At 42.8% G+C, this 60,948-nt stretch overlaps 1 protein-coding gene across 2 annotated transcripts; it reads right to left on the bottom strand.

Annotated features, from left to right (window-relative positions):
- Window positions 1–27,510: 27,510 nt before the first annotated feature.
- On the bottom strand, window positions 27,511–60,108 carry LOC135519421 (1-acyl-sn-glycerol-3-phosphate acyltransferase gamma-like). Of its 2 annotated transcripts, none has more exons than XM_064944636.1 (10): window positions 59,881–60,108; window positions 37,558–37,675; window positions 37,095–37,320; window positions 36,745–36,914; window positions 36,304–36,465; window positions 32,553–32,706; window positions 32,337–32,439; window positions 31,266–31,341; window positions 30,876–31,074; window positions 27,511–30,674 (listed from the first exon to the last, which is right to left on the bottom strand). In XM_064944636.1, exons 3-10 carry the CDS (start codon window positions 37,270–37,272, stop codon window positions 30,583–30,585), a joined length of 1,134 nt encoding a protein of 377 aa, XP_064800708.1. In that variant the 5' UTR covers window positions 37,273–37,320; window positions 37,558–37,675; window positions 59,881–60,108; the 3' UTR covers window positions 27,511–30,582. The 2 variants fall into 2 exon arrangements, with proteins under 2 accessions (XP_064800708.1, XP_064800707.1); XM_064944635.1 differs by having other exon boundaries at window positions 37,616–37,675; window positions 59,881–60,107.
- Window positions 60,109–60,948: the final 840 nt, after the last annotated feature.

Consider the following 60,948-nt stretch of genomic DNA (forward strand, 5'->3'; position numbering starts at 1 on the left):
ATATCCCTCTAGTGGTGTGGTGGCTGTGCTTTGGCAAAGTGGGTGGGGTTATATCCTTCCTGTTTGTCCCTGTCCGGGGGTGTCCTCGGATGGGGCCACAGTGTCTCCTGACCCCTCCTGTCTCAGCCTCCAGTATTTATGCTGCAGTAGTTTATGTGTCGGGGGGGCTAGGGTCAGTTTGTTATATCTGGAGTACTTCTCCTGTCCTATTCGGTATCCTGTGTGAATTTAAGTGTACTCTCTCTAATTCTCTTTTTCTTTCACTCTCTTGGAGGACCTGAGCCCTAGGACCATGCCTCAGGACTACCTGACATGATGACTCCTTGCTGTCCCCAGTCCACCTGTCCGTGCTGCTGCTCCAGTTTCAAATGTCCTGCCTTATTATTATTGGGCCATGCTGGTCATTTATGAACATTTGAACATCTTTGCCATGTTCTGTTATAATCTCCACCAGGCACAGCCAGAAGAGGACTGGCCACCCCTAGGGAGTTTTTCCTAGCCACTGTGCTTCTACACCTGCATTGCTTGCTCTTTGTGGTTTTAGGATGGGTTTCTGTACAGCACTTTGAGATATCAGCTGATGTACGAAGGGCTATATAAATAAATTTGATTTGACCATTTTGAAGCATGTAGGGACAGCCGACTGTGATAGGGAGAGATTGAATATGTCCGTAAAGACACCAGCCAGCTGATCTGCGCATGCTCTGAGGATGCGACTAAGGATGCCGTCTGGGTCGGCAGCCTTGAGAGGGTTAACACGTTTAAATGTCTTACTCAGGTCGGCCACGGAGAAGGAGAGCCCACAGGCCTTGGTAGTGGGCTGTGTCGGTGGCACTGTATTATTCTCAAAGCGGGCAAAGGTGTTTAGTTTGTCAGAAAGCAAGGGGTCGCTGTCCTTTACGTGGCTGGTTCTCTTTTTGTCCGTGACTGTCTGTAGACCCTGCCACATACGTCTCTGTCTGAGCCGTTGAATTGCGATTCCACTTAGTCTCTATACTGACATTTCGCTTGTTTGAATGCTTTGCGGAGCAAATAACTACACTGTTTGTATACGGCCGTATAAATGCAGTGGTTCGCGCTTTCACTTTTGCAGGAATGTCGCCATCTGCCTCCAGCAGGGCTTGTGTTATCAAACACAATACACCTGTCACCACATTTATTGACAAGCCACTGACGGGCAGGCCATCTCTCAATGTGGTGTTCGATGGCTGTATCTCCAAGTGAAAACAATATAGGTTTGACTCCAGACTGACCTACCAATCAGATTCAGTTGTTCTTCTGCTCTTTACCCGTCTGTCTCTGTGAATGTCTTGTCACTCCGTACAACCTCAAGTACAACCTGGGAGCACAAAGAGATGCACGATGCACTGTTTAACTCCCTCTGGAATGTCCTCAGTGCATTATTACCCATGCCACCTGGGTGTTTCCACCACTGTGACTTCCCTCATGGTGATGTCACACTGTGTGATGTCATGTGACCAGCCTTAGTTTTGGGGGAACTTATTTGGTAATGTTACGAATCCCTTTTGGCCCGACAGTCTTGGGGGGGATGGTAATGAGACCAGTAACATAACTCATGCAAATTATAATTGTGACAAAGTAAAAGTGAGAACGAAATAACCAGGACAACTGAAATCCACCGTCAAACTCAAGGTTTATTTGAAAACACATGGTAATGGGGGGAGCAGGAAAAGGGGCTGAGCTGGACCCAAGGAAAGAAACAATAAGTATTCAAAAAAAACCTAAGCTAGACTAGCCTATTTTAACAACAGCTAACTAACTAACTAACTAACCAAAAATACAGAAAATAAAACTGACTTGCCTAGTTAAATAATAGTTAAATAAAATATATATATAAGTGTGAAGCATCCGGTTGGGGTTTCCACTCACTACCAAATATGATGATGGGAGGAAGCCCAGTGGCCGCCAGTGGGAGAAGATGGAGTCAGATGGAATTTGACCTACATTATGTTAATGGTCTCAATGATGAAACATTTGACCTCAATACAAATTTTCTGTTCCCAAAACCGGAATCTGATACGAACAGAGTGGACTAAGTTTTGTAGATTTTACCCTTTGCCAAAGTCTTAAAAACTTGCATTGTTAAGAAGGACTGCAAGGGAGAATTGAGTTATTGCACAAGCTAACGTCACAGAATAGGCTTTCCCTAATGGAAATATGCAAATACCTGCTAGAAAGCACTACCCATACTCCGGCCTACAATAGAGGTTTACACTGCTCATTTTGCTCACATTTAGCAGATTCCAGTTCCAGATATACACTTACTGTGTAAATTCTACTCTGATGCTACTTTAGACTGAGGGAGGATTGCTGCGTAGGTAAGGCTTGCAATTCATTTGATTAGATTACAGTTCACTTTAAGTGTGTTTTGTTCTGTGCAAAGCTGAGTATGCTTCAACAAGAACTATGTGGAAATGTATGCATCTATGTTGAAATTGTGCTGTTTATGGGATGTTTAGGTTCCAATGTTTGATATATTGTCATCAGAATATGGTTCATGCTTGTCTCATCAGCAAGCATCTACAGTGCACCAGCAGTGCAGTACAACATTTGAAAAACTATTGTAAAATATGCTATTTGTCAGATGACTTCTATGCGAATGTGGTAAGTTTTCACAACACTATGTACAAAACTCAAAAGAGATAATTTAAAAGGCAGTTGTTTCAAAATTCTAACCACATTTTCAATTGACTAAGTATAAAATAAGCTTGTCAAAATACTTGTCAAAACACCTTTTCGCCAAACTTGATCAGTGTTCCATCTAGAATACGTTTCATATGTTCAAATAAAATAATTGTTTTTACAATACGATGCTCACATCATTTTTGATATGATTATCTTCCAATTTGTTAAAATACATTTTACTATTAATTAATCAGATTGCTCAAAATTGATAATCACTTAACTGTTTGGTCAAGATTTTAAAGTGGTTTGTCTACTGCAGATTTTGAGCACTACATAATTCAATGTAAGGTAAAAACATATAAAGCATGATATATATAAATATTTTTTACACGATGATGACTATTAGGATTTTAAAAAATGATATTGATTGTTTGTAACAAATGCATCCCCTAAACAGTAAATATGTTTCCAAAATTAAGTTGCTGGGATCTTTATGAATGGAAGGTTTCACACTGCTTTACTGAAATGTCATTGCCAGTACAGTACTGTACTATTGTAATATATGCCATTTACATAGCAGGCATTTTTATGCAAAGTGACACATATGAATCCACACATTTTCATATGTGACCACAGTGAGAATCTAACCCACAACTCTGGTGTTGCTAGTGCCATGCTCTCAGTAACTGAGCCACACAGGACCACGAAAAAGTATTGTTGCATGCTGGAAATGTGGGTCCAGGTGCTGAATGTTTTACTACATTAGTGCATGTATGGGTGAATTTGTTTCAGTGCTTCTACTCCCCTGGGGTCGGGGGACTACGTACAGACGGTGCTGTGGTTTATGGCCGGTTCGCCTGGTGTGGATAAAATCAAATCGAATCAAATTGTATTAGTGACATGCGCCGAATACAACAGCTGTAAACCTTACAGTGAAATGCTCTCTGATTGGAGCAGACAGTCTGCACTTTAGCCTGGTGGTCATTGTATTGATTCGGTTCTGGGGTGCTGAAGTGCAGAGCCAGAGCAGCAGGGAATGTGTCACTGTCCCAATACTTTTGGAGCTCACTGTATATCACGCCTCACCTGTCCACAATGCTAGTTAATGTATGGTGAGCGTTCTGACACAAAATTATTGTTGTGCATCATCACCCAAATTGGTGCCACACATTGGTAGTAGATGAGATGATTTTCCCTCTTACTATATAAATCCAATCCATTATTATTGTTGTTATTATTATTAAAATATATAAGTGCAACACAATATTGTTAAATACAATACAGGATTAGAATACAGGTAGTAGGTATATGATTGCCATCCCCATGAGCCACCCTCCTTCAGGCCATGGATGTAGCATGTAATGACATTAGTCTTGGATTCGCTATGACAAAAGGTTTCTCCCCAGGTTCATGAACAATAAGGATAGTTGCTGTGTTGATGAGAACCTTTGGCCAAATGCTAAAGACAGGCTTGACGCAAACTAGTGCCTGCTGAACGTTATGTTTGTTTCATTTTCATTTGTTTCATGTGATACAGTGCACCTATTTAGTAATCAAGGGTTAACATGGGTTACCGGGATCCCGGGGCTGTCATGGGAACACTTCATTTTCCTCCAAAAAATGTAATGACAAGACTCAGGAAGACGCAACATTTGCCCCCGATGTCAGCAATAATGCAATTCCACAAAATACACAACATACGCAGCATCAGATTAGCAAAAATTAACAGCACTTTCTCCAAACAGATTAGGGTGTTTACACACAAAGTCGTCATTAATTGAAAGGCATAATTGACACTCCTGGACTGCATACGCGACCCACATGCAGTTAATTAACCCCACTGGAAACCCCCACTGTATAGCCTATAAAATAACATGTGCCTCTTTGAACTGTCACAGACAGTCACAAACGTGATAGGCCCATAAACAATTCGATACATAGTCACCTCTGTCACAGACATAAACTCTGTTAACAATTCATAGAGGCACGAGGTAAGATTCTATCTTCTCCTGACCTATAACCAAGGCTATTTTCCTATCCAGTCCCAATCCCACTGACACCCAAAATCTCCTTTCTCACACTAACATTTCTAACTTCATAACTCTTTAATCCATAATCCATGTAGGTTGCATTATCAAAGCATGTCTCTTGCCAATGCATGTCAAAATACAGCTATTATATTTTCCCCACTTCTCTGCGCTGTCTCGTACTTGTTGCCCATATGAGACCTTTGGTAGAGAACATGTGATCATCAAACGATATGACAGTAGATAGGCCATGGATATTTTTTGAGGGGTCTGAATAATGCACTGTATTCTGTCATTCTTTGAAAGAGGTTATCAGGCAAGCTTAGCAACTTTGCTCAATGGACTTTTGTTTGACAACTGTTACAAAGTTTTTATGATTCAACAATGCTATACTCGGGATGTGTTCTGCGCTTCCTGGGCGCACTCTGTGTTGAGATAGCCTACTGCTGAAATGCGCTGAATGCTACAGCAAGTATACATTCATTCATGGTCCTCATACGCCAATTTCGAAGTTGTTCCAAACGTCAAATTTTGAAGTGTTTAAGGTTGAGTTTAGTCATTAACTCCAAAATATTAAGGGTATGTATTAGCTCAGAATGGTTAAGGTTTGGGATAGGCTTAAAACAAAATATGCAACCTTTTACACCAGAAGCAGATGCTTACGGCCATCCACAACACCCTAGCAAAACCGAAACCTTCTTGAAGCTAACATCCCTCACTGTTGCCCCTAGTGGCCGGTTTCCACATCTCCCGACATCCTCAGACATTGATGGACGTCTAATACTGACATGTATCATGGGTGACCTGGCTGGAATTAATTGAGAAACATGATAACACTCTGAATTTATAAACAGCCTGTTTCAAAATTCACAACAATGTCATTGGGCAATCAAAGATATACTCATGACTAAATATCAGTTTAATTTGCTCTGAAATCATTACATAGTGACGCAGCCAGGTCAACAAGGTGGCTCAGCGCTCTCTTATTTGGGGAGAACCCTGGCAGAGACACCATATCTTGGTTTTAAACGCTTTAAATGGTCACTGGATAAACATGAATTATTCCCTGTACTAAAACTTGGTAGATTTGGGGAAAATATTCATTCCTTGCTGTAATTATATCTGAACAATACATTTATATTTTGCATCAATTATTGTGAAATATGTATTCAGTGAACACACCTTTGATCGCACATGGGATAGAAATGATGATGATAACATTTTCAGAAATGCACAAAAAATGATATGACATTCAAAATGGGTGAATGTTCCCTTAAGTTCTCATAATAGCCTAGAACATATCAATGGTAAAAGACTAACTAGAAAACACAGGATGGTAGAGGAAATATAACAAACATATAGTTCACAACAACTGACTTGAGAAAGACTGATAATGTGAATATTTTGCTAATGGGACCACAAACGAATCATAAAACTAGGAGATCTACCAGCCAGTTTCTCTAGTTGATTTTCATTCCTTTATTACTACTGATACAGTATGTGATTGAGGTAGAAATGTATAACCTTTAACTGCTTCCGGTGCTGCAGTCTTTAATCTTTTAACCACACTTTGGTTTTGGTAGAAAAGTCACTGCCAGGAAATGCTTATGTTTGCTTTTTTTATGAATAAAAAACATTATTTTATTCACCAGAGAGTGTGTCTGAAGTTACACATCCCAATATTACAACAGTTTAACTGTTTTGAAAGAAAATGTTCAATATATGTTCTTAAACATCCACTTGTTATACGCTTTGGGGTTCGGTTCAATTTCGTTTTGGATTTTGTTTTGGATTTCAAGGTTGGTTCTCTTCGGGTGTGGCTTGCCCTGATTGGTATCATCCTCGTTGGTCAGGATGTGTTGCACCATCCTCTTGTCTCACCTGTTTGGTTTGAACCACGTTTATTTGCACTCTCTTGCCTAAGTAGGTGTAGGTTGTCTTTTCCTTTAATTTGTCTGATATCAGGCAAATTTAGTGGGCGTCCATGGTGGGTGTTAAGATCAGGCTTGGAAATAAGTCATTTCAAATCATCTCGTTACTGTAATTGAGTAGCCTTTCTGTGCAGGAAGAACCGGAATTACATAGAGCTTGACACCATATTTTATGACAAACAGTTTATATATGTCCTTTACCATTATAATTTGATTTCTAAGTTAAATGAGTTTAAATTAAATATGCAGACAAAATAAATATCTTTCTTCTAAAAAGTGTGCTAAAATGTGGGGTTGTGTCCGCGACAAGGTCGTCATGGCAAAAAAATAAACAAGGGACCGCAGAGTGGGGATAACTTCAGACTTCCTGTCTCCACTATCTTAGACATAAAGGCTGTGAGAACTGGTTAGAACCTGTTCTCATTTGTAATATTTTTCTAAGGAAGTGGAGCCAATTACCTATCTTTTTTTATATAGATACTAAAGAAAAATAATGCAACAAGTAAAGTGTCAGGCCCATGTTTCATGAGATGCGATGAATGATATAAGAACATTTCCGTACATTCAAATTTTGTGCACAAATTTTTTTTACATCCCTGTTCGTAAGCATTTCTCATTTGCCAAGATAATCCATCCACAGGTGTGGTATATCAAGAAGCTGATTAAGCAGTATGATTATTACACAGGTGCACCTCATGCTAGGGCCAATAAAAGGCCACTTTAAAATGTGCAGTTTTGTCACAACACAATGTCACAGATGTCTCAAGTTTTAAGGGAGCAGGCAATTGGTCATTTTAATGTCGTTTTAGAGAATTTGGCATTATGTCCAAGGACATTCATGTCCAAGGTCATTCACATCCGGCTTCTTCACCTGTAGGATTGTCTGAGACCAGCCACCCGGACAGCTGATGAAACTGATGAATGTTTCCGTCTCTAAAAGGAGCCTTTTTTTGGGCTGCTCCCCTGCCCAGTCATGAAATCCATAGATTAGGGCCTAAAGAATTTATTTCAATTGACAGATATCTTTATATGAACTTTAAATCAGTAAAATCGTTCATTGTTGCATGTTGCATTTATATTTTTGTTCAGGAGGTTACCTCCCCCTAGAAGGGGGTATAGCTCCTTGTGTAGATGAGGTATGTATAGACTGTAATTTGTAAACAAACAAGATCCTCTCTGGTATATCCTCAGTTCCTTTCCAGTATGTCCTGAGAATTCATTTCCAGTATGTCCTGAGAATTCCTTTCCAGTATGTCCTGAGAATTCCTTTCCAGTATGTCCTGAGAATTCCTTTCCAGTATGTCCTGAGAATTCCTTTCCGGTATGTCCTGAAAGTTACTCTCCAGGTTCATCCTGAGAATTCCTTTCCGGTATGTCCTGAGAATTCCTTTCCAGTATGTCCTGAGAATTCCTTTCCAGTATGTCCTGAGAATTCCTTTCCAGTATGTCCTGAGAATTCCTTTCCAGTATGTCCTGAGAATTCCTTTCCGGTATGTCCTGAAAGTTACTCTCCAGGTTCATCCTGAGAATTCCTTTCCGGTATCTCCTGAAAGTTACTCTCCAGGTTCCTCCTGAGAATTCCTTTCTGGTATGTCCTGAAAGTTACTCTCCAGGTTCATCCTGAGAATTCCTTTCCGGTATCTCCTGAAAGTTACTCTCCAGGTTCCTCCTGAGAATTCCTTTCTGGTATGTCCTGAAAGTTACTCTCCAGGTTCATCCTGAGAATTCCTTTCCGGTATCTCCTGAAAGTTACTCTCCAGGTTCCTCCTGAGAGAGTGATCTTCCTTGCAATTGCTTGAATAAACCTGTTATTACTGATAAATTAGTTCTGCTGATTCTTCTAACGAGTTTTCCTCAACAGTATGAGTCATAATACCCCTAAAACCTAGAGGTCAAACATGGAAATGGTTCCAATAATTTTTCCTACATACATTTTTCCATAGGGGATTTTAGAACAATTTATGTTATGAAACCTATGTTTCATGTAGGTTTTGATAACCACGTAAATGTATCTTGGACAAGGTAGATTATATGAAGCTTATATGAAATCCCGCTTTGCCCTCCGACAAACAATCAAACAGGCAAATCGTTATAACAGGACTAAGATTGAATCGTACTACAACGGCTCTGACGCTCGTCGGATGTGGCAGGGCTTGCAAACTATTACAGGCTACAAAGAGAAGCACAACCAAGAGCTGCCCAGTGACACGAGCCTCCTAGACGAACTAAAAAACTTCTATGCTCGATTAGAGGCAGCAGCTGTTCCGGACGACTGTGTGATCATGCTCTCCGCATCCGACGTCAGTAAGACCTTTAAACAGGTCAACATTCACAAGGCCGCAAGGCCAGAAGGATTACAGGACATGTACTCAGAGCATGCATGGACCAACTGGCAAGTCTGTAAAACCAACATGTTTTCAAGCAGACCACCATAGTCCCTGTGCCCAAGAATACTAAGGTAACCTGCCTAAATGACTACCAACCCGTAGCACTCAGGTCTGTAGCCATGAAATGCTTTGGAAGGCTGGTCATGGCTCACATCAACACCACTATCCCAGAAACCCTAGACCCACTCCAATTTGCATACGTCACCAACAGATCCACAAATGATGCAATCTCTATTGCACTCCACACTGCCCTTTCACACCTGGACAAAAGGAACACCTATGTCAGAATGCTATTCATGGACTACAGCTCAGCATTCAACATCATCGTGCCCTCAAAGCTCCTCACTAAGTTAACTTCTTGGTGACTTGGGGGGCAGTATTTTTATTTATTTATTTATTTTACAAGTCAGTTAAGAACAAATTCTTATTTTCAATGACGGCCTAGGAACAGTGGGTTAACTGCCTGTTCAGGGGCATAACGACAGATTTGTACCTTGTCAGCTCGGGGATTCTAACTCGTCCAAAGCTCTAACCACGAGGCTACCCTGTCGCCCCTATTGAGTAGCTTGGATGAATAAGGTGCCCAAAAATGCCTTCTACTCAGCCATAAAAGGTAGAATATGCATTGCATTAGTAGATTTGGATAGAAAACACTCTGAAGGTTCTAAAACTGTTTGAATGATGTCTGTGAGTATAACAGAATTCACATGGCAGGCGAAAACCTGAGAAAGAATCCAACCATGATGTGGGAATCCAACCATGAGATTTGGTCGTTTTTCAACTCATTCATGGGATATTGGTCATGTTGCACTTCCTACGGTTTCCACTAGATGTCAACAGTGGAAACTTGTTTGAGGCTTCTACTGTGAAGGAGGGGCTCATAAGGGCTCTTTGAGTCAGTGGTCTTTTTGACATTTCGTCTGCTCCGAGTGAACACGCTTTGTGACTTTGGATTTGTTTACAAAATGTGCTAACAAAAGTAGCTATTTGGACATAAATGATGGACATTATCGAACAAATCAAACATTTATTGTGGAACTGGGATTCCTGGGAGTGCATTCTGATGAAGATCATCAAAGTTAAGGGAATATTTATAATGCTATTTTTGACTAATGTTGACAACACAACATGGTGGATATTTCTTTGGCTGGTTTGGGCTCTGAGCGCCGTACTCAGATTATTGCATGGTGTGCTTTTTCAGTAAAGTTTTTTTAAATCTGACACAGCGGTTGCATTAAGGAGAAGATTATCTAAAGTTCCATGTACAATAGTTGTATCTTTTATCAATGTTAATACTGTGAATTGATGTGGCTCTCTGCAACATCACCGGATGTTTTTGGAACTACTGAACATAATGCCCCAATGTAAGCTGAGATTTTTTTATATAAATATGAACTTTATCGAACAAAACATGTATGTATTGTGTAACATGAAGTCCTATGAGTGTCATCTGATGAAGATCATCAAATGTAAGTGATTAGTTTTTTAGTTTTTTATTTTACCCCCTTTTTCTCCCCAATTTCGTGGTATCCAAATGTTAGTAGCTACTATCTTGTCTCATCGCTACAACTCTCGTACGGGCTCGGGAGAGACGAAGGTTGAAAGTCATGCGTCCTCCGAAACACAACTCAACCACGCCGCACTGCTTCTTAACACAGCGCGCATCCAACCCGGAAGCCAGCCGCACCAATGCGTGCACGGTGCCTGGCCCGCCACAGGAGTTGCTGGGGCGCGATGTAACAAGGATATCCCTACCGGCCAAACCCTCCATAACCCGGACGACACTAAGCCAATTGTGCGTTACCCCACAGACCTCCCGGTCGCGGCCGATTGCGACAGAGTCTGGGCACAAACCCAGAGTCTCTGGTGGCACAGCCCTTAACCACTGTGGGAGGCCCCACCCGGGAGGCCCCTTTAGCGATTAGTTTTATCTCTATTTCTGATTATTCTGACTCCTCTCTTTGGCTGGAAAAATGGCTGTGTTTTTCTGTGACTTGGCTCTGACCTAACATAATCATTTGTGGTGCTTTTGCTGTAAAGCCTTTTTGAAATCAGACACTGTGGAGGGATTAACGAGAATTGTATCTTTAAAATGGTGTAAAATACTTGTATGATTGAGGAATTTTATTTTGAGATTTTTGTTGTTTTGAATTTGGCGCCCTGCCTTTCACTAGCTGTTAGCGGGGTGGGACGCTACTGTTCCAAATATACCAGAGAGGTTAAGGACCCGGGGCCGCCCCTGGTGGTAAGAGTAGGTAACAACACATCCGCCACACTGATCATCAACACGGGGCCCCTCAGGTGTGTGTGCTCAGTCCCCTCCTGTACTCCCTGTTTACTCATGACTGCACGGTCAGGCACAACTCCAACACCATCATTAGGTTTGCTGATAACACAACAGTGGTAGGCCTGATCCCCGACAATGATGAGACAGCCTATAAGGAGGTGGTCAGAGACCTGACCGTGTGGTGCAAAGACAAACTCTCCCTCAAGAGAGTGATCAAGACAAAGGAGATGATAGTGGACTACAGGAAAAGGAGGACCGAGCATGTCATCATTCTCATCAATGGAGATGTAGTGGAGCAGGTTGAGAGCTTCAAGTTCCTTGGCATCTACATCACAAACAAACTAAAATGCAGACCAGCTGGTGTGGTTACGGACATATTCAATCAATCATTATCCCAGTCTGCTGTTCCAACATGCCACCATTGTTCCTGTTCCTAAGAAAGCTAAGGTAACTGAGCTAAACGACTACCGCCCCGTAGCACTCACTTCCGTCATCATGAAGTGCTTTGAGAAACTAGTCAAGGACCATATCACCTCCACCCTACCTGACACACTAGACCCATTCCAATTTGCTTACCGCCCCAATAGGTCCAAAGACGACGCAATCGCAACCACACTGCACACTGCCCCAACCCATCTGGACAAGAGGAATACCTAATTGAGAATTCTGTTCATCGACTACAGCTCAGCATTTAACATCATAGTTCCCTCCAAACTCGTCATCAAGCTCGAGACCCTGGGTCTCGACCCCACCCTGTGCAACTGGGTACTGGACTTCCTGACGGGCCGCCCCCAGGTGGTGAGGGTAGGTAACAAAATCTCCACCCCGCTGATCCTCAACACTGGGGCCCCACAAGGGTGCGTTCTGAGCCCTCTCCTGTACTGCCTGTTCACCTAACGACTGCGTGGCCATGCATGCCTCCAACTTAATCATCAAGTTTGCGGACAACACTACAGTGGAAGGCTTGATTACCAACAACGATGAGACGGCCTACAAGGAGGTGGTGAGGGCCCTCGGAGTGTGGTGTCAGGAAAATAACCTAAGACTCAACGTCAACAAAACAAAATAGATGATTGTGGACTTCAGGAAACAGCAGAGGGAGCACCCCCCTATTCACATCGATGGGACAGTAGTGGAGAGGGTAGTAAGTTTCAAGTTCATCGGCGTACACATCACGGACAAACTGAATTGGTCCACCCACACAGACAGAGTGGTGAAGAAGGCGCAGCAGCGCCTCTTCAACCTCAGGAGGCTGAAGAAATTCGGCTTGTCACCAAAAGCACTCACAAACTTCTACAGATGCACAATCGAGAGCTTCATGTCAGGCTGTATCACCGCCTGGTACGGCAACTGCTCCGCCCACAACCTTAAGGCTCTCCAGAGGGTAGTGCGGTCTGCACAACGCATCACTGGGGGCAAACTACCTGCCCTCCAGGACACCTACACCACCTGATGTCACAGGAAGGCCATAAAGATCATCAAGGACAACAACCACCCGAGCCACTGCCTGTTCACCCCACTATAATCCAGAAGGTGAGGTCAGTACAGGTGCATCAAAGCAGGGACCGAGAGACTGAAAAACAGTGTGTGCGAGCAAAGAGGCCTAAAAAACTGACTCAGTTACTCCAGCTCTGTCAGGAGGAATGGGCAAAAATTCACCCAACTTATTGTGGGAAGCTTGTGGAAGTCTACCCAAAACGTTTCACCCAAGTTAAACAATTTAAAGGCAATGCTACCAAATACTAATTGAGTGTATGTAAACTTCTGACCCACTGGGAATGTGATGAAAGAAATAAAAGCTGAAATTAATCACTCTCTTTACTATTGTTCTGACATTTCACATTATTAAAATAAAGTGCTGATCCTAACTGACCTAAGACAGGCAATTTTTACTAGGATTAAATGTCAGGAATTGTGAACAACTGAGTTGAAATGTATTTGGCTAAGGTGTATGTAAACTTCCGACTTCAACTGTAGATGTTCCCATTTTAGTAATCAAGCAAGCTAGTAATATATACTTTTGTCTTTCATACAGGTGAACTGGAAACCCAGTGTCAACAGCTGGCTTTGCAGCCGACATTTTCTTTTGGGAAAGAGAAATGGCGCTGTATTTACCAGAAAAGGGAGCTCATCCACCATGGCAGAAGAGGAGGATCCAGAAACATCAACCACGGCAGAAAAAGTTCCAGGTTCCTTGGCCGTTGAAGGATATAGGAGGCTGCTGTCTTCACAGTTGCAAAATGTTCTCACTGTGTTGCAACTTGAGGAAAAATGAATGCAGTTCAATGTTCTACATGAGAGTCAGCTGTATACCCGCAACAGGTATTTAGCATCACAGCTGACTGATGAAGTACTTCCAGACAAAGGCATGTCCAACATCGTTGTTGAATACCTGGAATGTTGCAAGGTCTGCGTTGTCTACTTTGCCAAGTAGAGGGTCGAGGTGCAGTCATTTGAGGATTAAGTGTTTATGGCGCTTATGAAGTTGCCTCACAGTTCCACCAACTTGCACCTGGCTCAACTATTCCATTGTTGTACAAACACTGTCAGTAATGTTACCATCACTTTCATTCACATGATCCACAAGCTTTTTTCAATAGCATCATGAAGACTGTTCCAAGTCAGAAGAACCTAACGTGCTTTGCCTGTGTCTTTTCAGGGTTCCAGCAAAAACTTCAGGATGGTCATTGACAGTACTGACGTTGAAGTTGCTACTCCAAGTCAGATGGATCTGCAGAAGCAAATATTCTCTGTGTACCGTTCAATGAACTCCATCAAGCTGCTCCTGGGAGTTGCACCTAATGCTGTGATAACATACTGCAGTGATCTGCATGCAGGATCTGTCAGACAAAGCCATTGTCCAGAAGTCAGAGTTTGAGAAGATCTTCATGTCTAGAGATATGATTTTAGTAGGCATAGGCTTCTTGGTCGAGAGCTTGAGGCCTGCAGGAGTCACTGTAAACATCCCACCATTCCTGAACCACAGAAGGTTCAGAGAGTGTGAGATACATCTCACAGAAGAGAGAGAGAAACAGGATCCATGTTGAGGGCAAATGCTTGACTCAAAGATTCAAAAATCCTGAGATTCATCTCACCTTATTGTTAAGAAAATTATGTTCTCAATGTTCATAAACTGAACTTCAATTAACTACTCAGTCTGCAACCCAGAATTTGTAAGATACTGGTTGAAATGAAAACAGACAGAGGCCCAGCCTACAATAGTCAAAAGTCCACAATACAAAGACATCCATTTTATAACATGTAAGCCTCCAAGACAAACTCATCAGAGAAGTACCTGATGATTGGGAAACAATAACAAACTATGAGGCATGAGGATTGGGTGAGGGACCAATTGTCACATTGTCCAAGGTGGGTTTGTGTTATGATAAACTATGCATTTTCTGTCCAGATAAATATGGCGATATAGCATTGAAAAAGACCTACCACTGACCAAATGTCTCGTTCAAATGTTTCATCCCTTAGGCCATCCAGTGCATGGACTTCCTGTGCCAGTGTGATCCGAGCACTTGTGGAGTGCCAGTTGTCCAGTTGTGGAGACGACAGCACATCGAGCCTGTGGATGGACAGGTCAGTAACTCATCAAATATGATACATTGTTGCATAAAACATTGAATGCATCAACATGTTGACTTCATGTCACCTTTTCCACGTGTTTTTGACACAAGGTGTGACATGCGGAACATCAGGCTCACCCCATGAGCAGCAGTGCATGATCAACGCCACCCTCAGCAAGAAGATCTGCTGGAAGTGATGGCTCTCCCATCGTTAGATTTACTCTCTCGCTAGTTAAACAGTCCAGATTTACGTAGGGTGTGTCCTATCCAACTCTACTTACTACTCACTTGGACTTCAATGGAGACATTAGAGTTCCAGGCAACGTCAGTTAAATTGAAATATTATCAGTTAATCATTCCACTTAAACTGGCTGTCTAGTTAGCAGACAAACTAACATACTGTGCAGAGATGAACTACATTACTTTAGTTGGCTGCTTTGAGCAAAACTTCAATGTAATATAACATATTCTAGGAGCCTATTGTTTGTGAATGATCTTTATGAATTTAACTTGTTTTTTAACAATGTCAGGTTCAGACAGAGATGAGTGGGGCCTTCGTCAAGTATAACATGGGGTTAGAAAATAGTTCAACATTACACATCAATTCCCACTGTGCCGATGATAAAGTTATCTACATTATTTTAGTTGTCTGCTTTGAAAAAAACTTGTATGTAATATCACCTTTTCTGGGAGCTTAGTGTGTGTGTATTCACTAAGCAATTGTCCCTTCCAGTGATGTGGAGCTGACCTTGGACCTCTTGCCAGTAAGGATGGTCTTCACAGAGGCGATAAGACCCTCCCTCTTCCTGGATATAGAAATCATTTGACTTCACTGCCTCTTCAATGGTAAGGTCCCTGGCACCATAGGGACACTTGACCTCCACCACTGCTGTGGTGCCCACCAGATCCTCCGGTGAGGCACCCAGGATCCCAGACCCCGTGACCCAAAGCCCTGAATCCTGCACATCCATCCTTGTAACCATTTTGATTACCTTTTTATTATCTGTGCCCCACTTTACAGACAACACCCCATCCAACAACTATGATCTGAGAACCCTTTTTAGCAGCAATGGTGTAATGCGTTTGTCCCTAACCACTGCTCCATAATCGCTGTCCGTCAACCTCCTCCTCCTCATGGTGTGCCAGTTTGGGTTGGTGCGCTGTCAAACTTGCCTGTTGCCTGCCGTATAGCCTCTTGCTGATGACAGCACCATGCCAGCCAGGATGCCTGCATGACCCAGGCACACCTTTTTTTAGAAGTCCTGAATGGCATGAAGCTTGGTACCAGTGATGTACTGGGCTATACCCACAACCTTTGTAGTGGTTTGCGATCGGAGGCCGAGCAGTTGCCATAACAGGCAGTGATGCAACCAGGCTCTCGATGGTGCAGCTATAGAAGTTTTTGAGGATCTGAGGACCATTGCCAAATCTTTTCAGTTTCCTGAGGGGGAATAGGCTTTGTCATGCCCTCTTCACAACTGCATTGGTGTGTTTGGACCATGATAGTTTGTTTTTATTGACACTTAGGAACTTGAAGCTCTCAACATGCTCCACTACACCCCCGTTGATGAGAATGGGGGCGTGCTCGGTCCTGCTTTTCATGTAGTCCACAATAATCTCCTTTGTCTTGATCACGTAGAGAGAACCTGCACCGGAGACGGTTCCTTAGCCACTGAAGATCCTCCTCTGTGTGCTCTTAGGACAGAGACTTGTAGTCTTTGGCCATTTCTCCACTAAATGCACCTGGTTGGGCACGACTGGCTTCCTCCACTTGCATTCCCCATCGTGCATCCGATATTGTGATCCGATGCATGGCTAAACTTGTGACCTTCATGGAGGCATTTGCATGTGGGAATCCCCTGGTCACCTATAGATACCTGTCAAAAGGAATGATGTTACAGTGCATTCGGAAAGTATTCAGACCCCTTCACATTTTGTTACGTTCTATCTATCTATCTATCTAACACAGATAAAAAATAAATAAAAATCATCTTTAATCTACACACAATACCCCATAATGACATAGCAAAAACAGGTTTTTACATATTTTTCCAAATCTATTAAAAATAAAAACAGATACCTTATTTACATAAGTATCCAGACCCTTTGCTATGAGACTCAAAATTGAGCTCAGGTGCATCCTGTTTCCATTGATCATCCTTGAGATGTTTCTACAACTTGTTTGGAGACCACCTGTGGTAAATTAAATTGATTGGACATGATTTGGAAAGGCACACACCTGTCTATATAAGTTCCCACAGTTGATAGTTCATGTCAGAGCAAAAAGTAATTTTCCGTAGAGCTCCGGGACAGGAAGGGTACCAATACATTTCTGTGGCATTGAAGGTCTCCAAGAACGCAGTGGCCTCCAACGTCCTTAAATGGAATATGTTTGGAACCAACAAGTCTCTTCTTAGAGCTGATTGCCCGGCCAATCTGAGCAATCGGGGGAGAAGGACCTTGGTCAGGGAGGTGACCAACAACCCAATGGCCACTCTCCAGATATCCTCTGTGGCAATGGGAGAACCTTCCAGAAGGATAACCATATTTGGAGCACTCCACCAATCAGGCGTTTATGGCATTGCCCAGACAGAAACCACTCCTCAGTAAAAGGCATAGGACAGCCTGGAGTTTGCAAAAAAGCACCGAAAGGACTCTCAGACCACAAGAAAAAAAGGTTATCTGGTCTAGTGAAACCAAGATTGAACTCTTTGGCCTGAAGCCAAGCGTCACATCTGTAGGAAACCTGGCACCATCCTGGTGGTGAAGCATAGTGGTGGCAGCATCATGCTGTGAGGATGTTTTTTAGAGGCAGGGACTGTGAGACTTGTCGGGAATGAAGGAAAGATGAACAGAACCAAGTACAGAGTTCCTTGATGAAAACCTGCTACAGAGAGCTCAGGATCTCAGACCGGAATGAAAGTTCACCTTCCAACAGGACAACGACCCTAAGCACACAGCCAAGTCAACGCAGGTGTGGCTTCGGGACAAGTCTCTGAATGTCTTTGAGTGGCCCAGCCAGAGCCCGGACTTGAACCCGATCGAACATCTCTGGAGAGACCTGAAAATAGCTGTGCAGCGACGTTCCCCATCCAACCTGACAGAACTTGAGAAGAAGAATGAGGGAAACTCCCCAAATACAGGTATTCCAAGCTTGTAGCGTCATACCTAAGACGACCTGAGGCTGTAATCGCTGCCAAAGGTGCTTTAACAAAGAACTGAGTATAGGGTCTGAATACTTATGTAAATGCCCTATTTTAGTTTTTATTTTATTCATTTTTTCAAAAAATTCGAAACACCAGTTTTTGCTTTGACATTATGGAGTATTGTATGTAGATTGATGAGGGCAAAACAGAATGTAATCCATTTTAGAATATGGCTGTAATTTATCAAAATGTGGAAAAGGGGTCTGAATATTTTTTGAATATACGGTATATAGTCAGAACTAGTGGGTCTAATGACTTGTCACGTCATTGAATACCAAATCTCAGAAATGTATCCGTGCAAAAATCCTAGTCTAACGTCAAGGAATTATTAGGATGGTGTTCCTTCATATCAAATGGACTGCAAGAAGAAAAAATATTCAGCTTCGTCAAAAAGCTTTTATTATTCAGATTCAAATTCAGAGTGAATGTAACAGCTGTTCCACTGCCAGGCTGTAAAATAATCCCTGAGTGAGAATTAACATTGCATGCTGTGCAAAAAGTAATAGGGCCTTGGCTAGTTAACAAATCATGATTAATTACGGTCATTCTCGAAAAATGCTTAACAAGCTCTCTCCTCTCGCAAGAGTTATTGCAAGACTTTCTTGAGATACAGCTGCAGATTGTACCAAAGCAGCCTACCACCCTACATTCCCACTGCTAGTTTGCTTCTGAAGCTAAGCAGGGTTGGTCTTGGTTGGTCCCTGGATGGGAGACCAGATGCTGCTGGAAGTGGTGTTGGAGGCACCCTTTCCTTTAGTCTAAAAATATATATCCCAAAGCCCCAGGGCAGTGATTGGGGACATTACCCTGTGTAGGATGCAGTCTTTCGGATAGGACGTTAACCCTGGTGTCCTGGCTAAATTCCCATTCTGGCCCTCATACCATCACATCATCATGGCCTCCAAATCATCCCCAGCTTACAATTGTCTCATTCATCCCCCCTCCTCTCCCCTGTAATTATTCCCCAGGTTGTTCCTGCCAATGAGAATGGGTTCTCAGTCAACTTACCTGGTTAAATAAAGATAAAAACAAAGAGGCCCGCTCCCTTCAACCTGCTTGTGCAAGAGATCTGTTGTCCCCCCCCCCTTAGTGAAAAGCGCCATTCAGTAAAATAACGGCATGAGTTGATTCTCAGCTTGTCATTCAAAAGGTTTATTATTGCCAAAATATGGAAGCAAAGCTAAATAAATTATAATTGTAAGTCAATATAACATATTCAAAATGGATTAAATTGAATGTATTAAATTATTTATTATTATATACAGCTCCTCAGAGTTTGGGACACACGTAAGTAGTCCAAGTCTATGGTAGGACTTGAAAATAAACCATGGGTATTTGTAACACATGGGTGTTGCATTGTGATATTGCTGTATGAAGGGGGTGACTGATATGTACCTGGTTAGTATACGGTCCTGAAGGATGGAAGGATGATGTTGGTGATTCAAAGAGCCTCCCCTGTGCATTGCAAAAAGGGAAATCTTAACAAGTCTACAGTTAATATCTTATATTTACGCAATAGGCACCTCAGGGGTTTGTATAATATATGGCCAATATACAACGACTAAGGACTGTTCTTATAAACGACACATCTCGAAGTGCCCAGATACAGCCCTAAGCCGTGGTACATTAGCCATATACCACAAACCCCAGAGGTGTCTTAGTGCTATTATAGACTGTTTACCAATGTATTTAGAGCAGTAAAAATGAATGATTTGTCATACCCGTGATATATGGTCTGATATACCACGGCTGTCATCCAATCAATATCCAGGGCTCGAATCACCAAGCTTATGAGTGATAATTCACTTAAAAAAAATGTTTTCTAGTTTTCCTTTCCAAGCTAAATTATTCAATGTCATTGGCAGATCATTTTGCTGATTTGAACCTTTTTGTTTTTTTCTCTGCTTAGAAAATTATTGGTCGGCCCAAACACAAATCTCAACGTCAACAATGAAGAGGCGACTCCAGGATGTTGGCCTTCAAGGTAGAATTGCAAAGAAAAAAACAGATCTCAGACTGGCCAATAAAAAGAAAAGATTAAGATGGGCAAAAGAACACAGACACTGGACAGAGGAACTCTGTCTAGAAGGCCAGCATCCCAGTCTCCTCTTCACTGATGACGTCGAGACTGGTGTTTTGCTGGTACTATTTAATGAAGCTGTCAGTTTAGGACTTGTGAGGCGTCTGTTTCTCAAACTAGACACTCTTGCTCAGTTGGGCCTCGCACTCTTTCTACTCTGGTTAGAGCCAGATTACACTATTCTGTGAAGGGAGTAGTTCACAGCGTTGTACAAGATCTTCAGTTTCTTGGAAATTTCTCACATGGAAGAGCCTTCATTTCTCAAAACAAGAATAGAATGACGGGTTTCAGAAGAAAGGACTTTGTTTCTGGCCATTTTGAGCCTGTAATCGAACCCACAAAATGCTGATGCTCCAGATACTCAACTAGTCTATAGATGGCCAATTGTATTGCTTCTTTAATTAGCACAAACGTTTTCAGCCGTGCTAATGTATTTGCAAAAGGGTTTTCTAATGATCACTTAGCTAATCCAAGTGTATCATTTTAAAAGGCTAACACAACATGCCATTGGAACACAGGAGTGATGGTTGCTGATAATGGGCCTCAGTACGCCTATGTAGATATTCCATAAAGAAATCTGCCGTTTCCAGCTACAATAGTCATGTACAGCATTAGCAATGTCTAAACTGTGTGTGTGTGTATATATATATATATATATATATACACACACACACACACACACACACACACACACACACAGTATCAGTCAAAAGTTTGGACACCTACTCATTCAAGGGTTTTTCTTATTTGACAATTTTTTGCATTGTAGAATGTTGAAGAAATCAAAACTATGAAATAACACATACAGTTGAAGTCGGAAGTTTACATACACCTTAGCCAAATACATTTAAACTCAGTTTAAATCCTAGTAAATATTCAGTTTTAGGTCAGGTAGGATCACCACTTTATTTTAAGAATCTGAAATGTCAGATTAATAGTAGAGAGAATTATTTATTTCCGCTTTTATTTCTTTCATCACATTCCCAGTGGGTCAGAAGTTTACATACACTCAATTAGCATTTGGTAGCATTTGCCATTTATTTTAAATTTTTAACTTGGGTCAAATGTTTTGGGTAGCCTTCCACATGCTTCCCACCATAAGTTGAGTGAATTCTGGCCCATTCCTCCTGACATAGCTGGTGTAACTGAGTAAGGTTTGTAGGCTTCCTTGCTCGCACATGCTTTTTCAGTTCTGCCCACATTTTCTATAGGATTGAGGTCAGGACTTTGTGATGGCCACTCCCAACACCTTGACTTTGTTGTCCTTAAGCCATTTTGCCACAACTTTGGAAGTTTGCTTGGGGTCATTGTCCATTTGGAAGACCCATTTGCAACCAAGCTTTACATTCCTGACTGATGTCTTGAGATGTTGCTTCAATACATCCACATAAGTTGCCATCCTCATGATGCCATCTATTTTGTGAAGTGCACCAGTCCCTCCTGCAGCAAAGCACCACCACAACATGATACTGCCACCCCCGTGCATCACGGTTGGGATGGTGTTCTTCAGCTTGCAAGCCTCCCCCTTTTTCCTCCAAACATAACGATGGTCATTATGGCCAAACAGTTCTATTTTTGTTTCATCAGAGCAGAGGACATTTCTCCAAAAAGTACGATCTTTGTCTCCATGTGCAGTTTTATGGCGGTTTTGGAGCAGAAGCTTCTTCCTTGCTGAGCGGCCTTTCAGGTTTTGCCGATAGAGGACTAGTTTTACTGTGAATATAGATACTTTTGTACCCGTTTCCTCCAGCATCTTCACAAGGTCCTTTGCTGTTGTTCAGGGATTGATTTGCACTTTTTGCACCAAAGTACGTTTATCTCTAGGAGACAGAACGCGTCTCCTTCCTGAGCGGTATGACGGCTGCATGGTCCATGGTGTTTATACTTGCGCACTATTGTTTGTACAGATGAACATGGTACCTTCAGGCGTCTGGAAATTGCTCCTAAGGTTGAAGCAGACTTGTGGAGGTCTACAATTTTTTATTCTGAGGTCTTGGCTGATTTCTTTTGATTTTCCCTTTGATGTCAAGCAAAGAGGCACAGAGTGTGAAGGTAGGCCTTGAAATACATCCACAGGTACACCTCCAATTGACTCAATTATGTCAATTAGCCTATCAGAAACTTCTAAAGCCATGACATCATTTTCTGGAATTTTCCAAGCTGTTTAAAGGCACAGTCAACTTAGTGTATGTAAACCTCTGACCCACTGGAATTGTGATACAGTGAATTATAAGTGAAACTAACTGCTAGCTTGTTTAGCCCAGGTCCGCTAACTACTACCTTGTTTACCCCAGGCCTGCTAATCTGCTAGCACAGGCCTGCTAATCTGTTAGCTTGTTAGCACAGGCCTGCTAACCGTCTGCATTGCCGCGTCCCAAACACGCAGTGGCCCATATGTACTTTCTATCTCTTCACGATTTTTTTTTTTTTATACCTTCCGGAAACCTGCCTCAACCAATGTGATACGGAATCGCTATTATTTTTAATTTTTAGAACACACTCAAGAACCTCCAGAAGCTAACCAGCTAACTAGCTACAAGCTATTTAGTCATTGTTAGTTTTTTAACCTGGATAACACTCGCCAGTCACTTGGCTACATAGCTGATGCACGCTGGACTGTCCATTAATCACGGTACTCCATTCTGCTTGTTTGTTTTATCTGTCTGCCTCGTTGCCTAGTCAATGCCATTTTACCTGCTGTTGTTATGCTAGCTGATTAGCTGTTGTTTCACCCACTGTTTTAGCTAGCTTTCCCAGTTCAACACCTGTGATTACTGTATGCCTCGCTGTATGTCTCTCTCAATTGTCAATATGCCTTGTATACTGTTGCTCAGGTTAGTTATCATTGTTTTAGTTCACAATGGAGCCCCTTGTCCCACTCCTCATACCCCTGATACCTCTTTTGTCCCACCTCCCACATATGCGGTGATCTCACACATTACAACCAGCATGTCTAGAGATAAAACCTCTCTAATCATCACCCAGTGCCTGGGCTTACCTCCGCCGTACCCGCACCCCTGTCTGCGCATTATGCCCTGAATATATTCTACCATGCCCAGATACCTGCTCCTCTTATTCTCTGTCCCCAACGCTCTAGGCGACCAGTTTTGATAGCCTTTAGCCGCACCCTCATACTACTCCTTCTCTGTTCCGCGGGTGATGTGGAGGTAAACCCAGGCCCTGCATGTCCCCAGGCACCCTCATTTGTTGACTTCTGTGATCGAAAAAGCCTTGGTTTCATGCATGTCAACATCAGAAGCCTTCTCCCTAAGTTTGTTTTACTCACTGCTTTAGCACACTCTACTAACCCTGATGTCCTTGCCGTGTCTGAATCCTGGCTCAGGAAGGCCACCAAAAATTCAGAGATTTCCATACCCAACTATAACATCTTCCGTCAAGATAGAACTGCCAAAGGGGGAGGAGTTGCAGTCTACTGCAGAGATAGCCTGCAAAGTAATGTCATACTTTCCAGGTCCATACCCAAACAGTTCGAACTACTAATTCTGAAAATTACTCTCTCCAGAAATAAGTCGCTCACTGTTGCCGCCTGCTACCGACCCCACTCAGCTCCCAGCTGTGACCTGGACACCATTTGTGAATTGATTGCCCCCCATCTAGCTTCAGAGTTTGTTCTGTTAGGTGACCTAAACTGGGATATGCTTAACACCCCGGCAGTCCTACAATCTAAGCTAGATGCCCTCAATCTCACACAAATCATCAAGGAACCCACCAGGTACAACCCTAACTCTGTAAGCAAGGGCACCCTCATAGACGTCATCCTGACCAACTGGCCCTCCAAATACACCTCCGCTGTCTTCAATCAGGATCTCAGCGACCACTGCCTCATTGCCTGTATCCGCTACGGTGCCGCAGTCAAACGACCACCCCTCATCACTGTCAAACGCTCCCTAAAACACTTCTGTGAGCAGGCCTTTCTAATCGACCTGGCCGGGGTACCCTGGAAGGACATTGACCTCATCCCGTCAGTTGAGGATGCCTGGTCATTCTTTAAGAGTAACTTCCTCACCATTTTAGATAAGAATGCTCCGTTCAAAAAATGCAGAACTAAGAACAGATACAGCCCTTGGTTCACTCCAGACCTGACTGCCCTCGACCAGCACAAAAACATCCTGTGGCGGACTGCAATAGCATCGAACAGTCCCCGCGATATGCAACTGTTCAGGGAAGTCTGGAACCAATACACGCAGTCAGTCAGGAAAGCTAAGGCCAGGTTCTTCAGGCAGAAGTTTGCATCCTGTAGCTCCAACTCCAAAAGGTTCTGGGACACTGTGAAGTCCATGGAGAACAAGAGCACCTCCTCCCAGCTGCCCACTGCACTGAGGCTAGGGAACACGGTCACCACCGACAAATCCATGATTATTGAAAACTTCAACAAGCATTTCTCAACGGCTGGCCATGCCTTCCGCCTGGCTACTCCAACCTCGACCAACAGCTCCGGCCCCCCGCAGCTCCTCGCCCAAGCCTCTCCAGGTTCTCCTTTACCCAAATCCAGATAGCAGATGTTCTGAAAGAGCTGCAAAACCTGGACCCGTATAAATCAGCTGGGCTTGACAATCTGGACCCTCTATTTCTGAAACTATCCGCCGCCATTGTCGCAACCCCTATTACCAGCCTGTTCAACCTCTCTTTCATATCGTCTGAGATCCCCAAGGATTGGAAAGCTGCCGCAGTCATCCCCCTTCAAAGGGGTGACACCCTGGACCCAAACTGTTACAGACCTATATCCATTCTGCCTTGCCTATCTAAGGTCTTCGAAAGCCAAGTCAACAAACAGGTCACTGACCATCTCGAATCCCACCGTACCTTCTCCGCTATGCAATCTGGTTTCCGAGCCGGTCACGGGTGCACCTCAGCCACACTCAAGGTACTAAACGACATCATAACCACCATCGATAAAAGACAGTACTGTGCAGCCGTCTTCATCGACATTGCCAAGGCTTTCGACTCTGTCAATCACCATATTCTTATCGGCAGACTCAGTAGCCTCTGTTTTTCGGATGACTGCCTTGCCTGGTTCACCAATTACTTTGCAGACAGAGTTCAGTGTGTCAAATCGGAGGGCATGCTGTCCGATCCTCTGGCAGTCTCTATGGGGGTGCCACAGGGTTCAATTCTCGGGCCGACTCTTTTCTCTGTATATATCAATGATGTTGCTCTTGCTGCGGGCGATTCCCTGATCCACCTCTACGCAGACGTCACCATTCTATATACTTTCGGCCCGTCATTGGACACTGTGCTATCTAACCTCCAAACGAGCTTCAATGCCATACAACACTCCTTCCGTGGCCCCCAACTGCTCTTAAACGCTAGTAAAACCAAATGCATGCTTTTCAACCGATCGCTGCCTGCACCCGCATGCCCGACTAGCATCACCACACTGGATGGTTCCGACCTTGAATATGTGGACACCTATAAGTACCTAGGTGTCTGGCTAGACTGCAAACTCTCCTTCCAGACCCATATCAAACATCTCCAATCGAAAATCAAATCAAGAGTCGGCTTTCTATTCCATAACAAAGCCTCCTTCACTCACGCTGCCAAGCTTACCCTAGTAAAACTGACTATCCTACCGATCCTCGACTTCGGCGATGTCATCTACAAAATTGCTTCCAACACTCTTCTCAGCAAACTGGATGCAGTTTATCACAGTGCCATCCGTTTTGTCACTAAAGCACCTTATACTACCCACCACTGCGACTTGTATGCTCTAGTCGGCTGGCCCTCGCTACATATTCGTCGCAAGACCCACTGGCTCCAGGTCGTCTACAAGGCCTTGCTAGGTAAAGCTCCGCCTTATCTCAGTTCACTGGTCACGATGGCAACACCCATCCGTAGCACGCGCTCCAGCAGGTGTATCTCACTGATCATCCCTAAAGCCAACACCTCATTCGGCCGCCTTTCGTTCCAGTACTCTGCTGCCTGTGACTGGAACGAATTGCAAAAATCACTGAAGTTGGAGACCTTTATCTCCCTCACCAACTTCAAACATCAGCTATCTGAGCAACTAACCGATCGCTGCAGCTGTACATAATCTATTGGTAAATAGCCCACCCATTTTCACCTACCTCATCCCCAGTTTTTATTTATTTACTTTTCTGCCCTTTTGCACACCAATATCTCTACCTGTACATGATCATTTATCAATCCAGTGTTAATCTGCAATATTGTAATTATTCGCCTACCTCCTCATGCCTTTTGCACACATTGTATATAGACTCCCCTTTTTTTTCTACTGTGTTATTGACTTGTTAATTGTTTACTCCATGTGTAACTCTGTGTTGTCTGTTCACACTGCTATGCTTTATCTTGGCCAGGTCGCAGTTGTAAATGAGAACTTGTTCTCAACTAGCCTACCTGGTTAAATAAAGGTGAAATAAAAAAAAAATAATAATAATATGTAAACAGTTGTTTGAAAAATGCAAAGTAGATGTCCGAACTGACTTGCCAAAACTATAGTTTGTTAACAAGAAATTTGTGGAGTGGTTGAAAAACTTGTTTTAATGACTCCAATTTAAGTGTATGTAAGCTTATGACTTCAACTGAATGTCGTAACCAAAAAAACAAACAAACTGTTAAACAAATCAAAATACATTGTTTATTTCAGATTCTTCAAAGTCGCCACCCTTTCCTTTGCCTTGATGACAGCTTTGCATACACTTGGCATTCTCTCAACCAGCTCCTCGATAAATGCTTTTCCAACAGTCTTGAAGGAGTTCCCACATATGCTGAGCACTTGTTGGCTGCTTTTCCTTCACTCTGCGGTCTCTCACAATTGGGTCGAGGTCAGGTGATTAGGTCATCTGATGCAGCACTCCATCACTCTCCTTCTTGGTTAAATAGCTCTTACACAGCCTGTAGGTGTGTTTTGGGTCATTGTCCTGTTGAAAAACAAATGATAGTCCCACTAAGCGCAAACCAGATGGGATGGCGTATCGCTGCAGAACGGAATGAGTAGGTGTCCGTACTTTTTACTGGTACTGTAGGTATGTATATATAGAACTAAGTGAATTATTATTCAATATATTATATAAACTTGCTTAGATGTAACTTTTTGCAGTGTGTGGTTCTACCATTGTCTGTATTGATAGTTCATGACAACCACAGGTCGCACCTTAATTGGGGAGGACAAGCTCATAGTAATGGCTGGAATGGAGTGAATGGAAAAGCATCGTACACATTTAACATGGTTTCCATGTGTAGGATACCATTCCATTCATTCTATTCCGGCCATTATGAGCCGGCCTCCCCTCAGCACCCTCCTGTGATGACTTGGTCTCATTAGAATGACATCTGGATTCTGCTGCAAACTGAGAAATTCATTCAGACAAACTGACAGCATTAGAAATCAACTGTGATTAAATCCTTTAATAATTGTTTCATTGAATAAACAGATATTTAGAAAAAGGACAAATAAGTGGCACATCTTGACTCAACTTTTAAGCCAAAAAGGGTCAGATTTCAGTGTTGTATTTCTAACGTTACCCAATTCTTAAGTTTCGAAAACTTGACCAAAAATCAGAAAATTCAAAGTTAGTGGGATTTTTCCCCCAAGTAAAAACCCACAGGTTAACTTCTCTGCATGTTCTGTTGCACTGAAATATATACACCTTATACACAGAGCTGGACTGATAGATACCTGAGGGAGAGGTGGTACTGTAGTTTTGAGTTATGGGAAGTAGACTGGAGATGAGAACATTATGCCCCAAAACATAGAACATATATCTCCTAAGCTACTGTAACAGTTGAGAGATGTAACAGGAGTTGTAACAGAGGTATCGAAGACAGAAGCATCACGGGACAGTAAGTATTATTAAAATGGGTCCCTCTTAACTATTACTGTAACTAGGAGCAGATTCTCATGGGACCCGCATCTCGTCAGCTTTACAAATAGCTATACTTTAACCCTAACCCATTTTTTCTGGAGTGAGAAATAAAACACGAGTTCCTCATCATTTTAACAGAGGGCAGATTTATGTGAATCTTACTGAGTCAGTGTCCCTCACTACTTGCCAATCAAAACCTAATACTACTGAGGAAGTGTTGTCTAAGTTCACACACACACACACACACACACACAATGCAATGAAGCTGCACTCTGTCTGTTAAGGCTTGCATGAATCTGTCCTGGTTAAAAAAAAACAACATTTAACGCAAAACAAAAAAACAAAAGGACATCAACATAGGGAGAAAAGATTGGAGTTCTTTAGACTAGTGATGACATGTTGCTATCATGTTTGCATGTTGCACTGACAATCCCAGTTATAAAGGAGTCATCCGCCTCCCTATACGCCAACCCCTCAATACGCCAACCCCTCAATACGCCAACCCCTCAATACGCCAACCCCTCAGACCACAGATGGGGCAGGTCACCATTAAGACTACCATCATAGAGTGTAAATAATTGTCCAATGAGTAGAGATAAACAATGTAACATGTTTTAAAAGCAAATGCAGTGCCTGAGCCTAGGGTGGCGCTCTGCCGTACAATGAATTGCAGCAAAATAAAATGAAAATAAATATTCCTTCCTGTGCAATTCAGGACCCAAAAGTAGTTTTAGTAACTTCATGTTACTCATTGGTGGCAACTGATAATAAGGTCCTATTGATCCTCGCACCTCAACATATACCTTGGCATAATAAACCCATAAACATGTCAGTACTACCCCGGAGAGAACTCAACTACCCACAGTGCACCATTATGGATGAAGGGTTGGTGGAGTGTGTCTGAATAGAAGACTGTAGTGGAGGGAGAGATGTGGTGGGGAGGGAACCTAGCAACCAATCAAACAATCACCCTAGCCTAAGCAAACTTGAATTAAGGCAAACATTACTACAGTCTAGAGTTGAAGAGCAGAATCAAATGTCCTTTCAGTAATGAGGTTACAAGTGGACAGTAGTAAGTGCTGGGTTTCCATACACTAATGCCACTACCAACCCCATCACTGTTTTAGGAGAGAAGGGGATGGCAGTGAGACCAGCAGCTCTCAGCTTCGATCATTAGAACAACTCATTCATTCAGTAAGTACTGCATTTCAATTATAAAGGGCGGTTGGGGTTATCATTGTCTGTTCTGACTGGAATTGGTGGTTAAGGTTATTATAAGAGGTCACACTAACACTGGGGGTGGTTTAGCATGTTTAAACCAGAGCAGAGATGGCAGGAGAACAAGTTCATAGTTCACTCGGGAACTGGCATGATAATGTGTGTGCAGATATCTACTGGTGAGCAAGCAATGGAGAATGCTGTAAAAACCTACATACATAAAATAATTAGGGTCAGAACCCGGGGGCGTTGGAATAGTGGTGTGTAATATCATGACAATGCTAATAAGTTACCATTAAGTTAATGAATACAGAGCCCTTGCTGTAGTCTTAACACACAGAACCCTGACTCAGTATTTAAAACACTGGAAGTCCCATCTCTGCTGTTGAACATAGGGACTTATTTTTAACAGAGCTAAGCAATATTCAACAGCAGCCAAACTCTAGCTGACTCTCTTGGTAAGAATGCATAGACTTGTAGAATCATAGAACCACCCCATTATATTTGCTCATGAATAAAAATGGTTCCCACAACAGAGAGATGAAGCACAGTGAAAATAAACACATTTTTCTCAGAGGTAAAAAGCAAAGTGGAAACCTGGCAGGCCTCTACACTGACCTTTTTGTACAGGGAGCATACGTGTGCCTAAGTTGAAAAAAGTACACAAAGAAGGAGCACAATGAAAAATATTTGGGAAGTCACAAGCCGTTGTCTTTGTAGTAATGGTGCAATTACAAACGGTCATGAATTTGCGCTCGGTGTATTCCCCATGGCACTCAGGGGCTGCGGTACAGTGAAATCATTGCAACAATTATCATCTGGGCGATTTTTTTTTCTAGGCGGACAGCAACATATTTAGGCGCGTAGGTGAGGAAAATGGTGGCATTGTTGAGCTCTGTCCGGCTTTTCGGTAGAACGAGGGGGAGATATACTGTACTGCATGTTACAAGGTGAACACTGAAGTAACACCTCAACCTCAAATCAAAGATTCAAAAGAAAGTTATGGAAAGGAGAGCTGCTGATAGGGTTGGTTCCTAGGGTCAAAGGAGTCGAAGAGTGCGAGGTGGCGGGGGGACTGGGGGGGGTTTGACAGGGTTGGATAAGGGGGCAAGGAGCATGTCCATGTTGTCAGTCCTGCCCTCTCCTACTCCACAGAGAGCTGGCTGCAGATGGTCTCCTTTTTCTCTCTACACTCCTCCCATGGTCAAACCCCTCCTTCTCTTCCTTCCCTCATCGTCCAGATCCATCTCTGGTGTAAATCGGTTGGACCCCCCCCCCCCCGGAGTGCTTACTCGCATACACCTCAGGACAACAGAATAGGTGGAAGGGGACCGCAGGTGGACCGTACGAGAGCGACCAACCGCGGTCGGGAGGGAGAGTTCTAGTGATGTTTCTTAGCCCCCTCGTCGCCGTAACTGGAGCCCGTCTTCTTTATCTCGGTGACACCGATCAGGCGCCGGATGGCTATGGAGGCTGAGGAGGACCAAAAAGATAACAGACAGAGATTATGGACCAAATCTCAAAGGAGGCAGAAAACATTAGTTGTCAGGAACTACGCACATTAGTCAACATCCCCATGTGTGTTAAGAGTTAGCTATAAACCTCATGGTTATTGGATCAACGCCCCAGCCTAAGGTAAGAGTAACGAGGAGACATTATGTACCCTCTACTCACCAATGATAAGGAAGAGGCTGAAGCCGAGGATGAGGAGGGGGGAGCCACTGACCACCACACCGCAGGCGAAGTTTATGAGGGGCGAGAGCAGCAAGGTCGCCCAGAAAAAGAAGTTAAGTAGCGTCCACAACCGGCGAGGAGGGGTGATGGTGGGACCTGGGAAAGTGCCCTCTTTATGATAGTGTTCTTGCAGAGCATCCTGTTGAGGGACACAGAATGAATGTCAAGGTACTACCAAACCTGGTTAAACATATTTTGTTGTTACTTCCAAATAAGGTATGTGTCAGTAACTCATCTCACATGGGAGTTTATCTGTGTGTGAGACTTGTACAGGGAACAAAACTGCATTTAACCATATGCAGTTACAACTCAAGCACTGAAGAGCCCTACCTTCTCCTGGTAAAGCTTATGAAGCCAGTTGGCACACTCCTTCTCATCTTCTGGGATCTCATCTACAGGGAACCGTCTGTAGGGAGAAGGAGCAGGGGAGACAAGCAGTCAACACAAAATCAGGAGATAGCAGGGGGAGCCTGCTATGGAGTGCAGTAGAGCAGGGTTTCCCCAAACTCGGTCCAGCCCCCCGGGTGCACGTTTTGGTTTTTGCACTATCACAAACCAGCTGACTTCAAATTTTAAAAAAACTCACCATCAAGCGTTGATTATTTGAGTCAGCTGTGTAGTGCTAGGGCAAACACCAAAACGTTCACTCAGGTCCACATTTGGTAAACCATGGAGTAGAGAATGAGTCTGGTATTGCAGCATCTAACCACCAGGGGGCAAACTCACCCAAAGTTCAGATGGGGCACCTCAGACAGTGTTCATCTACAGTAAAACAGGGCCGTAAAACAGCCTTTGGATGTATAGCATTATGTATCATTTGCCACAAGCACCTGTTTTTGCCACACCAGGCTACTCTCCCCGTTTAGACTCGGACAAGGGGCTCATTCACGCAGTGGAGCTGTTTTGATATGCCCCTCCGTGTAATCTAATTTAAAGGAAAGGCTTTGAAGGTCTCTCAATGTTCTCATTCAAATGGTCATTATGATTTGAAAAGAAACAGCCCATGTTGTCATTGACAAATGGCTCCCTGTAATCTTATAGTTTTACTCACCTCTCCCTAAGAGTTTTTTTTATTTTTTACTGAAGGCTGGTACTGTAACTCATGATTGACTTATGGGCTCAAGGACACAAGGCCACCGAGTCCTGTTTTTCACCGCAGGGCAAACCGTGATCTCTGTTGATGCCTTTCTCCCTTTACCTCTGCGGGTTGGGTAGGACAGGACTACCCCAGCAACACAAAGGAGTGTTAGGTAAGATTCTGGTTCAGTTCTGAGAAGTCCACTGTCCCGCTTACTATTAGCCTTTTGAAAGAAAGCCAAGAGGCTAACAGAACGTCATGGCTTTTCACTTGAAACGGCTCAAGTAATAGCCACAGGGTCACACATATTGATTAGTACCCACCTGATTCTCATATCTGCCATGTATTTCTTGCCGTTGATTATGCCCAGCAGAGTGGGGACTTGGTGGTCTTTGAAATTCAGTGTGACATCATACACGGCAGACACTAAAAACAATGAAAGACAGAAGAGAAAACCTAGAATAAATACGAGACCTTATTTTGAACTGCGCGGGTGTGTGTGTGTGTGTGTGTGTGCGCGTGACACGTGCATGCCCCACCTGTGCCCTTGAGGCATTTCAGTGTTGTGGTGAAGCCTTTGGTTCTGGGCAGCAGGTGGTATTTGAGCTTGGGCAGGCCTTTACTCTCTGCCACTTCCATGCTGATCTGGTGTTTCTTCTCTGTGAAGCGAGTGCCTTCGCAGTACAGCAGGAACTTCGGAGACAGGAAAAGGAGCGTCAACAAACGTGCACTCACAAGGGATTCACAGACGCGCGCAAAACGTTGAGCTTAGAGAAACACACGCAAAGATTAAAAAAAAACAACAGCAAGTTTAGAAATACACAAGATACACTACTGGTTCAGACAGGCACGCATCAGCTGAGGTGACCTCCTTTCCCCTATCCTCTTAAGACTCCCCAGCAGGGCCAGCTTGTGTTACAGATCAAGTGCACCTCCAGGAAACGTTACTCGAAATAAAGTTCTTATCATACCTCAAGGACTTCCATTTAGAGTGGGTGCAGCGTCAACAAAATATACATCCTCAGACAGATAGAAGACTGTTTAAAAGAGAACACTGCACATCTTGTTGTCCTCCTGTCCCCGAGGCGAGTTGGTCAGTCATGCGATTCCTAGGTGTTGCTTAAATCAGATCAGACGACCTGATTAGCCAAATCTCTGTCGTTCACGGTAACCGTAACGAGAGGTGGAAGTGGAAACTTGCAGCCTGAGCAACAACATGTGTCTAAAGATCGTTAGGGAGGGCTATTAGGAGCCAGACCAGAATCCCACTGACCTAGATTGCCCTGTGGCATTTCAGCTTGATGAATAACACTAACCAGACCTGTTCCAGACAAGACCAAACTCCTGGACCTCGTCCAATGAGTTACGGCAGACTGAAGCTGGGAGCTCAAGGATCAGTCCTGTGTGTAGATTCACTGTACGAGCTGTCTGGGCCTAATGTGCGCTGCCAACAGAATGTCAAGAAATGTAGTCATGTGGCCCAGGATAGAAAAATGTAGGCCTTAGCCCTTTACACTCGTACCCATATTCGGGTAGATATTTGCAGATTTGGGCACTGATAAGAACCTAAATTGGAACGCACTGACTGTACAGTTCAGGCTCTCCACTTTACAGCGCTGTATGGTTTTTGACTGACAAGACGTTCTGAACTTGAGCAACACACGTGACAAGAAGTTGCCCCCAACCCTCCCGCTAAATTGGGCAACTTTTTTTGTCGTCTGACTGAGGGAAATGCTGTAAATTAAGAGGAGTCAATGTATTTTGAACGATGAGATGTTGAGGAGTATAATAAAATACCGCTTTGATGTCAGAGGCAAGTAAAACAGTCCAAAAGTGCACTTCACATTTCCATGTCATACACAGTGTCAACGTTTATGGTCACCATGTTTGATTCAGTTCCAAGATCACGCGGCGTCATACCCTGGGTAGTCCAGAACACCCACCTGAAAGCACTCATGACTAGGGCTGTGGCGGTCATGACATTTTGCCGGTTATTGTCAAGCAAATGACTGCCGTTCTCACAGTAATTGACCGTTAATTAACATAAACATGTTTAGCATCTCCAGTTCATTTAGCAGAGAATATATGCTTATAAGTCACGTGCCATTATTTTATATGATTTCATAGTAAGAAGAATATAATTCAACTTAGCTGGATAAAATAATAATATATACACACACACAATACGTTTTGATGTAGAATGGCCCGTTGTCAAATGGGCAGGAACAGGGGCAGGGAGGGAATAAAGGAACAGGGGCAGGGAGGGAATAAAGAAACAGGGGCAGGGAGGGAATAAAGGAACAGGGGCAGGGAGGGAATAAAGGAACAGGGGCAGGGAGGGAATAAAGGAACAGGGGCAGGGAGGGAATAAAGGAACAGGGGCAGGGAGGGAATAAAGGAACAGGGGCAGGGAGGGAATAAAGGAACAGGGGCAGGGAGGGAATAAAGGAACAGGGGCAGGGGGAGGGAATAAAGGAACAGGGGCAGGGAGGGAATAAAGGAACAGGGGCAGGGAGGGAATAAAGGAACAGGGGCAGGGAGGGAATAAAGGAACAGGGGCAGGGAGGGAATAAAGGAACAGGGGCAGGGAGGGAATAAAGGAACAGGGGCAGGGAGGGAATAAAGGAACAGGGGCAGGGAGGGAATAAAGAAACAGGGGCAGGGAGGGAATAAAGAAACCTCATAAGTGTGCACTCGAATAGCGCATGGAGGCCGCTTTCCACAGTTCGGTTTTCATAATCATGCAGGGTAGGCTATTCCAGTTTTATAGTGGAGCAGTGTGCTTAATACTAGCAGCCGAGAAATAAAGTCGCAGCTGAGATCATCCTCTTTTTAGTGGCAACCATCAAAACGCTTTCATACGGGACTACATATAGAAGTGTCTGGGCTGATCAGAACCCTTATTTCACTCCATGCATCAACCATGGAGAAGCATGCAGCCTTAACTTTGGATCAACCATGGAGAAGCATGCAGCCTTAACTTTGGATCAACCATGGAGAAGCATGCAGCCTTAACTTTGGAAACCAACTGGAATCTGTTCGGTAACATCAAAAAAAATACAAAAATAATTCTCAACAAAACATATTGCATTAAAACTGTTGACAGCCCCTGTCACTGCGCGGGGGTGGGGGCTTGGGCTCAGACTGTATTAAGGCCTACCCATATTTTGAAAGCACTGTCCATTTCCTTGCGTTTGGCTTTGAAACAACATCCACAACCGCCATGTTTTCCACTCAGTCTTGAACTTTTCAAAAGCATGATACTGATAAGTGTTTGATGTGATTTTCTATTTCATTTGCATTGCTGTCAGAGTGGTTCGAGGGACAATAGAGCCCTGAGAACCAGACCATTAGCGACCTGGTGGTCGTTAGAGAGTTGGGTACTAGTACCAACGCACGTACAGAGTGCACCAAATGAGATTACCGTGATTCAACGGTCACGTGGAATTTGACTGCGGTCATGACTCATGATGACTGGTGTGGCGGTAATATGGTCACTGCAACAACCCTACTCATGATGACTGGTGTGGCGGTAATATGGTCACTGCAACAACCCTACTCATGATGACTGGTGTGGCGGTAATATGGTCACTGCAACAACCCTACTCATGACTCATTTCTATGCGCACCAAAATGATGATCCTTTTGTTGGCAAGAGAACAAGCTTTCAAAGTATGCCCACCTGACCCAGATAGCGATTTAAAAATGGGCTGCTTTTGGATTGCGTAAAGAACAGTAATTGTGTGACGGCGGGGATGCAGGGTTGTGTTCCAAACAAAACTACTAGTGTGCTTGCTCTATTTCCTCAACGGCACAGCTAGGAGAACTCAACAACAACAAAAAGCACCCTATAGTTTAAGACCCTTCTGTGAGCATGGCAATTACTTAGAAACGGCACACTTTGGAGAGGTGTGTTGCCACTTGGAGACACCAGTTAGTCCTCTCACTCAAACTCTTGTTGCACCTACCCCACATTTTCTTATGCTATTTTCTTATGCTACTGAATGTATCCAAAGAATCGTCAGATTCTGTTATCAACAAATGCGGTTGAAAAGTACAGTATATGTAAAATGCACATAAAATCAAGCATTCAGTCTTGTGTCAGGTGAAATGTTGTCCCCTCAACTTCAGGTGTAATAATTTCCCCATAATCTCCAAACTGTTTCAATTGCTACTATTCTTATGTATATGCTTTTCATATGTCTTCTGTAAGAAACATTTTAATTTAGCCCTCTCCATATAGGCCAATTCCCATGAGTGTAAAGGGTTAACCAAAGGAGACAAACTCACCCACATAAACTCAGGGTAGTCTTTGAGTCTGTCCAGACCACTGAACACAGTGTCTCTGTCCTCCTCCCACTTCCTCTTACAGAACACAATTTCCAGGAAGTACCAGGTCCATCCAATCAGAGGCACCTTCAGCAGCTCATGTTTGGCCAGCACCTTGGAACTCTGGGCAGGAAAAGAAAGCGTGGGAACGGTAAGAGTCCTGAAGTGTATCTATAGGATCAACCTCATCTACTTCTCTTTATCGCTACGGAATCTGAAGACGCACAACAGTTGAGAGTAATATGGGAAGGCGTCATTTGGTTTCACATGTCTGATTCTTTCGGATCGGGGCTGATAATAGAAAGGCGGCAAAGTAGGGAGGCCGATGAGTTTGGACTATTGAGATGACCCCCATTTAGTGACTGATGAATAGTAGATAGTCGAGACAGAAGATACACTGACCCCTAGGACTCCGTATCGCTCACACATCGTCCAGCCGCAGAGGAAGTCAATCTCGTAGTTGTGGTTGAGGATGATGATGACGTGCTCCGTGCCAAACTTCTCCACCGTGGCCTGGTCTGTATAAAGGGTGCATTCGGTGCCCGACCACCACTCTAGCAGCATCACCAGCTCTGCAACAAGTCCAAATATAGAAATTAAAATCAACTCAACTACCGTCCACGGAGTCAAAATGATCAATATCGAAGCGCCAGATTCATTATTTCACAAGATCCCCTTTTGAGGTGTGACACAAGGTCTTATAATGCACACGGGATCTCTCACACACACACATTCTAGCGTGGGGGACTCACGGCTCCAGAGGGAGTAGGAGAGCCTGGTGTTGATCCTGCGGTAGAGCTGCTTGTTGAAGGGCCACAGGACACAGGTGAGGAGCTGGATGAAGTTGATGATGAGGCCGCTCACCACGAACACAAAGCCCAGGAGGAGCTGCAGAACAAACTGGGTCTTCAGATAGGCTAACAGACCCATGGCTGCTGCTACTGAGGAGCCTCCTCTCCTCTGCACACTACTAAGGACCTGTGGGAAAAGGGAGAGAGTAGAGAGAGTGGGAGGGTGCAGGAGGAAGAGGGGGGAAGCGAGGCAGGAAGGTGAAAGTAGGTAAGATAACAAGAGGGGTGGTGAAGAGAGGAAGAGAAGAGGGAGATTTAAAAGGACAGAGCAGTAAAAAGGGGAGAGGAGAAAGAGTAAAAGGAGAAACAGTGAACATGTTATTACATTAGATGCGTTTGCTCAGAGAGAAGATCAAATAAATACATTTCAAACGACGTGTGCGGTTGAGCGAGCCGAGAAGACATCAATGTTTCATTCTCACCACGGTGGACTCCCTCTCTATAAGCCCCTCCTGCACGGCCCTTCACTCAGTATTACGGACCTGGGAAAGGGACAGACCGAGAGACAGGTCATCACAGGCAGAAAACAGAAAAGCCTACTGTAAACCATAGTGTATGGTTGCACAAAAGTGTACAGTCAAGAAGAAGTGGTAGTGTAGAAGCTGGTCTACCTCATTAACAACCAGAACCTACTAAGCTCCAAGCTAGCAGACAGAGGGGGGGGGCTCTAGCCTTTGTCTAGATTCTGTACTACTGTGTGTGCGAGTGCCTGTCACAGAAAATAATGAATAAAGTCACAGACCGAATGAGCGTGACAGACGAGGAGGCTTACATGTGTTGTTACAGAAGGTGTGTCAGAGCACAGGGACTATAAGTGGGTCTCTGTGATGCATTTTCACTCACACGCACCAGTGAGTCACAACACAGCCCTCCAGTCCACTGTGACCTTCAACCCCATGCAGGAGCATTTTTAAATGTATTTATTTCATTTCACCTTTATTTAACCAGGTCGGCTAGCTGAGAACAAGTTCTCATTTGCAACTGCGACCTGGCCAAGATAAAGCAAAGCAGTTTGACACATACAACAGAGTTACACATCGAATAAACAAACATGCAATCAATAATACAGTATAAAAAGTATATATACAGCATGTGCAAATGAGGGAAGGCAATAAATAGGCCACGGTGGAGAAGTAATTACAATATAGTAATTAAACACTGGAATGGTAGAATGTGCAGGTAGAGATACTGGGGTGCAAAAGAGCAAAAAATTATAATAATATGAGGATGAGGTAGTTGGGTGGGCTATTTACAGATGGGCTGTGTACAGGTGCAGTGATCAGTAAGCTGCTCTGACAGCTGACGCTTAAAGTTAGTGAGGGAGATAAGTCTCCAGCTTCAGTGGTTTTTGCAATTCGTTCCAGTCATTGGCAGCAGAGAACTGGAAGGAAAGGTGGCTAAAGGAGGAGTTGGCTTTGGGGGTGAACAGTGAAATATACCTGCTGGAGCACGTGCTACGGGTGGGTGTTGCTATGGTGACCAGTGAGCTGAGATAAGGCGGGGCTTTACCTAGCAAAGACTTATAGATGACCTGGAGCCAGTGGATTTGCGACGAATATGTAGGGCCAGTCAATGAGAGCATACAGGTCACAGTGGTGGGTAGTATATGGGGCTTTGGTGATAAAACAGTTGCCACTGTGATAGACTGCATCCAATTTGCTGAGTAGAATGTTGGAGGCTATTTTGTAAATTACATCGCCAAAGTTATTAATAATAATTAAGATGCACGCATGACTAAATTGATTTTGGATAAAAGAGCCTGCTAAATGGCATCTCTCAAAAAGGAGGCAATGGGTTGCAAAGTGTTTATTTGTGAGAGGAATAGGATGCGTTTTGTTCGCTCTCAGAACAGGCCAACCATGTCTCCATTGTTCGGGACAAATGACCAGCGTTCCAGAGAGGGAGGAAGACAGACAGAGAGAGATTGTGTGCAAGTGCAATGATGTGTGCAATGTGTACGTGTGTAGAATCGTTTGGCAGAAAGGCAGCAGTGCAGACTACATTTCAAACACTACCTTCCTAAGTGCAAAACATTCTTAGTATCTCATCTTGCACAGTTCTGAGAAGTCAAGTCTGTGTGCTGTATTGAACATCACTGAATGGGTGTTAAACCAGCTCCATTTTGATGTTTGTCCACTACACAGCAGGTGATGGGGATATTTTAATCCAGACTGTAGCCTATAAACGAGATCAAACACCCATGGAAGCTCAAGGCTTATTCTATTCTCTGATTTAAAAGGACTGGAGGAGATTTTGCCTAAGTGTTGCCTCTCACAATTGGCTTAGCTTAAATCATGGTGATAGGCATAGATACAGTAAAATACAGTAAAATGGCAGTGTCATATTAGTAGTGTGTGCGCTCTTTCCAGAAGTGGCTGCTCTTTGTTTAAACCATGGATGGTCAACTGGTGACCCCCTTTTGTCGGCCCACGGATCAATTTCACACAAAAAAGAGATACTTTTGGGAGTTAGAATAATATAAATTTGCAATTGTAAATTTGGTTGTGTATCAGTCACTCAGACCATGTCAGTAAAAAAAATGTTTTAAATGGTAAATTAGTCTAGCGACCAGCTGTCTAAACTTGTAATAAGCATGGTCGAATTACCGACTGGGGTGGGGCCCATTGATCATCAGTTATCATATAAAAAAACTGCAAACATTTTCCTCCATCCTATGGCTAAATGTGTAAAATTGCAGGAAATTAGCTGTAAAACTGCTAATTTCTCTCCAACCATGGCAATTTGTTTTTAAATTGCATGAAATTAGCAATAAATAAATAAAAACATTCTCTGCACCAAGGCAAAAAGCGTAGAATTTCAGCAAACTTATTTTAAAAACGGCTACATTTTTTATATGCCTCATGGCAAAATGTGCAGAAAATTAACTGAGGGGGCAATAGAAACAGTGATTGTTTTTGGATATAAATTACACACCCTGTCTAGCTGTAAACTTTTCTAAGAGAAGGAGCCTGTGTGGTTTTGAATTGCTTTCATGGAGGACTGGCTGAAATGTTAAGGATCCATAAAATATTATTTTCACCATGAGCGAAAGCTATTGGCTTTCTACTCAGTTGCAAAGGGTTAATTTAATAAACACAACAGGCCATAGATCATTTGCCAGGAACAGCGGCAGCAGGAACAGCGGCATCTAGTGAGCAAAACCTGGGACTTTTAAACTAATTCATGTGCGAAAATGCAAGTGACTTCAATGTCTAAAATCTCCATTGGTGTCTTTTGACCATTTATTTGGATTCCTCACATCTTAGTCTTTGTGACTGTAATTCCAGACCGGTCTCAGAACCATATTTTCAGTGTCTCGTGTCATATACATTTGTAGTCTGTTTTGTCTCGGACATTGAGGACTTAATTTCTTCCAGAAACCAGCCGGGACCAGCGGATTAAAAAAACTCTGGATTATCAGCCTCCATTCAGTAAAAACGCACAAAACCACTTCGACAAGGCCAAATATACACACACAACTACCTTATTACAAGAAGGTGTTGACAGATATGGCAGCTCTGCTTCTGGCTTGCAAAAACATCTGCATGTGACCAATAAAATGTGATATGTATTATAGACATGTTTGCGCAGTGGCGAACCTATTGGACATAGGCTCAGTGTGGAGCATTGCATATACTCACTTCTTAATCCCCACTGATGTGTATCAAAGTAGCCTACATAATCACAAAGCACATCAAATATATTCACATGCATGCCCCACGCAGCCTAGTTTCAGCGGAATACCATCTGCAGGCAGCAAGAGCGCGCAGCTCTCAGCTGGTTTAGGGCATGGAACAGCTCACAGATTAATGTGATTGGCAGCCAGAAGGAAAGACATTTAAATGTAGGTGATCTACCAGTAAATGGTAACTAAGGCAACAATGGGTATTCTAACCAGGTTTTGAAAATAATTTACTCCGAAAGTCTTAGTTAGTAGGCTATTTATGAAGTTCAATACAGTCATCTTGCACCGTTTGCATCAGGGGCGTAGGCATGAGTGTGCCTGGGTGGACACAAGCCCACCCCCTGGGGAGCCAGGCCGTGGCAGACCCACCCAATCAGATTGAGAAAAAAACAAAAAAAAGAACACAATATTACAAAAGAATACAGTCCCAATCAACAGATCATTTGAAACAACCATTTCCTGCAGTCAATGACCCAAAGCACCCTCTTGGACTCATGGGAAGAATGTTATTAATATTTTTCATAATTTGAAAACAATTACTACGAACATTCCCCGAATTTCTATGTCAAACTGTTTTTTTTTTTAAATATTTCAGTCTTCTGTGATGTATATAATGTGTAATATTGGATTGCAAAAACAAAAATGTAATAGATTTCAACTCTGTCTGACACGGTACAGGAGTTTTTTTTAAATAACCATGTATGTGAGGTGTATACTTTTGTTTCAAAGTAGATTTGTTTAAGACTACCAAGAATCACTGTGGGACCCTGATTTAGCCCACCACAGCAAAAACGTATTCTTGTTGAAAGTTATTGAAAAGGGAGAAGCTAACAAATTAGCAACAGCATTCTCTTCGATTACACCTGCTGCAGCCGCTGCAAAACTAGCCTACAACAAAAGATAGCTAGCCTTGTTAGCCTTTGTAAAAAAGGATCCACCCATTACAAGTGAAAATGTGATTGATTCCGCTGTCACTCAATAGATTTGCCCTAATACTGTTCTGAATACTAGCTTCTGATGGCCTAGCCAATGTCTGACTTAGTTAGCTAGATTTCTCCCCCCAGAGACCACCCACATTTTTTTCTGATTGGAACTTTTTTTCTTCAGCGTTAACCCTTTCCAATGAACTGAATAGATTAAATCAGATCATTGAAAATAATATAATTAGAATGATCATAATTATTTTATAAATCCTTAGCCCTTCTTTCAAGGCGTAGAAGGCCCCCATTGTTGTCCACTGTATTTGGGTTAGTAATAATTTGCAGTGTCCATACAGCCTACATTTGACCTTCAGAATCCATATGTTGTTCTGAAACATGAACACAGAAATACTGGACATTTTCAACTCTTATTATGGTGGCGATTTGACTAAATTACAATCATGGTCTTGAAGTGGGCTCTCACTGTTCTGGTCTCGGTCTCGACTGTCTTGGACCCCTTGTCCTCCTCCCGATCTTGACTGTTTGGCCCTCCCTCCGATCTTGGTCTAGACTTGGATTCGATTTGCTCCAGTCTCGAGTCGGTTTTACTTTAGGTAGTTTCGAACGAGAGGTTGACCGATTCAATCGGAATGGCCGATTAATTAGGGCCGATTTCAAGTTTTCATAACAATCGGAAATCGGTATTTTTGGACACCGATTTTGCAGAAAAAAATCAAATGTTTTTGTTTGTTTGTTTTTTTACACCTTTAACTAGGCAAGTCAGTAAAGAACACATTCTTATTTTCAATGATGGCCTAGGAACAGTGGGTTAACTGCCTTGTTCAAGGGCAGAACGACAGATTTTTACCTTGTCAGCTCGGGGATTCAATCTTGCAACCTTACGGTTAACTAGTCCAACGCTCTAACCACCTTCCTCGCAAGGAGCCTGCCTGTTACGCGAATGCAGTAAGAAGCCAAGGTAAGTTGCTAGCTAGCATTAAACTTGCCTTATGGAAAAACAAGCAATCAATAATAATAACTAGTTATAACTACACATGGTTGATGATATTACTAGTTTATCTAGCATGTCCTGCGTTGCATTTAATCGATGTGGTGCGCATTCTCTGAAAAAGGACCGTCGTTGCTCCAACGTGTACCTAACCATAAACATCAATGCCATTCTTAAAATCAATACACAGGAGTATATATTTTTAAACCTGCATATTTAGCTAAAAGAAATCCAGGTTAGCAGGCAATATTAACCAGATGAAATTGTGTCACTTCTCTTGCATTCAATGAACGTAGAGTCGGGGTATATGCAACAGTTTGGGCAGCCTGGCTCGTTGTGAACTAATTTGCCAGAATATTACATAATTATGACATAACATTGAAGGTTGAGCAATGTAAAAGGAATATTTAGACTTATGGATGCCACCCGTTAGATAAAATACGGAACGGTTCGGTATTTCACTGAAAGAATAAACATTTTGTTTTAAAGATGATAGTTTCCGGATTCTACGATATTAATGACCGGCTCGTATTTCTGTGTGTTATTATGTTATAATTAAGTCTATGATTTGATATTTGATAGAGCAGTCTGACTGAGCGATGGTAGGCACCAGCAGGCTTGTAAGCATTCATCCAAACAGCACTTTCGTGCGTTTGCCAGCAGCTCTTTGCTGTGCTTCAAGCATTGAGCTGTTTATGAATTCAAGCCTATCAACTCCCGAGATTAGACTGGTGTAGCTGATGCGAAATGGCTAGCTAGCTAGCGGGGTGCGCGCTAATAGCGTTTCAAACGTCACTCGCTCTGAGAATTGGAGTAGTTGTTCCCCTTGCTCTGCATGGGAAACGCTGCTTTGAGTGTGGCTGTTGTCGATGTGTTCCTGGTTCGAGCCCAGGTCGGGGCGAGGAGAGGGATGGAAGCTATACTGTTACACTGGCAATAATAAAGTGCCTATAAGAACATCCAATAGTCAAAGGTATATGAAATACAAATGGTATAGAGAGAAAGTCCTATAATAACTACAACCTAAAACTTCTTACGTGGGAATATTGAAGACTTATGTTAAAAGGAACCACCAGCTTTCATATGTTCTCATGTTCTGAGCAAGTAACTTAAACGTTAGCTTTCTTACATGGCACATATTGCACTTTTACTTTCTTCTCCAACACTTTGTTTTTGCATTATTCAAACCAAATTGAACATGTTTCATTATTTATTTGAGGCTAAATTGATTTTATTGATGTATCATATTACGTTAAAATAAGTGTTCATTCAGTATTGTTGTAATTGTCATTATTACAAAGAAAGAAAAATAAAATAAAAAACGACAGATTAATCGTATCGGCTTTTTTTGGTCCTCCAATAATCGGTATCGGCATTGAAAAATCATAATCGGTCGACCTCTATTTTGAACACACCACTACTTTGTTAACTTCTTGAAACTCCCCATCCCGGATCCGGGTTTGTGACTAAAGCTTCAGGCTCATTAGCATAACGCAACGTTAACGATTTCTGAAAATCGCAAATAAAATGAAAATAATGCATCTGCTCTCAAGCTTAGCCTTTTCTTAACAACACTGTCATCTCAGATTTTCAAAATATGCTTTTGAACCATAGAAATTGACTAATTTGTGTAAGAGTATGCAAAGCTAGCATAGCATTTTGAGTAGCATTTAGCACGCAACATTTTCACAAAAACCAGATAACCAAATAAATAAAATCATTTACCTTTGAAGAGCTTCTGATGTTTTCAATGAGGAGACTCTCAGTTACATACCAAATGCGCAGTTTTTCCTGAAAGCGTCTGTGTGTAGGAGAAATCGTTCCGTTTTCTACATTGCATCTGGCTACCGAAACGAACCGAAAATTCAGTCACCTACAACGTAAAACTTTTTCCGGATTAACTACATAATATCGACCGAAACATGGCAAACGTTGTTTGGAATCAATCCTCAAGGTGTTTTTTCACATATCTCTTCATTGATATGCAGTTCGTGGAAGCTTGCTTTCCTCTCTGTATCCCATGGAAAAATACTGGCAGGTGACTTTTGCGCACCAATTTCGGCGCAGGACAGCGGACACCTGGTAAATGTGGTCTCTTATGGTCAATCTTCCAATGATCTGCCTACAAATACGTCACAATGCTGCAGACACCTTGGGGAAACGACAGAAAGGGCAGGCTCATTCCTCTCGCATTCACAGCCATATAAGGAGACAATGGAAAACAGAGCCTCAAAAATCCTTGTCATTTCCTGGATGCCATCTCATCTTGGTTTTGCCTGAAGCTCACGTTCTAGGGCACGCACAGAGAATATCTTGGTATTTCTGGACACGTCAGAGTGTTTTCTTTCGAATGCTATCAATTATATGCATAGTCGAGCATCTTTTTGTGACAAAATATCTTGTTTAAAACAGGAACGTTTTTCATCCAAAAATGAAATAGCGCCCCCATAGATGTAAGAGGTTAAGAAGTTGTTTGGTCCAAATCAGATGTTGGGTATTATATTTAATGAATATTATATGAATAGAATGGCCAATTTGGGTGCAATCAGTTAAACTTCATTTTTTTTAAATGTCAAAATTAAGCTAGCCTATTGGTTACGCCTACCTCTTATCCAGTTCTCTCAGACCTACAAGAAGTGTCTAGACAAGAGGGGTCAAAACGTTTGGATTGTATGTGTGTGGGGCTGGCCTAGTCCTAGTATATTTCCTATTGGCAAAATGCATTCCAACGTGTTGCACAACCTGTAGGACAAACAGGCAATCAAACACAGGGACGAGAGCAGTAGGTTGGGAGTAGAGACATGTCTGGTACCACGTTGCCAAACAAGTCATTTCCCAATACAATTGCAAAACTGCTTCTTCAAGAATCAAATGGGTACATAGAAATTCTACAAGTTCAGAAATGGATGTAGCAACTGCAGATTGCCCCTTTAAAGGCTTTCCAGACAAGCAGGAGTGTCCCATTCATTTCCAATGGAGCTAGGTGGGGAACAGAATTACACCCAAAAACAATAATTGTATTCTAATCTATTTTTAGGTTAATAATTGTGATTGCCAGTAAATAATTTTTTATGCATGCTTACGGTATTACAGCAATTCACTTTTCAGAAGTCGAAAATGTTGTTTGCTTTGTTGCTATGGTCACCGGCGGTCAGCTGTTGCCCTCATTGTGTGAAGGCAGTAGCTGCTTTGACAAGAGGGGTAAACCAGGCGAACCCTGCTCTGCCCAGCGTTTTACTCTCTCCCGCTCCAACCCTTTCAACCAGGATCACCTCCAAGACCAAGGTTGGTGAGCATTACCTCAGACTAGCCCTCAAAGAATCATATAGTAATTGCTTCTCCATGGGAAGCAAGACCTGAGGGACCCAACTCAGGTAAACAGGCAGCGTAAGCAGAGCTCCAGCCTAGCCCCAGGAGCCTGAGAAAGAAAGCAAGGCCCACCTGTGGCCTCACACATTCCTGGGAGAGGATTACAGAGTACAGACACTGGGTTAAAGCTGCTTAGGAAAGGAACAGCTGCCTCTCCTCAATCACCTGGTTGCAGGTTCACTGGGGGATATGGTTATGTATGGCCATAGGAGCCATCTATTCTACAAACACCAGGGAAGGTCAAATTAGGATTTGAGAAAACCATTAGCCCACATCTGGCCAAAAGGGGACAAGATTCTCAAAGTCCATTTGATACAATTGCCTGGGTCATAAGAGCGTCTGCTAAATGACTTAAATGTAAATGTAAACATGTAGAACATACCGACGAGGGGATTAAAGATGGGATATGAGCTAACTACTCTTGGAGCTCCCCAAGCAAAATGCCAGGCACCCATTGAAGTCACAGATTTGGTCCAGATATCTACCGGAGGCCATCTGAACGGCCCTGGTTAGTGGCTGGTCCACCCCCCTCCTTCCCAGTATGACTTACCAGTAGACGTAGTAGCCCATAGCCAGGACCACCAACGCCCCACAGATCCCGGTGAAGATCATCACCGCACCCTGATTCAGCATATTGACCTTTTGTGTATCCCACCAAAATAAAACTAAAAAGTTGAATAAAACCGATCGGGAAGACAGCGGATTGTCACTCACGGCCTATTCTGCTGCACAGCCATGGTAATCCCTCAGAAGGAACTAAGGAGAATATGATGAAAGTTGTAACTCAACCAGATCCCACTGGATGAGGTGTAGGTAGGAGGGGGGAGATCCCACGGACAACTGCTCACTCAGCGCAAGAGACGAGTGTGGTCCCCGGACGACACTGCCCTCTACAATGGGCCAAAATTACTGAATTCCAACCAAGATGACCCAGAGGAACAGTGCACCTCCAGCTACCAGTCCACTTCAATTCAGACTCACTGGATGAAGCTAATTGGAACTAGGTAGGCAAGAATGGCCAACGTCTCCCTTCTAGAGGACAGGCATACATGTAAGCAGTATCTTACATACCTTACTCATCTCTAATCCTCGGTGGATCAGATTAGAACTGATTAGGGAGCTACAGGCACCCTGGATAAGTCACTTCAAATTTCCATCAAACTGGAGGGGGCTGCGTTCTCTTGGAAAGGGGTGGAGTTAGCATGGCAGAACCTGCCATGGTAACGGTTTGACTACAAGTGATTGGTACTGGCTTTACTCTGCCGTTGGCTACCAACCAGTGCCACTCAAGAAAGGGCTGGAGAAATGACCTCAGAGCTAGGTTAACAGCTAGCTCCTTAACACATTTGCAGCAAGTGTCTTCTTGGTTTCTTGTTGCGGTTTGTTTTGTTTTGTTCTTTGAAGACATGGTGGGCTACATAAACACTTGTCCAAATGGCAGCTATTTCAGCCACAACATTAAAATGTAAAGGCGGCTCATTCTCCTCACAAATAGCCCGACCAAGAAGAGGGGGCAAAGCTGGCCGCCGAGGAAGCTAACATGAGCCCTTGAGTTGGACATACAGTACACCAGCAGTGCTCGACAATAATGGTGGTCCGCTTACCCAGGGCAAGTTTTAAAAAAAAATGTTGGACAAGCAGATTATAGATTTAAATTGTCCGAATAGACAAAAAAAAAAAAAAAAAAAAGTATATCAAATCACAATATCAAACAATTAGGCTGCAGATTTAAATTGTCCGAATAGACAAGTAAAAAAAAAATAAAAAAAAAATGTATATCAAATCACAATATCAAACAATTAGGCTGCACCGATTGGAATTGGATCAAAGGGTCTTTCAATCATGCAGTTAAGATCAAAGCAAGGTTAGCTAACTCCTATGCTGTCAAGATCTCCCCTGAACATTTTACCCGTACATATAGATAAACATCTTAGGTACCTCACCAAACTTAGGAATTTGATACCTGGCTCATTGAACGGAATTATTTTACAAAAAGTTGTTGGTTGTAATTGTAATGTTGCAGGGTGGCCAACCATCCTCCAGGACAGTCCAGGAGAGCTACTAGGTAAAATTGTAATGTTGCAGGGTGGCCGACCATCCTCCAGGACTGTCCAGGAGAGCTACTAGGTATAATTGTAATGTTGCAGGGTGGCCGACCATCCTCCAGGACAGTCCAGGAGAGCTACTAGGTATAATTGTAATGTTGCAGGGTGGCCAACCATCCTCCAGGACAGTCTAGGAGAGCTACTAGGTGTGCAGGCTTCTGCTCCAGCCCTGCTCAAACACACCACATTGTCATAAATTCAGCTACTGACTGGTGTTTGACAGGGTTGGGTCAAAAGCCTGCACACTCAGTAGCTCTCCAGGTGGCGAGTTGATGAACCACATGAACCTGCATCCGTAATGGGTCAGCGGTCAAACGACCCCCACTCATCACTGTAAAACGCTCCCTGAAACACTTCAGCGAGCAGGCCTTTCTAAATCGACCTGGCCGGGGTATCCTGGAAGGATATTGATCTCATCCCGTCAGTAGAGGATGCCTGGATATTTTTTTTTAAATTCCTTCCTAACCATCTTAAATAAACATGCCCCATTCAAGAAATGTAGAACCAGGAACAGATATAGCCCTTGGTTCTCCCCAGACCTGACTGCCCTTAACCAACACAAAAACATCCTATGGCGTTCTGCATTAGCATCGAACAGCCCCCGTGATATGCAGCTGTTCAGGGAAGCTAGAAACCATTATACACAGGCAGTTAGAAAAGCCATGGCTAGCTTTTTCAAGCAGAAATTTGCTTCCTGCAACACTAACTCAAAAAAGTTCTGGGACACTGTAAAGTTCATGGAGAATAAGAACACCTCCTCCCAGCTGCCCACTGCACTGAAGATAGGAAACACTGTCACCACTGATAAATCCACCATAATTGAGAATTTCGATAAGCATTTTTCTACGGCTGGCCATGCTTTCCACCTGGCTACTCCTACCCCGGTCAACAGCACTGCACCCCCCACAGCAACTCGCCCAAGCCTTCCCCATTTCTCCTTCTCCCAAATCCGTTCAGCTGATGTTCTGAAAGAGCTGCAAAATCTGGACCCCTACAAATCAGCCGGGCTAGAAAATCTGGACCCTTTCTTTCTAAAATTATCTGCCGAAATTGTTGCAACCCCCATTACTAGCCTGTTCAACCTCTCTTTCGTGTCGTCTGAGATCCCCAAAGATTGGAAAGCAGCTGCGATCATCCCCCTCTTCAAAGGGGGGGGACACTCTTGACCCAAACTGCTACAGACCTATATCTATCCTACCATTCTAAGGTCTTCGAAAGCCAAGTCAACAAACAGATTACCGACCATTTCGAATCTCACCATACCTTCTCTGCTATGCAATCTGGTTTCAGAGCTGGTCATGGGTGCACCTCAGCCACACTCAAGGTCCTAAACGATATCTTAACCGCCATCGATAAGAAACATTACTGTGCAGCCGTGTTCATTGATCTGGCCAAGGCTTTCGACTCTGTCAATCACCACATCCTCACCGGCAGACTCGACAGCCTTGGTTCCTCAAATGATTGCCTCGCCTGGTTCACTCTGATAGAGTTCAGTGTGTCAAATCGGAGGGTCTGCTGTCCGGACCTCTGGCAGTCTATGGGGGTGCCACAGGGTTCAATTCTTGGACCGACTCTTCTCTGTATACATCAATGAGGTCGCTCTTGCTGCTGGTGAGTCTCTGATCCACCTCTACGCAGACGACACCATTCTGTATACTTCTGGCCCTTCTTTGGACACTGTGTTAACAACCCTCCAGGCAAGCTTCAATGCCATACAACTCTCCTTCCGTGGCCTCCAATTGCTCTTAAATACAAGTAAAACTAAATGCATGCTCTTCAACCGATCGCTACCCGCTCCTACCCGCCTGTCCAACATCACTACTCTGGACGGCTCTGATTTAGAATACGAGGACAACTACAAATACTTAGGTGTCTGGTTAGACTGTAAACTCTCCTTCCAGACCCATATCAAATATCTCCAATCCAAAGTTAAATCTAGAATTGGCTTCCTATTTCGCAACAAAGCATCCTTCACTCATGCTGCCAAACATACCCTTGTAAAACTGACCATCCTACCGATCCTCGACTTTGGCGATGTCATTTACAAAATAGCCTCCAATACCCTACTCAACAAATTGGATGCAGTCTATCACAGTGCAATCCGTTTTGTCACCAAAGCCCCATATACTACCCACCATTGCGACCTGTGCGCTCTCGTTGGCTGGCCCTCACTTCATACTCGTCGCCAAACCCACTGGCTCCATGTCATCTACAAGACCCTGCTAGGTAAAGTCCCCCCCTTATCTCAGCTCGCTGGTCACCATAGCATCTCCCACCTGTAGCACACGCTCCAGCAGGTATATCTCTCTAGTCACCCCCAAAACCAATTCTTTCTTTGGCCGCCTCTCCTTCCAGTTCTCTGCTGCCAATGACTGGAACGAACTACAAAAAGCACTGAAACACCCTGAATCTCCCTCACTAGCTTTAAGCACCAACTGTCAGAGCATTTTCAGTCTCCTTTTGGCTCACGGTGTTAACCATTTTTATTTTTGGATAAGTGACTTGAGATTTCAGGCAAGTAAAAAGTCAAACAAAGTGGCTATAAAAGTTCAGTGGAGCCATAGATTCTGAGCTGTAAGGGAGAGATGACTGATAAGACATGAGCATCCAAGAGGTACTTGTTCCTGCAATCAGCAGAACGGGGATGGCAGCCGTTAGGGAATGGGGATGGTCGTTAGGGAACGGGGATGGTCGTTAGGGAACGGGGATGTGTGATATGGCGCCGACAGAGATGGTCGCCGCGCTTTGCGTTTTTAGGAAACTATGCAGCATTTAGTTTTTTTATGTACCATTTCTTACACTGTTTCCACAGGAAATCTTGATACTCCCCACCCCGGATCCGGGATTGTGAATAAAGCCTCAGGCTCATTAGCATAACGCAACGTTAACGATTTCTGAAAATCGCAAATAATGCACCTGCTCTCAAGCTTAGCCTTTTCTTAACAACACTGTCATCTCAGATTTTCAAAATATGCTTTTGAACCATAGCAAATCACTAATTTGTGTAAGAGTATGCTAAGCTAGCTTAGCATTTTGAGTAGCATTTAGCACGCAACATTTTCACAAAAACCAGATAACCAAATAAATAAAATAATTTACCTTTGAAGAGCTTCGGATGTTTTCAATGAGGAGACTCTCAGTTACATAGCAAATGTTCAGTTTTTCTTGAAAGAATCTTTGTGTAGGAGTAATCGCTCCGTTTTGTATCACATTTGGCTACCGAAACGAACCGAAAATTCAGTCACCAAAACGTCAAACTTTTTCCAAATTAACTTCATAATATCGACCGAAACATGGCAAACGTTGTTTGGAATCAATCCTCAAGGTGTTTTTTCACATATCTCTTCATTGATATGCAGTTCGTGGAAGCCTGCTTTCCCCTCAGGATCGCATGGAAAAATACCAGCAGCTGAAAAAGACGCACCAATTTCGACGGAGGACAACGGGTGGACACCTGGAAAATGTAGTCTCTTATGGTCAATCTTCCAATGACATGCCTACAAATACGTCACAACGCTGCAGACACCTTGGGGAAACGACAGAAAGGGCAGGCTCATTCCTCTCGCATTCACAGCCATATAAGGAGACAATGGAAAACGGAGCCTCAAAAATCCTGCTGGTTTCCTGGATGCCGTTTCATCTTGGTTTTGCCTGTAGCTCCCGTTCTAGGGCACCCACAGAGAATATCTTTGCAGTTCTGGAAACGTCAGAGTGTTTTCTTTCCAAAGCTATCATTTATATGCATAGTCGAGCATCTTTTTGTGACAAAATATTGAGCTTAAAACGGGCACGTCTTTTTATCCAAAAATGAAATAGCGCCCCCATAGCATCAAGAGGTTATTAAGTCTTATTACATACAGCCGGGAATAACTATTGGATATAAGAGCAATGTCAACTAACCAACATTACGACCAGGAATACGACTTTCCCGAAGTGGATCCTCTGTTTGGACCACCACCCAGGACAATGGATCGGGTCCCAGTAGGCAACCCAAAACAATGGCGCCACAGAAGGTGCAGACGGCACAGTCTTCTGGTCAGGCTCCGTGCTCCCAGACAAACTAGACAAACTAAACAACTTCTTTGCTCGCTTTGAGGACAATAGTGCCACTGACACGGCCCGCTACCGAAACCTGCGGGCTCTCCTTCACCTCGGCCAATGTGAGCAGAACATTTAAACGTGTTAACCCTCACAAGGCTGCTGGCCCGCCATGTGCAACTGGGTCCTAGACTTTGACAGGCCGCCCCCAGGTGGTGAGGGTAGAAAACAACATCTCCACCCCGTTGATCCTCAACACTGGGGCCCCACAAGGGTGCATTCTCAGCCCTCTCCTGTACTCCCTGTTCACCCATGACTGCGTGGCCATGCACGCCTCCAACTCAAGTTTGCAGACGACACTACAGTGGTAGGCTTGATTACCAACAACGACAAGGCGGCCTACAGGGAAGAGGTGAGGGCCTTCGGAGTGTAGTGTTAGAAATAACCTCACACTCAACGTCAACAAAATAAAAGGATATAATCGTGGACTTCAGGAAACAGCAGAGGGAGCACATCGACGGGACAGTAGTGGAGAAGGTGGAAAGTTAAGTTCCTCAGCGTACACATCACGGACAAACTGAAATGGACCAACCACACAGACAGCACGGTGAAGGCGCAACAGCGCCTCTTCAACCTCAGGGGGCTGGAGAAATTTGGCTTGTCATCAATGCACAATCGAGAGTATCCTGTCGGGCGGTGGGAATGTATTGGGCCTATAGTTTACTGCACAAATCTTATTGCTACAGTACCATTTTGAATTGGTTAATGTTGCAGGTTCACATTTTTTAAGTCATGATAAAAAAAATCTGAGTGGTAGAGCTCAGCTTGCATTTTGACTCAGTGATCTTGACTCAGAAAGGGTTAGTGTCCACTGTTCTAGATTTTTCCCTGTTAACACTACTAATTTTTTCCTTTACTGTGGTAATTCCTATCGAATCAACCCAATATTAGCCACTTTCAATGTAACATACAGAAACAAAACTAAGCAATAGGCAGAACGCATCGAAGTTGGCTTCTATTGCATTGACATGCACGACTCAGCCCGTATTCTACCCAGACCTGTGTGACAAACAGTCAGAGCTGTAGTAGGCCTATATGCAAATAGACCTTTGCCATATATGGATCTGTGCCATTCACTTTGAACTGGACTGTGTTTACAGCATGAGTGGTCGTGAGTTGATGCGTTTGTTTTGTGATCAAAGCGAGAGCTGCATGTGGCCACGTGTGCACAATGTTCATATCCTTTGCTAGTTTGTGAGTCATTATACCAGTTAAATCATTTGTAGTCAAAAATAGGGGAGCGATTGCTTCCTACAGGAGCACAAAACATGTACATTTCTAGACACATCTGAAAAGCGAGTCATGTACAAAGCTTTTAATTTTTTTATTAAAGGGGCAGTATTGTATTTTGAGTAAGGCTTGAATAAACTAAGTAGTCAATAGGCAGAGGGTAGCATAATTTGTCTGATTCTCTATAATAATGGTACGGGAATAATAATGCATTTTATTTTGTAAAGTGGTTTCTTGCGTCAAACAACATTTTCAGTCACCTAGTCTGAAGGCCAAGCGGATAACAGGTTAATGTCAAGCCCTGCAAGTTTTTGTCTCATGGAATGTAGGCCTGCATTGAAAGCCACACATTGGCTGCTAATGTAGGCTGAATGATAGAACGGCTATTTCTAAGTTAAAATGTTATGGTATGGATTTTCTCCATTGTTTTTAATGGTAGGCCACTCTGGTAGGTTTACATTATGATCAAATAGCCACAGTAGCCAACTTGGGGACTGTTAAAACTAACTTGAAACAGGTACAGCCTTAGTCTTCACAGTAAACACGCACTGGAAGTTACACAGAATTTTCAAAAAGTTCAAGTTTTCGCTCAGCATACCTGAAATTTGCTCAGTGCTCCAAAATATGAGGGAACATTGCTTTAGACTTTAACAAGAAGAGACTTGCCAGTCTTCCATCCCATTCTCCCCACTAAGGCAGCACTCACAATGACGAACAAGCACATGGTATACAAACACGAGAGAGAGAGGGATATAAACAGGACCAGTCAAAAGTTTGGACACACCTACTAATTCAAGGTTTTTCTTTATTTTTACTATTTTCTACATTGTATAATAATAGTGAAGACATCCAAACTATGAAGTAACACATATGGAATCATGTAGTACGCAAAAAAAGGTGTTAAACAAATCAAACTAAATAATAATAAATATTAAACGGTAGTGTATATAATGGTTCTACGGTGGACAGTGCACATCAGAACAAAAACCAAACCATGAGGTCAAAGGTGCACCGATATGACATTTTTGTCTGATACCAATGTTGGATATTTAACTTGCCCCCCCCCCAAAAACTATACAGAGAACCGAATTTGAGCGGCCTTTTAAACATTCTAGTACAGTTAAATAGTTAACACGCGCATGGACGCAGCAGTCTAAGGCACTGCATCTCAGTGCAAGAGACATCACTACAGTGCTTTGTCATTAACCTCTTGAAACTGGGGGCGCTATTTCATTTTTGGATGAAAAACGTTCCCGTTTTAAACAAGATATTTTGTCACAAAAAGATGCTCGACTATGCATATAATTGATAGCTTTGGAAAGAAAACACTCTGAAGTTTCCAGAACTGCAAAGATATTGTCTGTGAGTGCCCCAGAACAGGAGCTACAGGCAAAACCAAGATGAAACTGCAACCAGGAACTGAGCAGGATTTTTGAGGCTCTGTTTTCCATTGTCTCCTTATATGGCTGTGAATGCGACAGGAATGAGCCTGCCCTATCTATCGTTTCCCCAAGGTGTCTGCAGCATTGTGATGTATTTGTAGGCATATCATTGGAAGATTGACCATAAGAGACTACATTTGTCAGGTGTCCGCCCGGTGTCCTCCGTCGAAATTGGTGCGTCATTTTCAGCTGCTGGTATTTTTCCCATGGGATTCTGAGACGAAAGCAGGCTTCCACGAACGGCATATCAATGAAGAGATATGTGAAAAAACACCTTGAGGATTGATTCTAAACAACGTTTGCCATGTTTCGGTCGATATTATGGAGTTAATTTGGAAAAAGTTTGAAGTTTTGGTGACTGAATTTTCGGTTCGTTTCGGTAGCCAAATGTGATGTACAAAACGGAGCGATTTCTCCTACACAAAGATTCTTTCAGGAAAAACTGAACATTTGCTATGTAACTGAGAGTCTCCTCATTGAAAACATCCAAAGTTCTTCAAAGGTAAATTATTTTATTTATTTGGTTATCTGGTTTTTGTGAAAATGTTGCGTGCTAAATGCTACACAAAATGCTAAGCTAGCTTGCAATACTCTTACACAAATGCTTGATTTGCTATGGTTCAAAAGCATATTTTGAAAATCTGAGATGACAGTGTTGTTAAGAAAAGGCATATTATTTTCATTTGCGATTTTCAGAAATCGTTAACTTTGCGTTATGCTAATGAGCCTGAGGCTGTATTCACGATCCCGGATACGGGATGGGTAGTATCAAGAAGTTAAGGGGTATTGTGTGCAGATATATATATATAAAATAAAATAAATCCATACACATTTTAGAATAAGGCTTTAACGTAACAAAACGTGGAAAAAGTCAAGGGGTCTTAGTACCTCCAGAGTTCACTTTGACTACCTCTCTGGACAGGAAAATGTGCACCATATAACATAACGGTGAAACATATCTGTAAAGGCGTCCACAAACTTCTGAAACAGTTCAGAACAGTTTGTGCATATATTATGACATTGTGATATTTTTGTTTGTTTTGGTCTTCGGAAAGGTATTTTTTTCAGCTGTTCGTGTAGAAGTCTATGCCACTTCAGAGATTTTTCAGTTAAGTGTTTGTTGTCATTCAACAAGGGATAAATCGTTTTTATGCACATTTTTACAGTTGAGAAATACTGAAAAAAACAAACATCTTAGTTAAATGTACAATTGCGCGACTAAGATCAAGAAAAACGCAAAAAGTTAATTATAGACTTCTTGAGTTCTTACGTTAATTCTGACTAATTTCAGGAAGTGTGTACTGGCTACGGCATCTCAAGATGGACAAACGGTACCATTGCCGCGTTCTAGTTATTCAAGCGAGGGTATTTTAGGAAGTATGTGAGCACACTTCCTCAGTCCAGTCAAACCGAAGCATGCAAACGGCTTAAGTCAGAGCTCCCAGGGGTGTCATGCACCCCAAAAATCTGAGGGGGCACAAAGTACTTGGCTGTGGGGTAAGGCCCAAGTCTGTAAATTGGAGAATTTTGCCATGTCTATTTTTCTGTATACCGAAGCATACCTCTTGAGCTGTCTGTCATCTTGACTGGTGGTTCTGTTTAAAATAAACTAAATATGCTTCTCTGCTAAAATATGATATGAGTCTTATTTAGTTATTGCTTGCTTTAGTTTTTTTTAAGTCCACCAACCTTGCCAGCAGGCATTCCAGCAAAGATAGTTGGCGAAGCTAGCTACTCTAACTTGATTGACAGCCTTGTGAGAACAGAAATTACAAGATTATGTTATAATACTGTTATTGCACCAAATGGTTGTTTTATGCAACAGAATTGTTTTGTTTTTTTTACTCATCTGTGTGTAGTCTGAAAGAGGGCCCCATGGGAGATTTAACAGAGACAGTAGATTTACGATGGATTGATGATAAGACAACATTCCATTCCAGGATTAGTGTCTGTCTGTCGGTAACAGGGAGAACCAATCTCCAGCTTCTTTAAAGAAAGAATTTAGTACTATAGGTTGCGTTAGTATTTTGTATAAGCAAGCAGTAAATGAACTAGACAGATATTTGGCACCATGTAGGACTGGGCGATATGGCCAAAATCTCATATCCCGATATAGCTAATTTCATATGCCGATAACGATACATATCACGATATAGCACATTTTCTGTAAACTCAATGAATAAATAGTTTATATAAAATTACCACATGTAAAGGCCTATTTCTTATTACGAACAAATAAAAAGGTACTTACTCATAATTTACTATTTATTTAGAACCTGTGCAAATGTTCAATTAAGCATGTAACAAAATATGAATGTATAAAATCTTTAAAAGGTAAATAGAAAACAAAATAAATAGGTCTAAAAGAAAAAATATATATTTGGGGGCCTGTTTTGCATGTTATTTGGGCATTAATACGTGTCACATATCAATTAGCATTTTGTACCTTGGGTCGAGTGTAAGCACCATCTCACAACCGTGTAAACTGGGGCCATGTCTTTGCAGATCTAAGTTGTAACGGCAGCTGTTATTTCCTTCCATCTTCATGAATCTTTGCCATATGGTGTGCCGCGGGTAAAAGCCTCTTGCAAGGTCTGAGTCGGGGGTTTGTTTTGAGCACTCGACTGTACTTTTTTGGGTCTCACCCGTAGAGTCTCTCCGTACTGTTTCACATGATTCTTGCGTAGGTGGTAAGAGGTTAGTGGTGTTTGGACCTGTTGTCAGGACCGGCCTGTGCCATATTTTGCAGTGGACGGTTTTCTGGTCCGTGTCAGACTTTTCATACCCAAACCACGTCCATGCGACCGAAGTTGCCGCTCTTTTAGGTACGATTTCCGTGTCTCCGTCACGTTCACTCTCTTCCATGTTTGTTTGTGTTGCAAATTTCCTTCCACAACACAAAGCGTCGTCCAATTGATGAAAAATATTGCCGTAGAGTATGATTTGCGACAACAAAATAAACAGAGCATAATATGAAATGATAGAAAAATGTCTATCGTCACACAATATATATTGTCATATCGCCCAGCCATGTAAATTTGAATGTACATTTTGCTCTCATGCAACAGACCTTTGTATAAATTCTATTATCTGTGGTTTGTCATGAACATCCAGGATGGACTTTGCTATAAAATGCTGTGGCTTAGTCCTGCTGGTTGGGCTCTCAACGAATCCCCTACGGGTGGGTCCATTACTGCAGTAATTAAATATTAAAGTTGACTTGTTTTGAAGAAATGTAAAAAGTCTCCTTTTGATTAGAATAATTCCACGACAGCCTGAAATTGCTTATTGGTAGCTAGTTTTGAGTTTGGGAAACTATTTTGGCTAGCTTAAGCAAACTTCATAAAATTGCTACGCGGCTAGTAGTATTAGAGAGAAACTAAAAAAATACATGTCTTTTTGTTAAACAGGATAAATCTGAGGGGACACATGCCCCTTGGTTCATGTTAATTCTTTGCCCTAACACTACACAGCTGGCTAAATTCCCAATCTGGCCCTCATACCATCACGGCCACCTAATCATCCCCTGCTTCCACACCCCTTCTCTCCGCTGTAACTATTTCCCAGGACAATGCCGTAAATGAGAATGGATTCTCAGTCAGCTTACCTGGTAAAATAATGGTTTAAAAAATGAAATATCAAAGCTTGATGATTAATTGATTATGGCATGTAGTGCTAGGGCAAAAAACAAAACATACACCCCTTGAGGTCCCCAGGACCGAGTTAGGGAAACCCTGCCCTAAATTGAACAAAAAGACAAAGTGAGCATGTGCAAAAGGTAACATCACGAAGATCAAACATGCACATCATCCAGGTAGCTAGCGACATCTCAAAGAGAGGCTTTAAATGATTCATTTTAGTACTGGTGCAATTTAATAAACTGTACAGTACAGAATCGCCAAGGCACGCAGAGTGTGTCATCCCATCGGGTTACTTTGCAATGTACACATGCCAAGTAAGCTATACTTGCCTCGATCTGACCGATAGCTTGATTGCATGAATGCTGATTAATACATTCTGCAGTCAAACTTTTTTCATTATGTAATCCTAAATGTTGTGTTGCACACAAATCCACTAAAGTTCGACATTTACCATCTGCTTATATTTATATAAGGTCTACACATACGGTTTAATCACATTTTCAATTACATTTATTTATAAAGCCCTTTTAACATCAGCCGATGTGGATAAATCCAACGTATGCATCATCACACAGAACTATGTCCCAAATGCTGCAAGGCAAACGCAGCGTTCCATTGGAAATGTATGGACTTCAGGTGTACCAAAACGTAACTACGCTCTGTCTGATCGAGGCATGACAGAGAAACACATGCGGTGTCAACGTCCAAAAGTGAGCGATACCCACATTTTCCAATGTAACGTTACAATTCCTGAAAATAGAAATCACAAAACCAAGCAAAATGTGCATCAGGAATTGCATATTATTATTTTTTTACACAAGATAGCTACTGTATGTTTGTGATATGAATTTTGCTAGCCACTACCTAACAAGATTGAAGCTAACTACATAGCAACCCCAATAAATACGTTGATTGCTCATTAAACTTCCTGTTAGCTAGGCAATTACACAAACACAATAGATGGGACCAATCCAGCTAGCTATTCGTCTGGAAAACGAATACGTGATTGTAATTACGTAAATTAGCATGTAAGGTATAACACTTAGCAATCAAGCTTTCTGTTACCTACCTAGCTAACTGGTAGTTAGCACACAACATCAGAAGATTCGTGCTTACTAGCACTAGCCAGAAAGCTAACGTTACCCCATGCTGTCACTCGCCGTGATAATGCTAACGTGTTAACGTTACCTGATTTCTGCGTGTGATGGGTCTCCGGATTTGTTCCAGTTTTGAAGATGCAAGCTTCTTAGCTAGTTCAAAACTAGTGCAGTCACTTTGGATTCTTCTGGATTCCAAGCTAAATTATCAGTAGCTCGCTAGCCAGCTAATTCAGTCATCAGAGTGGTTGCTATGCTATTGTTTGTCGCTGAAAGGACCAATTGAGGTATGAAAGAGCAGAGCTGAGACGATATCAAACTTCCGGTCCGGCCCCTCACCCATATTCGGAATGAAACAGTTCATGTCAATTGGCGGTTCCCATGAATAGATTTTTTGATTGAGTTTTATTAGGATTCCCGTTACCCGACGCCAATGTCGACAGCTAGTCTTACTTGGGTCCGAGCGACACATAACGAAAAATACAATACAGACTAAATAATTTACTATTTACATACATTATTAAAAACATTAACATGTAGTCGGTGCTTAATTTGTGCCGGATACCGCACCGCTCAGTTTTGGACTGTTTCGTTCCGGAACCCATTTTCTAGGATCTGGTACCTCTCGTGGCATGAACAATACTTTTCACTGTTTGCAATGTAAACAATACATTAATATAATAAAAGCAATCAGAGTTAGGCCAATTCAAGTTGACTCCTCTGTACTTCTCCTGGCTGCCCCATAAAAATATAATGTGAAAATATGACAGATAATTGATTCGTGTTGGGCCGGCCCGGGATTATAATTTGCTCAACATTGTAGACTATATAGACCAACGCGTGGACATTGATGTGGCTGCCCAATGTATGACCATATTAGAGAGACATATTTCCCTCAGATTACACAGATCCACAAAGAATTCGAAAACAAATCCAATTTTGATAAACTCCCATATGTACTGGGTGAAATTCCACAGTGTGCCATCAGAGCAGCAAGATTTGTGACCTGTTGCCACGAGAAAAGGGCAACCAGTGAAGAACACGCACCATTGTAAATACAACCCATATCTATGCTTATTTATTTTATCTTGTGTCCTTTACCATTTGTACATTGTTAAAACACTGTATATATATAATATGACGTTTGTAATGTCTTTAT

The sequence above is a fragment of the Oncorhynchus masou genome, chromosome 29 (assembly GCF_036934945.1).
Source record: "Oncorhynchus masou masou isolate Uvic2021 chromosome 29, UVic_Omas_1.1, whole genome shotgun sequence".
Classification (NCBI taxonomy): Eukaryota; Metazoa; Chordata; class Actinopteri; order Salmoniformes; family Salmonidae; genus Oncorhynchus; species Oncorhynchus masou.

Coding starts and splice junctions, on each gene's coding strand:
- LOC135519421 (XM_064944636.1), bottom strand. CDS start 37,272: ATGGGTCTGTTAGCCTATCTGAAGACCCAGTTTGTTCTGCAGCTCCTC. Junction 36,915..37,094: donor CTCCTACTCCCTCTGGAGCC/GTGAGTCCCCCA, acceptor GACTTGTTGCAG/AGCTGGTGATGCTGCTAGAG. Junction 32,707..36,303: donor ACTACCCTGAGTTTATGTGG/GTGAGTTTGTCT, acceptor CTGTCTCCGAAG/TTCCTGCTGTACTGCGAAGG.